The sequence below is a fragment of the Solea senegalensis genome, linkage group LG6 (genome assembly GCF_019176455.1).
Source record: "Solea senegalensis isolate Sse05_10M linkage group LG6, IFAPA_SoseM_1, whole genome shotgun sequence".
NCBI lineage: Eukaryota > Metazoa > Chordata > Actinopteri > Pleuronectiformes > Soleidae > Solea > Solea senegalensis.
In genome coordinates this window covers 20,216,285-20,271,980 of record NC_058026.1, presented here as the reverse complement: position 1 = coordinate 20,271,980, position 55,696 = coordinate 20,216,285, and the positions used below count along the sequence as shown (strand labels likewise).

Here is a 55,696-nt window from a genome sequence, read left to right as displayed (position 1 = left end):
ATATATATGTATATATATATATATACATATATATATATACATATATATATATCTGTATGAAGTAAACTCTGTAACAATGAGGGAGTTTGTTGAGAGATGTGTTCAGAGATGGTGAGAGGGTTTACTGGTCAGTTGTGTGTGACCAAGAGGGGAAGTAACCCAAGCACAGCTGCAAGTGCAGCTAAACAAATACTCATACATAAAAGATGAGCCTCTCTCTCTCTCTCTCTCTCTCTCTCTCTCTCTCTCTCTCTCTCTCTCTCTCTCTCTCTCTCTCTCTCTCTCTCTCTCACACACACACCCACCCACCCATCATACCTGAAGTTATCGACTTATTTTCTTTAGGTGGGATTTCACTTACCAGCTCGCTGTGTTCCCAGGAACTGGACAAACAAGACTCCCCTGTTCCTGCTGTTATTCTGAGCCTATAAATCTGTGCACCTGTGTTTATTTCTGTCTTTTCCTCCTCCCCTCTCTTCTCTTCTCTTCTCTTCTCTCTCTCTCTCTCTCTCTCTCTCTCTCTCTCTCTCTCTCTCTCTCTCTCCCTCTCTCTCTCCTCTCTCTCTCGTCTCCTCTCCTTAGGCCTCAGTCCGTCTGAGAGGACAGATAAATACCTCTAGGTGTTTCTTGTCATCTGCACTCAGCTATGAATCCCTGCCTGTGTATGAAATGAGCTACTTACACCGATCCCTCTGTGAGCCTCTGCTCAGCCTGTTTGGCGTTGTATAATGAATTAATAGCGCTGTGTGTGTGTGTGTGTGTGTGTGTGTGTGAGAGAGCGGTTCTCAGTGAATCAATAGTAGCTGTGAGGTGAAAGGAAAGAAAATGTCTCATCACAGCCATCATGTCACAGCTGTATCTGTGTACTTCCCTTCATTATTTGTGCATTTCTATCTCCTTATCTGCCCCACCCCTTCTCGCCCCCCCTCTCTCATTTCCCCTTATATATTCAGAGGCAATGAGAGACTTGAAGGGCAGATGATAAAAATACAAATTAATCACAAAGCACAAGTGAGTGACAGAGGGAGAGGGCAGAGGGAAATGGAGGGATAGACCATGTAAAAGAGATGGGAGAAAGATATTGCCTCTGATATTGATCTGGTAATCCTTATTGTGTTCTCTGGCGATTCTAATCTTCCTCCTACACAAGACGAGGAGGCACAGGGAAAGGGCAACAGAGTGGAGGAGTGCATGGAGAGTGGGGCGGAGGGTGGGGAGGTGGGAAAACGAGATGCAGAGGGAGGAGGAGGAGGAGGAGGAGGGGAGGAGGAGGAGGAGGAGCATTGCCATCCAGTGGTGCAGAGAAATGCTGCAACTTACTGTTTCACTGATGAACATCTGCTCATACGCTTTTACACTTGTGTTGGTTCGTGTGTGAATAAAGACGGTTGCCTCATTTTGAACCGCTCTACACCAAAAGCACAGGCTGATCTCGTCCTCGCCAGCACCGAGGGTCACATGGTCTGTGTGACACACTCTAAGCTTCAGCGTGGTAATTTGGGAGTGCACACTTCAACATGCAAATAAATACATTTCTAAGCCATTTATACACACAAATACTGTGTGATAATTCTTTATGAGCAAACAAAAGAAGAAACAAAGTAATATTACAATACGCTAAGTCCATGTTTCTCAAAGTGTGGTACGTGTACCACCAGTGGTACATGAGCATCCTCTGGTGGTACTTTGAGGGAAATCAGAAATATAGTTCTATATACCAGGCTAAGTGATTGGAGTGGAGCTGAGTGTAGAAAATGAAACAAAACAATAATAATATATGAAATAATAATAATTAGAGTCAACTTTGGGGTAATGGGGTTACTTCAGGAGGTCATTATTTTCTCAGGTGGTACCTGGTATAAAAAGTTTGAGAACCACTGCACTGCATTATACACTCCCTGGCCACTTTATTACTGTAGGTACACAGAAAACCGAGAAAAGTGTCAGGAGTGGCAACCGGTGTGTCCTTCTGCTGCTGAAGTACATCTGCCTCGAGGTTTGACATGTTGTACAGTCAGAGATAGTCTATACAGTCTATCATCTCACACCAGTCTGGCCATTTTCCTCTGACCTCCAATGTCAACTGAACTGCTGTTCACTGAATATTTTCTCCTGTGCAGACCATTCTCTGTTAGAGAGGATTGTGTGTGAAAATCATAATAGATAAGCAGCTGCTGAAATACTCAGACCAGGAACCACAGCACATTCAAAGTGACTTGAACAGGCTTTAGTATTTATTTATTAATTATTCTTTGAATGCCAATAAATGAACCTTAAAATCCTCTTCAGCCTCCTCCATCGCCTACAACGTCCTGAAGACTGTAATTGGAATCAGGTCAGATTTCCAGTGAAAATCTAAATGTTATGTGACTCCGACGCCTTAGGGTAAACATCAGTATCTGACTTCCACCCACCATTACCAAAGCAGTGAGTAGCCAGTGAGCTGTCGTCTGTTAATATTAACAAATGACCAGCTCCCAGCACAACACAGACTCCAACAGACAAAAGCATAAAAAGCTAAATAAATCTTTATAAAGCACAAGGAAAGGGACTGACAACAAGCAAAGACTAGAGTGTTGCTTTAGTGACCTCATCAGTGTGCGTCTTGTCCATGAGTAAAATACTGTCACTGTTTGACCACAGCCCAGGATGTTTGCTCGATGCTGTCAGCTGCAGTTCAGTTACAGCCACACGAGGTGATCGAAATAACTGTTTTTGTAAATTAACAGTTATCAATCATATTCCTTCCTCGTTGTGATGCTCAGTTTGAACTTGAGTTGCAGGTGCCTTAAAGGGCCTTGGTTGTTAATGTAACAAAAAGGAAAAAGTCTTATTATATTGTCCATTAATACTCTGGGGTTGACATTTTTAATTTCCAAGTATTTCAATGAGTAAATTCAAATATCAATATTTAACTCCAGTGTATTGATACGTGATTCAGCCATTTATCCCTTTGTACTGTAATAAACCTATAAATGATTAATACCTAACTTGTCGATTTAGTGTCTTTCATCTCAGTGTTTTTGCTTTGCCAGCCAATATATTTAATGTTTCCTTTTTTATTAAATATCGATCATTGCCGTCCTCTGTTCCAAACCATGACCTAATGCAGTGTCCACAGTCACTGTCCTGCACTTTGTACGCTGAGCATCCAGGCAGCAGCTCTTTTATTCTCAAATAGGCAAAACAAATTAGTGTTGCATAATCATAATGTTTGTGAGACAAGGTGAAAGAAAGTGAAAGTCTTCATTGACAGTGACCTAAAAACCAGCACAAGGAAACATCATTCTGTATAAACTGCGTTGGTAGTGCAACAAATAAGGGAGAGTATGATTTTCAGAGAGTGAATTTCCACAGCGTACTTGGCTCGACTTGACTTTTGCTTTTCCATTAGTGATTGTACTGATTGGTCCGAGAGTGTCGTCACTGGAAGAGTCATGAGCACGATGTCTGACACACGAATCAAACCAAACCATGCCGAACTGTAGATCAATTAAAAAGACTTAAAAATCCTGAAAACATGCGTTAATCTCCAAAATCTCAATATTTAACAGAAGAGTCTGGTGTATTTAGCGACAGCACTGCTATAAGCCGGCGATCATGAGCCAAATCACAACCCGTTCAGCCCGAGTCTTTAGTACTGAACTAATCTTTTTAATGAGCTGATTCTAATAATTGAGTTACACTGAAAATAACTGCTTTGCTTGTCACTAGTTTGTGTGTTTGTGTTGTGTGTGAAGCGACATCACGACAGTTTCATGCAGCCGTGCTATGACGACTCAGACTGTGGGAAGAAAACACACACACACAGAGGCCCTCGGTCATACCAGGATTCAAACTGGCGACTTTCTTGCTATGAGGCAACAGTGCAAGCCACTAACCCTCAGTGTGAACCACATCTCCTGGTTCACCTTAAAGGAGTTGATGTGATCATTCACTGCCTTAGAATTAGATAAATAAGAACAAGATACAAACAGGATTCCTCTTAAATTAAGTGTTAACATTACACTAAAATTACTGTGTAGATTAGTGTCTTTTCTTCCCAATTCATTCTAAATGTGAGGACTATATCGCTACAGACAGTGAATTATCTATGAAGATCTGAAAAAGGTGCATCAGTTTTTACACAGCAATTCAGGTCAGATACCTTTTGTTAAAAGGAGGCGGGACACAATCTTATTAATGTAAAGGCAGACAAAGAGTCAAGCAAGAACCTTTGTGTCCCTCATCACCAGGCCTGGGTTTTAGTTTCAATATTAGGTGGATACTGTGTTCAGAGCACTCACACACACACACACACACACACACACACAATGGTTTCCAAGACTTGAGAGGACATTGCATTAACTTACAATCATTCCCTGGAGTCTACTGGCCTAATCCTATCCCTAACTTTAACCCTAATCCTACTCATATTCCTAACATTGACCCTAACCCCAACCTTAACCTAACCCTGACCTCATGACCTCAGCCTAATTTTAAAATGTGTCTTCACCTTAAACTGTAGTGGGGACTTGATTTTTGTCCCCATAAGGAAGACATATTGTGATGTAGGTCCCCACAACATAAGGAATACCAGGTGCACACACACACACACACTCACAGAGAAACCCATTTCCCTCTTGCCTTCATTTTTCTCCTACTTTCTTCGCAGCTACATAGTGATGACCTCAGGAGTCATTTATTAACATGGATTATGTGTCGACAGCAGCGAAACCTGGCAGAAAACCATCACTTATACAGCCCCCTCCCCCTCCCCCACCCATCTCTCTCATTCTCTCTTCAATTCACCACCAGAAGGCTGAGATGGATAGAGAGAGATACATAATCATTGAGGAAGGAATCTACTTTTTCATTGACCTTTCCTTGGTGCCATCATTCAGAGGCCTCTGGCTTTGATTTCCTCTCCATGTTCGAGAGGAGCCATCAATAACTGTGCTGTAAATGTCAAGCAGGTTCTGACTTTACTCTGGGCTGAGGAAAGGAGCGTGAGGAGAAATTTCTTTCCATCTTTCTTTTTAATATTATTAAATTACATTGAAGAACATATTTCAAGGAGCAGCATGAGAGGAGGAGAGTCGAGGTCCCTGTCAACATGCAGAACCACTAAATAAAGCCGCTCAGAAAACTCAGAGTAAATAAAATAAGTTAGCAGAGGATTTCTTTTTCCTCTTTAACTGCTGATATGGAGCGCAGTTTTTGAAACCTGACACCTGTTGGATGATACAGTGGTGTTCCTGACAGCTTGTGTTTTCCTCTAAATGGCAACCTCATTTACTAAACTGACATCATGTTTTATTGAAGAAGAGCTGATTGAGACATTTAACTGACGTAATAAGTCAAGTGAGAAGAAGTAAAAGCTCATTTTGCCTCAGACTTGTGTTCAAATTGGTGACTTTCAGGTAGACTTTCAGGTAGACTCAACATGCACTTTTTAATATTCAGTCTATGATTAAAACTACAGTGTGCTATTACTTTATAAAACACTTTTTATACAGTGATATCATTTAAATAAATGGTGAAAACAACATTTTCTAAAGTTGTTTACATTTTGCAATTTTTGGTCAGTTCAAGTGAATGAGTGCATGAGGTTTGTACATTATTGTGTCATTTTGTAAAACCACCCCGCCTCTATAAACACTGTGACACTGTGGGCGTACGTATCTTCAGATGTGTCTGTTTAAAAGTGACCTGTTTCCCACAAAGGTTTATTTGAGCAGACTCTGACCTGACAGCGCGAGCGATGAAGGTAAGAGCACAGTCACACTCTACGCTCATATCATCATCATCAACAATAAGGACAATGACATGACATCACACAACAGTAAGACTTTACACGTTCTGATATATCGCCTTATAAACATTGACACTCTTCATTGACTCCCTGAGTTTTGTGTTGTTGTTTTTAATTTTTAAAAAATACTTTGCTTTTATTTAAACTGATTTCTGGTGATTTCTATTTAATGGATGTAATGGTTTTGTCCTTCTCTGATTATCCTGTTTTTGTTGTTTGTCAAAGCACTTTTTTTTAGCTTTTTAGCTTTTAGCTTGTGTTGAAAGTGCTGTGTAAATAAGATGACTGGACTTTAGTGCCTTTAGTCAGAGAAGGCTGTTTAACGTCAAGATAAAGCACCAAACACATTCTTAAGATGTCGCAGAATTTACTTTGTTACGTCACTAATATCTGTTTTCCCTTTGGGTTCTTCAGCCCCTCTGCAGAGGCCCCCTGTCGCTTTGACAAAGAAGAAAGAGAGAAATAAGTGTTTTAATATTTTGTAACCTATTTTAACATTTTTTTTATGTTTTTTAAAGTGGTTATTTTATAAATTTACCACAAAGAATGGAAGGATTTATTTCAAGGTTAAAAACAATGGTTTTCTTTTTGTAGTTCTTAAATTTCTTAAATGCAACAAACTACGATTTATATAGAGAGAGATATATCTCTCTCTATATATAACGTATTACATGATGTTACCTTCATTTTATGGGTCGAACTGGTTTTTGGTGGAGAGGGGTCAAAATGGCTCTTCTGATTGTCGAGGTTGCAGCCACCAGGGGGCGAACACAGCTCAAGCAGCACTGAGTTTGTGTCAGTTTGTGTCAGTCCCTCACACAACTACACATCCACTCAACTTTAATCTCACAGTGTTAAACACCTGCTCACATTTCTTAAAATACATCTGTGAGTCAGTGAGAATTCCCAGATGTTTAAAGCATGAGACGATCTTTTCATGGAAACTTTGACTGTTGCTGAGGTGAATTTGGCTTCCACCTCCTGACATTATAGTATTCTTAGTTAAATATTAACCGCCACTTCTAGAATTATCTGTTTCACTACGTCACCGCTGTGAACCAGCAGTAGCTAAACAGCAGGAGTCTATTTCGGAGAACACCTGCTGTCTACACCTATATACAGTGTGTGAAGCAAGAATGAATTGAGGAAAGTCATGAAGTAGTCATAGAACAAGTAGGTGCATCAATACTTTGAGTCAGAGCTTAAATTATTTGGTTTCATTTTGCAGGACAACATCTAAAACATGCAGGACAGGGGTCCTATGAGGGGCCCCGAGGACCAGGACACTGTTGTAGTTGTAGATCACTTATCCACTATAGACAGTTCTAGCATGACTCGGCTCGACTCTACTGGGATTGGTATCAGGCAGCTAGTTTTGCCTTACTGTAGTAACTGCTGTGACATCGTTTTATATACGACACACAAACGAGCAAAGCAGTTGTTTTTCGGTGTAACTGAATCATTAGAATCAGTTCATTAAAAAGATTAGTTCAGTACTTTCTGCATGACCGGATCACAGACTCTGTCTGACACAGTCACTGAATTCAAATGTTAAATGGTGAGATTTTAGACATTTCCCTGGTAAATGTTGGACATGAACTCATGTTTTTAGGGTTTTTATGTGTTTGATTCTTGTGTTTTGACATCACGCTCATGACTCTTCCAGTGACGACACTCTCAGTGGCCGGTTGTCTGTCAACGCCACATTAAGTATTGTTACATATAGACTAGCAGGGCCAGGAATTGAACCCACAACCCTCCAGTTGAAAGACAACTCACCCCACCACTGAATTACCATGGCTCAATCCTTAATCCTCACTTTTTTAATACTTTTACTTAAGTACATTTTATATCATAAAATTACTTTTGATACTTAAGTTCGGTCAATGTCATATACTTTAAGACTTTTACTTAAGTAATATTATAAAAAATGACTTGGAGTCTATAGTAAGATGCTATCCCTTTAAGGTACTTTGCTGCTGTGACACTGTACATTTCCCCATTGCAGGACTAATAAAGGACATAAAGTATCTTATCTTAAATTAACTATCTAAATTACAGAGGCATTGTACACTTTACTTCATGTGAATACCAAGGGCAATTTCAGATATTTTAAGGGCGTGACCCTAATAGGAACTGTACCACGATGGATACACAGAAAGTACACTTTTTTTTTTTTAATTGAAGTTGCTGTCAGTAAAGTACTGTAGTTAAATATCTTGATGTATAGAGAGGGAGGGAAATGGTAGGGACAGGACAATGTTAACCGTTGAACGATATTGCTGACTGCAGCTTTAAAGACATATGAATTAAAGGTACATCAATCAATCGTATCTTTCCGTTTCTGTACAGGCAACATATTTTGGAGCTCTGCTGGTTATTGTGGCCTCGGTCCACTCTGACACCCATTCTTACCTGCCCAGCGACTGTGATGATATCTATCGCCGTGACAACACCAGCTCCAGTGGGGTGTACACCATTTATCCAGGAGGTCCCACCACACCACTGCATGTCTACTGTGACATGAACACTGATGGGGGCAGATGGACGGTGAGTGCTGCTCGGATTTCTTATCAATAGACAGTGTATAATACAAGCTGTGTGTTTATTTTTACTATTTTAGATTTTTTTATGGCCGGTTGTGCACATTTTGCCTGTTTATTATTCTTTGTCTTTTGATAATTTTGTCTGTGTTCATGCACATGTCATGCATTTTGGCAAGAATGTGTATGTTTACTTTATCTTGTTATTTCCAGCTCAGCTCCTACAGTCAGGCTAAAATACACTGTGTACAAACAAGTGTTACACTCAAATTGTTAAGCACAAAAAAAAGTGCCATTGAAACACATTCAAACTGCAATTTTTGATCTTACTTCAATTAAATTCTAATATATGCATTGTTTTTATTTCTTTTGTTATTTTAATGTTTTGATTTTAATTTAATTGAAATGAAACCTTCATTCTCCCTCTCAGGTGTTTCAGAGGAGGATGGATGGAAGTGAAAATTTCTTCAGACCCTGGAAGGCGTATAAGACAGGATTTGGGAACGTCGCTGGAGAATACTGGCTCGGTGAGTCCTAAAGAGGTTTGAAGTTGAGTTTCTATATTTGATCAGAAATGATTGGAAATACATTATTTGATGCTGGAGGTAAACTGAACTATAGCTTTATGTGTGTCTATATAGGCCTGGACAACATCTTCTATCTTACTATAAGGAAGGAGAATGAGCTGAGAGTGGACATGGAAGGATGGGATGGTGCAAAGGCCTCAGCACTGTACTCCTCTTTCTCTATCGAGTCAGAGAAGGGTGGATATCAACTTCACCTGGGCAGCTACACGGGTGGAGGGGCAGGTGAGGGTCACTGTATGGATCTGAAATTGGAAATACAAGTTTTAAAACTCAAACTAATAGGGTACTCGGACAAGGACATTTTATTTCAACCACAGATGTAAACAAAGACGGACAAAACGTGTCTTCATTTCCTCCCACTTAACATCATTTGAGTCACAGTCACGTCTAATCAAGAGTCAGAGAGGTCTCACTCTGCTCATTAAATAACAAACAAGGCAATCAGAGATGGCAGACTTCACACCATTCACGCAACAAGCCTCTGTCGGCAATGTACATTATAAACATGTGCTGTTGCTGCTGGTGTGTGTGTCTATCACAAATTCTAACAATCCTCGGTTGGCCTCTGTTTCTCATATTGCAAGCAAATGTGGAAGCACAGACACACAGACAGAGCCACCAAAAACAACACCAAACTCACCACAAACATGAACACGTTACCATACATCATCGTGGTAAGAACTGCAATGAAAGAAACCATCTCTGGAAAGAATTTATTAGATATGTTCTTGACTTTTATTTTGTCCTATCTGTTTAGAACCGGTTTTATACCATGGTCCGCCACCAGGAGGCAATAGAGACGGATTGGCTTCCCCTCTGGGAGCTTTCATGTCATCTATCTTTATGGGCAGTCCATGATTTAAAGCTCTACATAAAATGCACATAGACTAACCCACCTTCAATTTTCACATTTCACATTATGACACTTAAAGGAATAGGAATCAAGCTTATATGGGGCCCTAAGCTGTATTTGATTTGCTCTCTCATTTGGTAAGTTTGTGTCACTATCCAAATGAAGGATCACTAACCCCTGGGTGCCATGATGTAAAATTGATGCAGATTTTCTCTATGGACTTTGGCGATTGACGTTGCGCTCATGACTCTTACAGTGATGACCCTCTCTAACCAATCGGTGGCTGACAGTCTGTCAACATCACACGTAGTATCTGCTCAGCAGGTGCTGAAAAGGTACCAGGTACAATCGCTAATGGAAAAGCAAAAAAAAGAAGAGTAGAGTCGAGTCATGCTGAAACTGTGCAGTGGAAAAGCATCACGTCACATAAACCCTGAACTATCCCTTTAACAGACGGGCTCCTGTGTTGCAGATACTCATGAATTACCCAAAGACTCTTTTAAAAAGTCTAGAGGCCTTTGCTTTGCATCAGCTTGTTCTTCTTTATTTCTAGGCGACAGTTTAATACACCACAACGAAATGAAGTTCACCACCTACGACAAAGACCAGGATCTGTGGGGAAATAACTGCGCTCACCACTATCTGGGTGGATTCTGGTACAACCAGTGCCACCACGTTAACCTCAACGGCCTGTACACGACTGCAGATGCTGTCGCGTACGAGAGCTCCTGCGTCATGTGGAATGCGTGGAAAGGGAAGGTTCCCCTCAAAAAGGTTACCATGAAGATCAGATCATCCACCAAGTGTTCATGCACACAGTAGCCAGATTATCTGTAGATTATGATAGATTATGTTGATACTTAAACCTCCATCAGTCAGAGAGAGTTGGGCTGTGGGAGAATAAGGTGGACAGATAACATGGATTCAGATTACCTGATGTTATTTTTTACTTTTGATTCAATTTTTTAAAAAGTATAATTAAAGTAATTGTTTTAACTGTGCTTCTTGTGTTGTCACTGCTGCTCTTGTTGCTGTTTGCGGGCAGATGTTTTCCTAACAGAGAAGAGATGTGGATTTTTGCGTCATGGGTTAAGTGTTTTGCTGCAGGAGACATATAGACTAGCAGAACCAGGAATCAAACCCACAACCTTCCAATTGAAAGACAACTCATCCTATCACTGAGCTACCATGGCTCGATTCCTAGCTCCTTGTCACTCCGGCAGTTTGCCCCGCCCCCTCCCCTGCCGGCCTGCTGGCCCTGATTACACACACCTGCTGACAATTAAGCCATGTGCACTTTAAAAACTCTCTGTTCCCCAGTATCAGTATCAGTGCCAGTGTGTTATCGCCCATGCCTGATCACCCGAGCTCCTCGTCACAGCCACAGAATCCTCAAGTTTTGATCCTCTTTGTGAGCGACGCTTTATTTTGTAAGTTTTCTTATCATAGCCTGTTGGCTGATACCTGATTTATAGCCCCTTTTGTTTTCCTCCTTGGGAGAGATTTTTTGTTTGGTTAATTTTCACAGCCTTTTAGGAACTCCAATCACTAGGATTGTGACTTACCTCTTACTAGTTAGATCCAATCATTTAGATTGCGTTTTGTTTTTGATCCCATTCTTAGTTAGTTATAGATCGCCAATCAGTAGGATTGTGCTTTGAGTTTGTTTTTCCTCTGTTTGGAGAGTTTTCTGTTTAAGTTTTTTATGATAACCATAGTCTAAGTTTGTTTCCTCTTCGGAGTGATTTTTTTGTTCCGCGTTTATAGTTCTGCAACGTTTCTCTTGTGCGTTGCGCTCGCCATTTGTTATAGGTTTTCATAGCCACGCTTTTGTTTTCCCTCAGTAAGAGGATCTGCCTTGTGATTCATTAAGAGTGCCAATAAAGACAATAAAAAGGCCTCTGCGTCTGAGTCCTCGCTGTTCCGTCTTGTCACTCCTCACTTTTTTTAATACTTTTACTTCTAAAACTTAAGTAAATTTTCTATCAGAAAAATTACAGACTGAACAAACCCAGCAGTTGTTCAGTAAACTTTGTCACAACCTGGTACGTGGCAAGATGCATTGATTCATCATGCATCAGCAGTGAAACATGGTATGGCTAAAAAAGCCTTTAAAAAAGCCTAAAAAAGACTTTGCTTTAAGAAGCTGTTTACCTGTGTATAACTGTGAGTTAAATAAATGGTCAGTAAAGATAGTGTGTAACATACACATATTGACATTGTATTTGTTTTGTAGGTCACAGACAAACCAACAGCAATAAATAAACATAATAAGAAAATGAAAGTGATGAAAATGAAATGACTCCCTCGTGGCCCGCGAGGTTTTTGATCTATGTAAATTTTTCTTTTATTTAACCGCTGTGTCCTTGTGCTTTGCTTCACTTATTTCACTTCTTCTTCTTAGGTTTTCCCCGGGTTCTCCAGTTTCCTCACACAATCCAACAACATGCAATTCCTACTGTATAAGTTTCCCTTGCAACTTTGTTTCCTTCGGGTGCCCTTCTAATGTGTTATGAAGTTCCCTACTGTCACTATAGATGACAATGTCCTAAAGTGTGTCCTTAGAGGAAATTATATTCTATATTATGTATAGAAAACATCCATATTGGTGATAGAAAGGATGTCCCTGTATAGATATACACAGGTGTGTGAGAATGTAGGAAGTTATATTCTAGTGGCTCCTGCCTCACCTGTGAACAGTAGGTGCCCTTTTAATTTTCACCCATGCCCTTCCAAATGTCTCTGCACACCACTGTCTGCAACATGTACTGTATATAAATGTATATAAATGCTAAATTTTACACATTCTACCTTACCTAAAAGGTTGGAAAAATTCACCAGCCACCCTCGTCTTTGGGACTCACTGTAAAATCTACCAAACCAATTATCGGAACAGGACCACCACTGTTAAAGGGACATTGTCTTATTCAGACTGAGATTAAAGCTCAGAATGCTGACACTTTTCTCAGAACTCTGGCCTTTTTTCTCAGAATTCTGAGATTTAAGTCAGAAATTCTGACTTTTTTCTACCTTAATTCTGAGCTTTAAAGTCAGAATTCTGGCTTTTTTGTTTTAAATCTTGTTTCCAAAAACATTCACATGTGGCCCTAATCCTGTTCTGGAGATAAACATGTGAATTCAAATGTTTTAGTATTTATGATGAAAATTTCAGAAAAGTTTCAGAAAGCAGGTTCAACAAACGCTGAGTTAAAACCATAACTCTAGGTTGGCCAACTCTGAGCTGTCAAACTCTGAGTTTTCAGTTTCAGAACAGCTGATCAGCATTAGTTCAAGCAACTCTGAGTTAAGCTTGTGTGTTGGGATTTCGATGTAAATGTCATTACTTGTGCTCTGATGCGTGTTTTGATATCAACTGTACGAATGAGGAAACGAGACGGAGTGTCAGACAGCTGCTTCAGGCTCAGCAGGAGGGGAGGAGACACAGAGAAACTCAGGGTTTGTTGAAGAAAACCTGCCAGCGAGCAGGTTAGCTTCGCCGAGTATGTTGCCAGGGTAACTGACTCAGAGTTAAGCTGAACCGGCTTTGTGAAACTGAAATAAACAGAGTTTCACTCATCTCAGGGTTGACTAACTCAGAGTTTTCACTTAACCTGCTTTCTGAAACGGGCCCCAGTTCTGCCACCTCCCTCCCTGAGCGCGCGCGCGCGCGTGTGTGTGTGTGTGTCTCTCTCTCTCTCTCTTTCGCTCTCTCTCTTTCTGGGACCCGGACTTACTTGAGGAAAAGCGCCTGAACGTGATATTTTCTCTCTGAGGCTGACACAGACACACACACACAGACAGGACAGAGGCAGAGGCAGAACAGGCGTATACGTGCCAAGGAGAAGGCGTAGACTTCCTCCGAACGTTTCCTCCGCCACCTCCGCTTTCAACACTCGAAAAGTTTTGTGGGATCTGTTGTTGTTGTTATTGTTGTTTGCTGTTGTTTTTGAGGTGAGGACTGCGTTTTACTTTTCCCCTCCACCACCTGGGCGCTCCGTGGATCCGGCTCCACTGTCGGGAGAGGATTCGTGGGCTTTTCCTCCGCGGACATGGACTGGGGAACAGATCTGTGGGTAAGTTGACAGCTGACTCTGACGGAGCGGAGAATCATTTACACCGAATTCCTCCAACATCCCTGTGGAGCAGACACTGCCCTGCTATTGTTTTTGCCCCACTCGTGTTTTTCTCACTGTGGGCCTTCGTTAAACAGCCTTGAGACAATAACAGGAGTCTCTGTAAAAAGTTTACAGCCTGAGGATTTCGTAACTACTGCTGCTGCATACCTTATCATAAACAGAGAGAAAAGCAGGAAGGTTTATGGCTCTGGCCTTTTCTTTCCCTTTCTTATCTACACACTGGTGTGGGGTTAAATGTACACACCACTGGGGTGTTTTAAGGGGCCCCACCTGGGGTCCTACACCAAAAACAGCATCCAATTTTTAAAAGAAAATGGTTGAAAAACTCCATCTTTATTATTTGCCAGTTTATGTTTGGCTGTCAGTTTGGGTGTCAGTGTTATTTAAAGTTGTTGAACAGTGTAGTTTATTCATTTTCCCCCTTTTTTTCCTAGTAGCTTGCAACAATATTTTACAATAAAAGATTAAAATAACACTAATTACGACTGCAGATAAAATTAACAAGAGAGTAAAAAGAAATGGCTGCACAGAGGCAGAATACTGACCCCTGCACAGAATAATGACACACAAATCTCTAAATAGAGATCACAAAACACTTATACAGATCAAGGCTGCAGGGGGAAATTAAATGCATAAATAAAGTAAAACAATGGTACACAATGGAATTAGGTGCAGAAGATTGAAATAAGTAAGAAAGGTTGCCAAATTTGGGAACATTTCTGCCTCTTAAGCCTCTTAATAGTCATTTTTCCACCACAGGAACTTATCTCATTTACCCGGGATTTAGAAAAAAAACACCTAAATTCACCAGGAAAACCTTTCCTTGACCCCAATCTTTCATCCAAAGAAGTACAGAGTCGCAATTAGGGATTTTTATGGCACTTTTCCACTATATAGTTCTAGCCCGGCATGGCGCGGCTTGACTCTACTCAGTTTGGTATCGTTATGCATCTACAGCACCTCCTCAACGTGGGCGGAGTCATCATAGCACGGCTGCATGAAACCAGCTTGCAGCAGTGCGGTCGCCAAATACGCCAGAATCCTCTGTTAAATGTTGAGGTTTTTCTAAATGTTGGAGATCAACGCATGTTTGTAACTGATCTACAGACATTGTTCGTTTTGATTCCTGTGTTGGACGTCGTGCTCATGACTTCCAGTGACGACACTCTCTGTGACCGGCATAGCAGGTGATAAAAAATTACCATGTGCTCCCCCTGAATGGAAAAGCGAGTCGAGCCACACTGGAACTGTGTAGTGGAAAAGTGCCATTAGATTACCAGGAACTCCAGAGGGGCGGGGCTGTGTGCTGAAGAACACTGATTGGTGGAAAACATGTTGTAGCTGTTTAAGCCAGTGCGGCTGCAATCCACCTTTAAACAAGACCTGTAAAAGGATCCCCCGTACATCATCACCCTTTTTCAATACATTTTCCTGGAACGTTGAGGTGCAGTGGAAACGCAAACCAGGGATTTATCGTCTTCTACTTCCAGGTGATAAAAGTTCCTGGAAATGTTGGTAGGAAAAGGGGCTAAAAAAAACACGACTTCTTTAGCAGAAGAATGGTACGTCTTATTAAAAGAGATGCAAGTTTTTGTTCTGAATTGTATTGCCACAATTTGCTATAAAAGGACATGGCTGTAATTCATTGTCTGTTTGTTCATTTTAAAATGGCATTTTCAGATAAAATCCTTCCGCATCTGGATGTGTACATATGAAGGCCACATAGAAACGGAACAAATCTTTTTCTTTTGAGTTTGTTTTCTGTAAACATGGCGTAGTTTCAGGAAATGTGCATATAAATATTATCATTCATATTTTATTTGAGAAGTTGAAAGAGTACTTGCGTGTCACATTGCTTTAGAAGTACCATGTATGGATAACTGCATTTCCCGAAAAACCATCCTCGACAACTCTCAAGTGCATATGCCAGACCTGTATGTGGTAATGTTTTCAAAGGTTTCCTCTTTCTGCCCGGATACACTAAAACGCAGCCCTGACGTTGCAAACAGTGTTTTCAAACTTCTTTGGTATCGGGACTCAAAAACGTCTTTTTAAGAGTGGAGTAATGTTGACGTAGCCTCACTTGGGCTGTGGTCATTCACCCAAGTCCGTAACAGTTGGTGAGACGTTTGTGTTTTGGTGTGGCATTTATTGTTTTGGTCAAAAGAAGGGGAATGATGAAGAAAACAGTAACCTTGGATGTCATGTTTAGTCCTTTTCTCTTTTTGAAGGCCTGTACACACACAAGAACAAGTTCTTTTTCTACACAAGAAACTGGCATTTTGGGAACCATAAAATGGCTATTTTTGGAAAACAGGGCCCAGATTGAAAAAAAAGAAGGTCAAAATGTGTTTGCTTGTATAAAACTAATATGCAACTCCCGGAAAACGATGTCATAGCCCCACCTCTCCGTCTTGCATTTGCTGTCGCCAACTTTGTCGTGGTCTTGTTTGTGTTTGGAGTTTGGGCACAAGCTCACAAGGTTTATGCTCCACGTCTTCTTCTTTGTTTTTTTGGGTGTATTTCTGCCGCAGACAGTCTTGGCATATATACTACAGCGTTTAGAAGAGGAAAACATTTTAAAAACAAAGTAGAGACAGGTAGGACAGGTGCTGAATGTTTATCTGGCCACTGGTTGGAGAACTTTTCATAAAACATTCATTGCTGTTAAAGGGGCCATCCTCTCAGCTATGGGTCCCCTGGCAGCCCTGACACATTTCACTCCATCAGTCCTCCTGCCTGACTTCTACTAGTACTTCTCAGGACATAATCTACCTGGTGTAGGTTGGGAATTACCGTTGTTACGTCATCAAATGTCACCTAATCAGTAGTAACTGAACTTGTAGAGTGAGACTAACACATCTGAACTTGTGAGTATCTTCCTCTTTGCTTGTTCTGCTTTGACCAGGAATGAAAACCAAAAGACATTTGATTGACGACACATAAAAGCCACGACATCCTTCTGTATGAGGAGCTGGGACTGATTAATAATCAGACCATGAATCATTTTCTGTTGAGTGTCTTGTTATTACAGAGCTCTATTAGGCTGATTAAAGAACAAATTCACGTTATTGTCAGTACAATTATATGTTTTATTTCAAACAGAATGTCCTGGCATGGGTCGCTTGTTTGAGTTGGTTTAATAGTTGGCAGTGAAATGAGCAAAGTGAACACATTTTCCCCAGATCCTGTTGTGATTGTGGTCAGAGTCGACATGCCTCTGAGATTATTCAGCAGTTAAACAGAGTGGGTGAGGCTGCTGGGCTGTTTGTTAATGCTGAAGCTCAGAATGATTATAACCATTGCTGTTTGTGATTTGTTCACTGCGAGCTGTGATGTTTGTTTTATCAGACATCATTGTGGTAAAACCAAAACAGAGGCTCTCTATTAATGTAAGAGTTGAAACAATTGATTAGTCACAGCAATTTCAGGTCATGCATCAACCAGTGGAGCTGCAACTGTATTTGTTGGTGACTCATCAACGATTGGTTTGGTCTATTAATTGATGGAAACAGACCTAAGAGATTTCTTAAACTGTCTCTCTTTGTCAAACCGAAAGTGTAATTTGTGCAGCAGAACATTTGTGATAAATGCAAAAGACAACGTCGGCATGTAACTACAGTTTTATGAATCCTTGATCACCAGGCGCCCGGTCACTCAGAATCCTCGTAGGCTTGCGAGATGACTCTATAGGAAGTGATCCTCAGGTGACACCGGAAGTTGAGGCTTCTCTCTGGGCCATCTGATGTCACAGGTGACGTTGTTGGTGTAAGATACTTGACCAAGGTTATAATAGTTATTTTTAGTTTTAATTTTGATTTGTTTTCTTGGAGCGGGTTTGCTAGTTTTCATTAGTTTGTATTTTTTGTAAATGCTTAGTTTTAGTTTAATTTTTATAGTTTTCTTTTGTAATATGGAATATTGCCAGGTGTAAAATGCAAAAAGGTCATAATAAGTATTGTGTGTCATAAAAACCCAACAAAAGATGCAATTTTAAAAATGTATTTGGACACGATTCAGTTTTTTTTTAAAGCTCTAGTTTTTATTTTTATTTCAGTTAACAAATATGATATAGTTTTTGTTGACTACAATAACCTTGTGCTCGACCTACTCATGCGTGAGAGGCAAACTCCACTGTTTAAAGCTCCGCCTCTGACGCCTGGTCAGTAAGGAAGAAACGGAACGAGTGGTAGCATGTGCATGTGAAACCAGCATGGCTGATGATCACATTTGTTTTGTTACATGTCTGACAGGAAATCAGACATGTAACATTATGTTTGCTAGGGGTGGGTCAACATATAGATTTGTCCTTCCTCATGCAATACGATAATCAATACAAATATAGATATTTTAATCAATAAATGAAGGCACCTGCCAGTTCCACTCTCTTGGTGTCGCTAATTTATGTCTCCTCATGAAAATTAGGCAGAAGTTACCTGGCTGAAGAAGAGGGCGTTTACAGCGGGATAATGGTGGAGAGATGCTCCATTCACGTTCAGTACATAGACTTTTAACTTTTCACGGATGTTTTGTTTCCTTCAGTGAGACAGATATCGTGATGTATCGCTATGTGATTGTCTTGCAATATATTGATTATCACAGAATCATTGTCTGCATTGGGGTCGGCATACCGGATATTGGACTTTTTGCTGATACATAAGGAGTGCTTTGTCCGGTAACTGATACCAGTTCTCTTCTGCAGTGAAAGTTAGATAAGATTGTTCATACTCCTGTCGCAGCAGATGCAGATGTACATTTCCTTCATTAAAAAACATATAGTTGTAGACCGCACAATTATTTAAGTCGGGCATAGGTCATATTAGGTAATACGTAATACAAGTCAATCAGTTGATATAGATATTATAAAATATAGTGCATCCTGACGAGAACAGCTTTCTCTGGAGGTTAAAAGTGAGGGATACCTCCAGCCAGATGTGTTCAAATGTCCTGCTCTGCTGAATGAAATACTCTTCACCGTGTCACAATTTATCAAATAACGAACAATCATTTTAGAAAAGAATATTTCTGAACTTGAAGATACAAACATAGAAAAAATGCAATTAATAAAACATAGAATACACGGTTTAAAGTTTCCTTATCATCATAATGTAATTCCAGCTCACATGGAACATTGAAACATTGGCAAAAAATCTGTTGATTATTTTATATTATTATATATTATTATAATTTAATATTTTATTTATAATTAATCGAGTACAGTGTTTCCCAAACCTTGAAATGATGATGTTTTTAAATGTCTTATATTTAAATGTCACTTTGAATGATTTCTTAGTGCTACGGAGCAAAGAAACCAGAAAATATTCACCTTTCACGACCTGAAAACTCAGAGAACTTGTTTTAATTACAAAAAAAAATTGATTATCAGAATAGCCGACGATTAATTAAGTAATAAAAAGCCCTAATTGAGACATTTGAAGACATTGTGTGTATCGACAAGGCAGACGTCAAAGCCTCAGTTATTGTTGCTTCTCATGGATGATTGACCTTCACTGCACAGTTACTTTGGTGGGGCTTTTTTGCTTTTATTGGACAGGACAGTGAAGCAGGAAAGAGGGAGAACGAGAGATACAGTTTTTAACCGTGACTCCTGTTTTAAACTGTTTTTCATGTTTCTCAAATGTCAACATTTAACAGAGAGGAGTCTGGTGTATTTAGCGACAGTACTGCTGAAAGCCTGCGATAGTGAGCAGCGAACCACATCGCAAACCCCTGCTTCTGTATTTCAGTTCAGAGACTGGTCAGTGTCAGACTGAGTCTGTGCTCTGGTCATGCAGGAAGTAGTGAACCATTCTGAAACTGTATAGTGGAAAAAAGAGGGGAAATGGGTATTTTAGCAAGTTCTGCTCGCTGGTATCAGAAGTGTTGAATGGTCAGACTGTAAATTACTAAATGTATTATTCTCTATTCTTTGTGTACCTTTCATTAAAACAGCACATGTGTGATAATCCAGTGGCATAACTGCAACAGCCACAGTTTGATTCCTGGCCATGGGAATGTTTGTTGCTGTTGTTGCACTCTGCTCTCTCTGCCCTTGTTTCCTGTCATTGTCTAGAGACTCTAGACTGTGAACTGTCCAAAATACACATCAACAGTATAGTAGAGCACATGCACTAAGAATGGAGCCTGTCGTGTTATCCATCATTTTTCATTTAATGATTAAATGAATATTTTTATTGAGGTCATTTGTGTTTCATTGTGAGTGAAATCCCAATCATTACTATTTCCTGTATTTTCAATATTTGTAAAATTAAATACTTAGTAATAAATAGTCCCATTTTACTAAATGACCCCATAGACGAAGTGCTTTCTGATGGTTGGTCTCTTTCGCCGTGATTGATGTGAAGTAAAGTCTGACTTCGAGCAGCCAGGATCAGTGAACACGGCTGTGTTTCGTCACACAGAGGGGTGGGACCAGTTGAGTCCATCTGGCTGCAGAGTCTGGACAGACCCCCTGAGACTGTCAGTGGTAGGGCGGAGGTTTGCACTGAGCTAATGATTATCTCATTCCTGAACACTCTCTGTGTTAGGATCACTATTTCCTGCTCTTGTACATACATGCAGATATTTATTTCACAAAAGTACTGGTTTGTAGCAACTGAAGTGGGAAACGTGAGCGTACTTCGATGGATTCTTAAAACCCACCATCAAGATCAACATGTTGTTTCTCGGTCACATGATGTTTCTCTTTCCTGGTGCAGGAAAGTGACAAACTCCCCTTATGTTTTCTCCTCCTGTTCCTTCCTCCTCCACCTCCTCCTCTTCCTCCTGCTCCTGCTCTCATATCCAGGACATTTGCTAACTGTGTTAATGTTGGATCTGAATTAAGGTTCCTTCTCCTCTGAGGACGCAATATCTGTGTCTCTGGCTCAGTGTAGCCTACACACACACACACGTACAACCCCCCCGGACAGCCTCAGAAATGAGGTTCTGCCTCATTCAGACCTGGTTTTGGTCTCCATGAGGACCACTGGACAGCAGCCCTGACAAAGTCTGAGTTTACGTCAGAAAAAGTCCTTTAAGAGGTAACAAACACACAAGTAAACACACACACGGCGTAGACCTAGTCCAGTCTAACTGTGTATTTCACAACAGAACCGCCCTGTTATTAGGGTTTCCACACTCTTCTGCGTCCTCTCTGTTCAGATTTGTGCTCACATTTTACAGTGAGGTCTTTGCTGAGCGTCAGGACTCTGTGTATGTGTCAGTCTGTGTGGACAGAGAGGACAAATGTTACCTGCTCAACCGGTTCCTCTGTGTGTGTGTCTGTATTTGTTACCCATCAAGGACCTTGTCAGAAAAAGTAGTCCTCATGGAGACCAAAACCTAACAAGGCAGATCCTCATTTCTGAGGAACTGGTTATATTTAGGGCTAAGGATTTGAATTGTGGTGTGATTAAACTGGAGTGGGTTGTGGTTAAGGTTAGGGATAAGGCCTTGTTTAGGCCGTCCAAATGAATGGAAGACACTGCAGTGTCCTAAGAAGACTAGCTGTGCAAACCACTCTGTGTGTGTGTGTGTTTTGAAGGCATGAATGTCTGTTAAAAAAGGAATGTTGAAAGCAGAGTAGTGCCTGCCCTGTATTCACTTTTATTCTATACTGCACCTTTGTGTTCCTTACCTGTGTGAGAGACAGAGAGAAGGGAGGAGACTCTGTGGGCGTGTGTTTGTGTGCTGAGTTTTTTGAAGACTTTCTATTTGTGGCAAATCCACTCATGAAAATGGAATTCCTACTCTACTACTATGTTTTTTTTGTTTTTTTAATTTCATAGGACAACATAGTGATTATTTTGTGATTAAAAACCACACATTTTTAACCCTTTAACAACAAAGCCTCAAAATGTTTTTCTTATTTTAACCATAAACGGGCCAGAAAATGAAGAAAAACAAATTTTATTTAAAAAAAACAAAAAAAAAACACTGTAGTTGTACATGAACACCAGATTCTGCAAAATAAATTTTTTTTTGTCTCAATGTCCAAAGACAGGCCAAAAAATAAATGGAAACTGTGTACAGGTGTTTTTCCCTGCAAAGCACTCTGATAGAAAGCAAAAGTAAAAGTATTATTATTTTATTAATAATAACAATAATAATAATAATAAGTCTGGCTGTATGAGGCTCTGACTGTGTTGACACTTGAACAATAGCATGACTCTGGCTCTCTTAAGCCTGGTAAAACCTGTGTTTGTCCTACGACATCATGTCAACAAATAACTGCTGCTTTTGTGCCAGGTATATTTAATTACATACATATGTTGTATGAGTTAAACCGATCGACAGGAAGTTGCGGGAATATCTAAACAACAATGCCAACTTCGACTCCTCCATGACTTCACCCATACCCGTCTTTTTTTCTTTGATTTCTCAGAGTAGATAGCTGCGCAATCAACAGCAACAGCGAAGAACCGTCTGTCGTCCATGTTTGTTTACCCTTCTCAGTGTCGCTCTTGTGTGATGTGTTCAGTTGGTTTGACAAATCATGTCGTCTTCAGTCATCAGACGCAGTCGTTAAATGTGATCCTCAGTCTTACAAACAACATAAAACAATCTGCTGAAACCATTGGGTTAGTGTGAACTCCTAAGTCTTTTCAAAATCAGTAAAGACTGTGAAGATTGTGCAGTGTGTCTGCAGCTTTACTGATGGAATCAGCAGTAGATTATTAACTCCTGTGTGTTGTGATGCAAAATCACGGATTTTGTGTGTGGGCTTTGGTGCTAGGAGTGAGCTGTTGAAAGCAAGACCGTAGACAAAACCATATTTGTCCACCTCTAGTCTATTCCCATTGCAGACAAATGCCATGTGTTTTTTTTGTTGTTTTTTTGACACGGCTTGTGTAAATGTTTTGGGCCATTTTACCATTTTAATTTTAGTTTCTGCATTAATCTTAATCTAACCACCCTTGACAATCGATTAAAAATGCTGGAGCAAACAGTGTGTCACTATTCAAACCTTCAGCTTACACAGGTTTGCTGTGACTTGTCAGCCTGGAGGTGTTTTTGTTAGCAGAGGCCCCCTGTGTTTGTAAAAATGTGTTCTTCCTCTTTTAGGACCAGTATGATGTCATTGATAAGCATACGCAGTCAGGCCTGGACCTGGTGGAGCGTTACATTAAGTTTGTGAAGGAACGGACGGAGATAGAACAGAGCTACGCCAAGCAACTCAGGTTTGCATGTTTATTAGGGTTGTGAGATGAAATATTGATGCAGTATTTTGTCCTGACTCATGAAATATGATTTATCGATATTCTGACGCTAAATATAGATATTTTTATTTTAAAAACAGATTTACCCACTCACCAGGTTCATGTAACTCTTCCAGTCCTGTGCAAAGGACATTTTTCAGTGGCCCGGAAGTGCAAACCATTATTACTTTTTACAAATCCCAGTAAGACAGTAAGACCCATAATATAGTATTACTATATATTATACTATTTAACATGTAAACTGCCAAGACAAGACTTGTTGAATGACATTCAAACATTTGTTTTGTTTTATTTTATATCATCAACTAATACAGTGAACGTTATGGCAAAAGTTTGACATAAGAAGTAAAAAGACGGAGTCATTGGCTCTTATTTTGAAAACCAGGTTGAAAGGAAGCGGTACTACATAAGATTTGCTGATTTATAAAAAAAAAACCTTCTGGTTAGCTGGTGACTGGTATAAACCTGTTTGGTTTATAGCAGAACAGCATCCATGAAGTTTGTGTTTCACAGAAGTATTTCACATTTTATAATAATGGTTTGCACTTCCAGGCCACCGTACATTTCGTAGGCATAGATTATTAACTTTGATTAACATACAATAGATTCATGGATGTTATTTTGTATTCATGTGTTTGTGCTTTTGACTGTCTCAACAGGAGTCTGTCAAAGAAATATGCCAAACGAGGGAGCAAAGACGAACAAGACTGCAAGTGAGAGACCAAATAAATGTCCACTTTCAATTAACTGGAATTTGCATTTGGATGTTATTAGTGCAAATGCTCAGTTGTTGTAAACCTTTTAAAAAATTATGGAGCAGCCCTTCTTTGACTGAAATGCGGGTTGTTCCTGGTTCACTAGATGATTTGTTTAATCATCTCATTTCTCCTGCGGCAGATTCAGCAATTACGCGTCATTCCAGGAGATCCTGAACGAGCTGAACGATTTCGCCGGCCAACGGGAGCTCATCGCTGAAAACATGATGACCGGCATCTGTGTCGAACTCACCAAGTATCTGCAGGAGCTCAAACAAGAACGGAAAACAGTGAGAGACAGAGGAGGAGGAGGAGGGAGGAAAGAGAAATGGGAGGATTGTAGGAAGCGGGAGTTTGGCAGATAACTGTTTTTTTTTTATTATTATTATTAGGTTCTGGTGTGTTTTCTCCTCAAACTGCAGCACATTCACTGTGACCTCTTCTTTTCTCAGCACCTGTCGGATGCAAAAAAGGCCCAGCAGACTTTAGGGGACAGCTTTAAACAACTAGAAAGCGTGAGTCACCTGTTGATGCAGCTTTTAACAAAATCTGTTTTCCTACAGACCTTTTTCTATCATGCACATAGATTTTGTTGTAAGTCTTTATTTTATTTTGTATTATTAGTCTATAAATTCACACTGGAAGCTTGTGCGATGCCTTAAGGCTGCTAGTCACACATGTTAACCTGTTCAATTCAATTTTATTTGTATAGCGCCCAACAGCTCACACAATGAGCAAGCACTGCTGCTGCCGCCGCCGCCATGCACCGCACACGCATCCAGTGTGAAACCAGCCCGTCACTTTCTCACTGAGAGTTACATTTGTGGAATCCCTCAGGACTAATGTTTTCATTCATGTGTGTTTGTGCCCTGCAGACTAAGAAGCGCTTTGCCAAAGAATGGGCAGAAGCAGATAAGGCCACGCAACAAGCAGATAAAACAGAAAGCGACCTCAATGCCACAAAGCTGGATGTGGAGAAAGTAAAGAAACACATTGAGGAATGAATGTTTTAACACTGATTTTGAGACTGTGTAAAAACTACTACTGTTGTCTCTCTCCTGCATTTCTCCCTCTTTGCATTTTGTTTTGCATCTCTTCCCCTCTCCCTCGTCTGCATCCTTTGATCTTCCCCTCCCTTTCCTTTCCATCCACTCCATCTGTCCTTCACTCTCAAGGCCAGGCAGCATGCCCATGCCCGCGTGCACACGGCGGAGGAGTGTAGGAACGACTACGCGTCGCAGCTGCAGAAATTCAACAAGGAACAAAACTACTTCTACTACACAGAGACACCGCAGATCTTCAATGTGAGAAAGTGACACACATGTTCAGCCAAACAAACCTAGTTTCTCCAGAATCTTCTCTTCGTCTTCTGGATTGGGGTGTGAAATTAGATGAGGTTGTCTTGTGTCTGTGTGGTGAACAGAAACTGCAGGACATGGATGAGCGGAGGATCCGGCGACTGGCGGAGGGCTACTGTCAGTTTTCAGACATTGAAAAGAACGTGCTGCCCATCATCTCCAAGTGTTTGGAGGGAATCTCTGCGGCGGGCACGAAAATCAATGAGAAACAGGTAAATGTTGTGAGTTTGCAGGGCTATAAATCCATCTCTCTGTGCTTATGCCCACATGATGAAGAAGAATTATTGACATTCAATTGCACATTGGTACAAACAGAGGATTCTTCTACTCAAACCTCCCATTCCCAAGTGCTTTGGGGAACTACAGAAGCCTTCACATACCAAAAAGGATGCAATTTTTCTGGCTGGTGTGCTTGCTGCTGTAGAAACATGGCAACACAAGATGATCTTTAAAGCACAAAAAATGCATATTTTAAGGCTGCTAAAACCAAACAATTTGTATTTTTAAGTGATTTTACACTTTTTCAAACATACCTATGGATTGTATATTCAGTGTCTACCATTAAACCCTCATAAATGTTGCACACCGGATTCAAAACAGTCCAAAACCTCATGGAGCATGGTTTCCCCGCTGAGTTTCCAATTTGCAGAAATAAGGAGCTGCACTTATGCCCTGCATTACTCGTGTGTGTGTGTGTGTGTGTGTGTTCATGCACATGCGTAACTGTCCCACCAACTGAACCGATTTGAATCGTTCTCGCATGTCGGAGATGGAGAGCAGGCGTGTCAGCAGGCGGAGATGGAAAGTGAAAGTGTGTCTCCTGTGAGCAGCAGCAAAGCCTCAGTGTCAGAAAAGAAACAACTCTCACATGTGCAAATAAATTAAACTGAAACATAATGCGGCTTTGGAAAAAATACTGTTGATCAATCAGTTTAGAAGTGAAAAAAAAACATACTTAATATGGACCTAAAAACTGTTGTGAATTGCAAAGTTATATAATTTTTCTGCAATTATTTGCAATCAAAACCAATTGATCACTTAACTTCTGTAATTTATACACTTTGTTTTGCAGTTCTTATAACTACTGTGGACATGGGTGCAAGTTGCATAACCCATGTTGTCTTCATAACAGATGTTTATAACCTGGATTGTGTACTGTGACCTATAGTATGTTTTTGTGTCCACATTCTCGTTTATGCTCCTATTGCTTATAAAAACAGATCAGTTTATTGTTACATCACACAGTTGAATTCTGACTGTATCTGTTGCTGTGATGTGAGTGAGTGTCCCTCTCTGTGTTTGTGTCCTCTCAGGACTCAATCCTGTTCATAGAGCAGCATAAGTCCGGTTTTGAGCGACCTGGAGATGTGGATTTTGAAGATTATACCCAGGGAATCAAACCAGCGACCTCTGACTCCAGCCTCCACCCGCCCAAAGTGCGCACCAAGCTCTGGCCTTTCAGCAAGAAGCACAAGGTGAACACACCTCCGTTTAAGTTTGACTATGAAGTGCAGCGTGTCATAGACAAGATCCCCGTGGCCTCTCCCCTCCCTGTTAATGCTTTGCTTTCATTTGACAACCTGAATATCCCGACTGTCCTGTTTGGATCCTGTTCTCCAGCTGTGGTTCGATCTATCTGGGCTAACACATTCTCTGGCTAAATCTTCCTTTGTTTCTCAGCCATATAACCATATAAACCAATTAATTAAGTTTGCCTTAAAATAATTACCTTAACCCTATTAAACAACCTTAATTCATTCATTAATGTATTTGTTTTATTACATTAGTTAAACAGGGACAGTGCACATTGACAAACATTTGTGCAAGTAATCACCGAACAAAACAAAACAAAAACAACCCAGAATATAAAATTTAAATAACAAACTATACAATATTACTCAAGTATGCAGAAGAGTATACAATAGACAGAAATTAATGTTAATAGAAGCATAATTCAGGAAGGACTATTACATTCACAGGTATTAAAAACATTGATTAAACATTAATGAAAACACTAATTAGAAAATTAGAAACCACAAGAGAAAATGAATGCACAGGATGTAAAAGACATAAACAATCTGACACAATAATAAGGTACAGAGAATACAGTTGAATGCAGTTAAATTAAATTAAATCGACACAAAGCCTAAATCCGAATGTTTTTATGTCTAAGTGCTGTGCAGCCTGTCTTGAAGACAAGCTGTTTGTCGTTCATCCGTATTCTCGAGACGTCAGGGAACTTCATCAAGGATGAGTCAGTGGCCAAGGTCACTGTGACCATACGAACTAAATTTTGGCCTTAACCCAAGAAATCATTAAAGACGAGGTGTAGCACAAATGTAAACGGTGTAGTAAAAGGAAAGAGTCAAAGGTCAACTTAACTGTGGCAAAGCAGCGTCTGCTGTGATCGGTCAGTCACTTCTTTGCCAGCATACTGGCTGACTACATGCACTTTTTATATACAGCCTGTGTTGAAAGTCTGCAGATATTTCACATGCACACTAAAGTTTATATGAGATACTGAAGGAAAGAGGGAAACATGCAAAAACACAACATAGGGTAAAAACACTTAGAAGACGAGGTGTCGTGTTACGGCTGACTGTGGATAAACCTGTTTTTTTTCTGGTTTGAAGACGTGACAAATCACTCAGGTAAATGTTCAAGCAAGAAGTGAAGAACTTGCTTAAAAAAGTTGAGTGTGAAATCACCAACAGTCAGATCCACATGAAGAGCAGAGCACAGATGTTTCTTATCTTTCTGCAGGACTGACACAGTGATAGCCTCTTAATAATGCTTTGAAACAAACACACACACACATAAAACACGGCACACATTCCATTCATGTCTTACCCCACCACCCTGTTGCCCTCAGGGGCCAATTCTAATTCCAGTCTGCTGCACAGACTTGCCCCAATACACTGCTTTATCTCTTCAAAGCTTTATCTGCTGTTTTATAAAAAAAAATCTTCTTCTCTTCTCCTCCAGTGTCATTTCTTTCTTCCTCTGCTTTCTGTTCCTCCACCTTGTCTTTTTTTCTTCTCCCCACTTTAGTTCACCCCTCCATCTTTCTCTCCCCCGTCCCCTTTCCCACTCTGCAGCCCCTCTCTCTCCCTCCCCCTCTCCAAGCTGCAGCACTCCCCCCTCTCTCTCTCTCTGAGGGAGTTCAATCGCTCTGTCAAACCTCGGATTTCCACGTTAAAAATATTACGCAGAACTTGCTTGGTGAGTGACCGCCCCACCCTTGCTGACTCGCTGTTGTGTTTACGTCCAGCTCACCGATACATTTTTGTGCAAATGTTTTCTTTATTTTGACAGTCTTGCTCTGTTGCCCATGCTCTCGTAAAACAAAGTTAACATCCTGTTTTTGTGAAGTGTCTCACCCGTGTTTGTTGAAACACCCACTGTATCTCACCCTGTCTCCATTTCTCTCTGTCCAGATATCTCATGCTGAAAAGCACATGGTAACACTCATTATTGTTACATGTAGAGGGTGAACATCAAAGGTGCTTATGTAACAGTGTCCTGGTGCTGGATTCCTTTTTTAACGAGTAATAATGTGTAAAGAGTAACTCCACACTAGACTGTGCTGCACTGACCTCTGTGGGTGGAAATATGCAAATGTTCCTTCATGCAACACCATTGTCATAAAATAATTTGTTTCTGATCAATAAATGATTTAATAGATCTTGGTGTGGGGGGCATTTGGTCACAGACAAACATCAGTGGTTCCTAAACCTTTAATACCAAGTACCACCATTATTGCCAATCGCCACATATATTTCAGACACTATAGTGAAATTAGATGAAGATGTTCGATTTATTTTCTATACACTCTGGTTTGGTCCTCCAAGTAACACCGGCGGAAGCCTGCGTACCGCAGTTTGAGAACCATTGTGATCTAGATTTAATGTCAGATGCCTAAAATTGAGAAACCAATGTCACGTGTCTGTCGAGACAAAAAGTTAAATTCATGTGTCAAAGTGAAAAGAATTCACATGGTGAAGAAATCCATTGTTTTCTTTAAAATATACCTTGCTTGCATGGTGGCCGTGCAAGCAATATTGAATTATCTGGGTGCAGTTACTCTTTAATTTTTTAAATCAAATTCAGGGGATTTAACTCAATAATTATCATTATATTAAATTTATCTTCAAACCAAAAAATCTTACTCTGTGATGCCATACCACGTCATTTAGAAATAATGTGTTTTAAAACTTAAATAATTCATGCAAATAATCCAGTTTTGGAAGGTCAAGGTGAAAAAAACTAATAATCAATTTAAAGCACCTTTTTCCCTTTATTTAACAATTTAAAATTTGAATCAAACTTTCCTAAATGGACATTGTTATGGCATCACACGAGAACTGGGTCTTAAATTGTCTCTTTCTAATTGAGATGTTCAAATAATGCAATATTTTCTGATGTTTATGGTTCACATTTCTCACCATCTTTGATCAAAGTCCCTTTTTACGGAATAGTTGTGTGGCTTCATATTGTTTTCTTAATGTGATCTTTGTAACCTTTGAATCAGACTGTAGATGTTGTATAAGCAGCAAGAAGGAGAGACTGAGGAGTGACATCTGGTGGTGAGAGTTGTTTTCAGGACAGGATGTTCAGGTCACTTAATTGTCTGCATGTGTTCTGTGTGTGTTTGTGTAGCCGCCGGCTGCAGAAGATTTCTCTCACCTTCCTCCAGAGCAGAGGAAGAAGAGGCTGCAAGCGAAGATTGATGAAATCACCAAGGAGCTGCAGAAGTTGCAGGATCAAAGGTGACAACATAACCAACAATTATCACAACTATCTGTGGAAAAAAAAACCACACATTTTTAACACTTTAACCCAAGCTCATCAGACATTTTGCCACTCACATTCTTCTCAATCTCGGCTGAACCAAGCTTGCTAATCTCTTGGTGACCTGTATGCAGATTAGTTGAAATAGGAATTAACTGTAATTGCTCAGAGTCTCCCTATCAGGACAGGATTTGCAAAAGCTGTTCGCAGAGCCCAGAGGAGGTGCATAAGTGTTTTTCTCCCTTCTCTCAGATCACCTTATTTACATTCAATAGGTTGTTATGGAAATATTGATCAATAGAGTAAATTATAAATTCTTCCTAAAGCACATGCTGTAGTTGGACAGGTCCCTTTAGCAATTCCGTGGACCCCTCCCCACCTTATCAGCAGTGCTGCACTGGAGAGAGAAGCTTCCTCAATCAGTGCTTTCATGTCCAGAGTTATAATACTTTTCTTCCCTGCTTTGACCTCAGTGATGCACTGGAGAAGATGAAGGGTGTGTATGAGCAGAATCCACCGATGGGAGACCCATCCAGTCTGGAGCCTCAGATCACAGAGACTGCCCAGAACATAGGGCGCCTGAGGGGGGAGCTAGCCAAATATGAGGTTAACACACACACACACACACACACGTGCACATAGATGACAGATTACACTTTAAGCTGCAGTTATGTTACCAGCTACACTCAGCTACATTTACATGCAAAGTGTAATTGCGCTAAGGCCATAGTCCGACTAAGACGGGCAACTGGACAACTTGCCGAGTGCAAATATACATGCGGACGAGAAAATCGATGTGTCAACTGACTCGTTGTCATTACAGTCATGGCTGTCAGAAGCAGTGGGAGGAGAGGAATCTTCCAACACCATCAACAATAATACTCAACATGGGTAAGGCCTGGATTTAAAGGGATAGTTTGACATTTTGCAAAATGCTCCCATTCATTTTCTTGCCGTGAGTTAAATGAGAACACCACTGTCTTGTTGGGTTGTCTGTCAAGTTAAAAGCTGCGATCTGTAAGTAGCATATTTACTGCTGTCAGACCTCTACTGCTGTTAGACTGCCATGAATTTACCAAAATACTAAAATTACTGAAAATGATACTTATTTTTCCGGGTGTAGTGACACAGTGCTTTTTTTCCTCCCCCATTATCACGTCCGTATGTGGACTAGAGAATGATCTGATTAGATATGAGTGGCCTCTCGAGCACAACATTTCTTTTTAAGTCAACAAGTGCATGTTACATGAGTCTACCCACTGTATTCCTATTCCCCACCAGAGCCTTAGTGTCCCACGTATCACTGGGACACTGTAAAATGAAGCCAGTGTTTACAAAACATCTAAAAAGATGCGCTTTTACTGCCTTTTTATGAAACACTGTGACACTAGACCTCTATCACAGATACTGTGGTTTATCAGCTTGTTATCAGCGTAACCAGGTATTATATTTGTGTGATGCAATAAATGTTTCTGCCTATATATATATGTATCTCCAGTGTCGTAGCAGCCAACCAGGGCCATAACATCTACACAGAGTTTGACGATGAGTTTGACGACATAGAGAATCCTATTGGCCAGTGCACGGCTCTATACACCTTTGATGGTATATTTTAAAATTCAAATTTCACTTTTAATAAATAGATCTTTTTTTTGTTTCGTTTTTTTGTAAATATATATGTGTGTGTGTGTGTGTGTGTGTTCATATGTGTATGTGTGTGTTTGTATGCAGGCAACAGCGAGGGCACCATCTCTGTCACAGAAGGAGAGATGCTGAGTGTAATGGAGGAGGATAAAGGAGACGGCTGGATGAGAGTCCTTAGAGCGAGTGGAGAGGAGGGATATATACCTTCATCTTATGTCAAAGTCAATCTGTAATACACACACACACACACACACACATACACTTAAAGCTTGTGATGGCAAAAGGTGAATACAAAGTCCATAGTATAATTGGAGCCCTGCTCCACCTCTTTATTCTCAGCCTGTGACATGCATAGCTCGATTGAAATGCTTGTTATCGAGGCATAAATGGCAGATCACACACTCCCCGACTCTGTTGTGCTGTGGCAGGAGAGGCCGTCTCTGAACACAGACTCTCACACCTGTCATGTCTCGATGGATTTCAGCTTCTTTGAAACCAAACTTTTGAATGTATACCTGAACCTTTAGTCATAGGGACTCGTGTAACATGCTCTGCATCTCAGTAGCCTTGCACTACACTTTTCTTTCATCAATGTATCCACCCACTTCACTTTCCCGCTGCCGTTTCTAATAACCTGCTGATCTTTCCCTTTTTGCAACTCCAGTTTTCTGCTAAAACCTCTCTCCTGACACGATAATGTGATTTTTTTTTTTTTATCAGTATGATGTGATGTTTAATGAGTTATAACTGGATGAAAACCACTACTCTATAGAGAGTGCACTAAATACATATATCTCTCAGTGGACTGTCACAGTAATGGATAGGTTTACATTTTTTGTATGTGTTAAAACAATAGCAAGGTGCCTATATGAATAATAAAGGGATAGTTTGAGTGCGTGAGGTACTTATGCATAGTCAGTGTGTTACGTAGAGTAGACAGAGGGAGACGGGAGAATTACATGAAAATGTGTTGTAGGTCTGTAAAAGTGTGCTCAACTGGGAAAAAAACCCCAATATAAATAATATATATAGTAATATTTTTTAAATGTGATCTATATTTTGAATATCTTCACCTGTTTGCCATTTCTCTGTCATACGTATTACCTGGACAGCTGATGTGCTGTAATACAGCCTCAGCAAAAATGTAGTGACAGGAAGGAAAGGAACAGCTGTCATGGTAAACTGCTGCAAATACACAAAATGTTGTGCAGTTAGAATGTCATTTATTTCTTTTTAACAAGGTAACAGCACATTTTCTCTCCTGTCCCTGTTCACATTAAATCAATGCATAATCCTGGTGCTCCTGTCTCCGAGCGTGCTAAACGCTGTTTACCGTATGTAACTCATTGACTGTGCATAAGTACCTCACACTTCCCTTAAAAACAGTACATGTTTGCTGTTTACACTGAGTCTGGAGAGATCCTTTACTAATGCGCTCCCTTATTAATCTCACAATAATCCTTCCTCAGTGCAAAAGCTGAAGCTAATATGATGCGTCAGCTGTCCGAGTCACATTTATCAGAATGTGTTCTTTCTTAATATCACTCCACTGTGACTCAGCACCTGAAACCCGATGGTAACTTCAAATATTCTTTGGACGTTATTTTGACAATGTGAATTTTAAGTGGTTTCCCATATTATCTCTAACTTATAAAGTATGTTAGGAAGGAATCTCTCAGCAGCCAGTATGAACACAGCAGATTTTGACATACAGTACATGTGGGCATGCAATGTTTTTGGGTTTTCTTTGTTTTTTTTTTAAGGGGGGCAAATTTTACTTAAGTTTCACCACTACAGCAAAAATATTTGCACGTTTGCAAATCTTTTTTTCCCTTAAATTTAAAAGCACAGTGGTTGAAATGGTCCAAATTCAAATGCAGAATTTTAGAATTCCTGTGATTGCTTCATTGCTTCATCATAAAGCACTGACATTGTGTAACTCAGAGGTAGACAGTAGGCAGAAGTTGTCGCACTCTTGTGTCAGAGCAGTCTCTAGTGGTGCATTGACTATTTTTACTTTGCCATGATTTGGTTTTATTAAGCTCAACTACCTGTTTTTACATTTTTATCCTGCCGATCTTACTCTGCCACTTTATAAATCCTCTGCAATGACGGCCAGTAATAAAAAAAAAAACACCCACTTTGACTTTGTTCTGATTTAAAATTCAAATTAACTACACTTAAAAAGATCCAAATCCAAATTTAAAAGGAAATAAACTAAGCTTCTCACTGCTATAAGTCATGAATGGTAAAACGTGAGAAATTTAAAATGCTTTTGACAACATATTAAAATACTAGATGATCATTTGTGGTTTCTCCACATGAAAAGTTAAATACACTAGTACATGGGCTCATTAAGCCTTATTGTGAAAACTCAAATTGATTAATAAAAGTTTAACTGCTGGACACAATATGTCTCCTACTTCACTGAAAAGTCAGATTTCAGTGTCTGATATATATGAATATAAGAGGAAAACAACTCAAAGTCAAACATACAGGAGAGGTAACATTTAGCAATGCGAGTTTTGAGTTGAGGCTAAAGACGAGGTTTACCCATCTCTTTCTGCACCATTCTGTCCTGCACGTGGAGGTAATATTGTACAATCCACTTTTAAAAAGAAAGCATATGTATTTACATGTATCACTTCAGTCATAAATTGGGGGGAAAGAAAAATCCTAATTGCTGGTGTGTGTGTGTTTTGTTCATTTATGAAACGTATTACATTGTGCAAAAACTGCCAACAAAAAGTTAACATTCATTTATTGCATTGGAAACAAAAGAGAAAAAAAATACTATTTCCAGTGTGGTTTGGTACAGACAACAGCAGCAGCCTGTGTACAAACAGAACTTACTCATGTCCACACGCTGCTCCTTTGGCGCCTCCGGTATTTCAGAATCAAAAATGCTCATTTGTAAAAGTAAACAGTTGTAACTATTTGGGGGTAAACAATTTCAGATTTCCAGCAAAAAGGAAATGAATCAAGCTCAGTCCTTTTCACAGTAAAGGTCTGTACATACTTAACATACTTTTTCACACGTCTGAATGAGGGACAAAATAATTTTCCCTGTGTGACGACTGTGTGATATCCAAAGTTGAGATCTGTCTTTGTTTTTTCACTTCAGACTCCACTTGAAAACAGATCTGTTTCATCTTTGCTTAATGTTTTCACCCTTTACTCAGAAAACAGGCCACAGCCTGCAGCTCAGGTTAAAGGGTCAGTTTGTTGTGGTGTGATCTCCACGGGCTCCAGTTTATCAGAGAGAACACATAGAATTTTGTCAAACTTCTCATAGCGCTCTGTTCTGCTGGCCGTGGCACCTGACTGACCCCAGAGCAGCCGCAGGGCGAACTCTGTGCGGAAAGCCTCGAGCAGCTCGGGGATCGGCTCCCAGCCTCCTGATGGAGCACAGTGACAGACATGTGATCAGATCTTACAACAGGCAACATTTACAAAACCGATTTATACAGGCTTCACTTTGAGAGAAAATGCAATAGATACACCACACCCCATCCTGTTGGTTATCTTTTTTATCAAAGCTCAACCCTCAAAAAACACTGGGAGATGTTATCTGATGCAGCGTGTGCAAGGTCGACAGGTTGGGAGGCGATGGACAGATCTGCCAGCCGATCCCGTCATGTGGTCCAGATAAATGACTGGTCATGTTTTCGTCAGTGGTTAGCTGTAAGCAACTGGTCTTGGTTGAGTTAAGTTGAAGACTGTGAGGTTCTTCAGAACTGAAGAAGCCTCTTGGATGAGAGGAAAAACGTCTTCAGTTTAACTCAAAATAGTCCAGTTGCCTACAGCTAACTACTTAAGATGACTATGACCTGGCTGACTTTAAACCTGGTCACAGTTTATTTTATTTGTTGAAATTTTAGGATTTCAACAAATAACCATAAATGACCAGTGCAACTACAGTGATGACACCATGACATCACAGTTGCAGTGGTTCAATCAGAATTCCACTACATTACAGAAGTTACAGATTATTTATGTCCTGGCAAATAAAATCTGCTACAGCTAAGATTCCATAACCAAACTTTTGTGCTAATATCTAGCAGTGTATGAGACCATATGAGGGTCGCGTAGGGGGAACGCTGGTGGCCAGAATTGTCTTACACTGCAAATTAGGGCAGGGTTTCTCAATCCTGGTGCTGGGGACCCAGTGCCCTGCATGTGGATTAGGGTTAGAAGTTTAGAAGTTTCCTGCTCCAACACACCTGATTCAAATAAATGGGTCGTTATCAGGCTTCTGCTTCAGTGTTTGCTGATGAGCTGACTATTTGAATCAGGTGTGTTGGAGCAGGGAAACATGTAAAGCATGCAGGACACTTGAGTCCCCAGGATGAGAAACCCTGAATTAGGGTATGATTTGAAACACTCCATCTGCCTGTGACCCGTTGTCTGTGCACATGCATGTGTTTACCTGTGAGCACAGCGTGAGCCTGCGTCTGATAGTCTTGAGCGTGTAGCGCAGCACTGCGGGCCGACTGGAGAAGGTCGTAGAGAAGCTGACAGCCTCTGTCGCTGTCCTCGACCGGGTCGTCGCCCTCCATCAGCATCAGCAGAGGAACCAGGTGTGGCATGGCTATGGGACCCTCAACTACAGAATCTGCAGAAAGACACACAACACTCAGTGCACTGTGTGCACACTGTGGACATGGACTGTGATCGTCTCTCTGACCTACCGTCTCCCTCATTCAGTGAGTTCATGAAGGGTTTGAGTTTCTTCTCATATAAAACTGCGCTCTCTGTGTGGTTCCTCCGCAGCGCTCGCCACGTCATCTCCAGTCGCTCTATCTGCACAATGTGAGTTACGAAAATTAAAACCTAGTTTTTCTGTAAATTTACAAATAATGTAGGTCTTACATTTGCAGGTGAAACCAATTAATTTTTTTCAGGGAATGAACTGCAAGATTTGTTAAGAACTACCGAAGGGGAGCTGACTTAATTTCACTTTGTTATAACTACGTGAATGTAAAACTAACTGTGTGGTGTTTAGATTAAACCCAATCTAAATGGAGTTGAAATCAAAAGGATAAAAAATCTTGGGATTAAAGATCATAAACATTTGGAATCCACATATAAAATATATTAAATTAATATGTGTTAAATCTATTGGCTGGGGCTGCAACACATAATTGATTTAACAAATTCTTGATTCTTGATATTTTCATAATCAGTCGGTTTGATCGATGTTGATAATTAAATTAAAAGTTCTTTATTTTTTCAGCTTCTTAAATGTAAATATTTTATAGTTTCTTTGCCCCAGGTAACAACGAAATCACTAAAAGTGAATGGTTTGGTTTTGTGGACAAAACAGATGAATAGATCATGAAATGATAGTTGCAACCACACATCATTTTGGTATTCTTTGTAAAACAGGGGGTCTGTAAATGGCCCAATACTTAAACTCCAGAAAATATATTATTAAAGAATAATAAAAAGAGTTACACTAAAGCTGCAGATTAATTATTTATCGGGTCCTGCACTTTAAGGTTTTAGATTTTGTGTATGTCAAAACATAGGAAAAACCTTTCTGAGATTAGAATAAAAGCCTTCCCTATTGTATTCGGGTATTTTCCAAGTTAAAGGTAGAAACTTTTAATTTAAGAGGATTGTGTATTTATGAAACATGAAAAGTGAGAGATAAAGTGAGAGATATTCACCAATGTAAAACATAGCTGAATATCAGTTTTGGGAGTCAAACTAAGGAGCTAACTGATGAACTGAAAGTGTGTATGTGTCTTCAAAAAAGCTTTTATATTACTGATATTCTGGGATTTTTAATTTTTTTATTTTATTTAACCAGATAAAAGACCCTTGTGGATTATGCAGGGAAGGCGAAAACCTTCCAAAACCTTGTGCGTGATCTTATTCCGTGACTCGATCTGTGTGAATATGAATATTTTTATCTTACACAAATTGTAATGCATTGATGTTAATAATGTATAACCAACAAGCAATTGATATACAGTATGTTATATCCTATCATCCTATCAACCTACCTGAGGCATCTCCAGAGCCTTCATGACGGCTGAGAAGGAGTAAAGGTTGTGGGCGTGTTCTTTCAGGGCCTGAGCCAATAAGATTAATTTATGTAAAACTGTTGCTCGTTGGCTCACAGTTCCTGTGCAGCCCAGGATGTCCACTGCAACTCCCAGTGCGATGAGATGATGCCTACAAAAAAAGTGACAGATTGATAACGTGAGCCTTCAGCAGACTCCCTGCTGTGAAATGATCCTTCATCCTGATCATCAATTCTGAGCTGGAAACCTAAGATAATGTAGTTTGTGAATTAACAAAGCCTGGGCTTTACTTTAACAGGTAAGCTGTAAACATGTCAAACCCTTTTTAGTTGTAATTTGTAGTAATGTGCTGTCATTACTATATATACAGTGCTTAAAACAATTAAGACCACAACTCCCTAAATTAACAGCACTGGTTATTATCGAACTATTTTTGTTATGTTTCCGTAATGGTTAATACACTCGTATGTAGAAGCTCTTCAACAAAAAAAAATAAATACTGCTAAAATATAATTATTATCCCTGAATTTTCAAATTGACAGTTTTACAAAAAAAACTGGAAAAATAGTACATTATTATTTCTAAATTAATTATTGCATTCCTGAATAGAAAGATTAGTTTTTGAGGTTGAATATTATGATTGATTCATTTCTGACTCCTCAGAGAAGAAGCCCAGTGAGTCCGCTCAAATTTGTGTATAAAAAGGTGAATTCAGTTTGTTACTTGCCAAATAAACAAAAGTTTTCTAAAATATTTATGTTTTCTCATTTATATGACAGGTGGTCTAATACATTGTTATAAATTAATAAATGTGAAGCACTACATATATATTTATATCACTTGCTCTATTCTACAAACCACCAAGGAAATAGTTACACTGTAAACAATGGTTTATATTTTACATTCACATTACGTGGAACACTGATAAAAGAAAATTGAATTTTGGAGGCTTTTAGTACTAAAATAAAATTACAATAACGTCTGTTGTTTTGTTGTAACATTAGTATTCTAGAGATTAGAGATTAAACCTGCAGTGCAAACTTTTCTGCATGGTTTCATACATTGTGCCGACAGAAAAGTAAGGACATGTGTTTCTTTGAAATCCTTTTACATAAAACATCTATGTATCTACTGTATGTTTTAATGTACAAAAACATTTAAGTGTGCCATTTACCTTTCCAACAGATCTTGTCGTAGTTGGTGTCCATGTGGCAGAGTGACAAGTTCCAGCCCCGACTCAACTCCCATAATCCTCTTCTGCTCCTCCGTCACCCCAACGATGCGTGCTACCTGCAGCGGCACAGCACTGATGAATTCATTTCCAGTAAGTTTATTAAAAGAGTTTAATGCTACTCTCAGTTTTTAGGACTTTAATGACATTAACTGAAAACAACAAACCAAGGTTTTTGTCTTAATAACAAAAAGAAATAAAAGAAAAAATCTCTCACAGATACTCACAAACGTAAGCGTAAGCATTTAGGAGAAAATCTTCCAACTTAAAATTGTCTTTACAACTGTAATAATTACTATTAACATTCAAACCACTGTAAACAGGTTTCTCTCTGTGTGTTAAGATGATCTTGTGACACCCAGTAACATTCCTGCACTAAAGTGAGATGAATGCAAACAGCTCAAAAAGCCCAGTCATTCAGCAGTTTGAAGGCATAAATCATGGATCATCAACTGATGGCCTGCGGGCCAAATCCGGCCCCTAAAAGCTTCCAATCCGGCCTGTGACTAAATTCCAAAAAAGGCAAAAAAAACATCTTGTGGTGTAAGGTTAAGTGAATTAATAAATATGTAGGGGATCCGTGGTTGATTGTGTCCGTTGTTCGTGAATTTTTGGGAGAATGATTTCTGTCACACGATCCTGCTTATTCATTCCTGAGAATTCAGTTATAATCTGAGCTTTGTGGTGGTTTTCGAACAAAACTAATAGGCTGAAATAAATAAATATAGAAAAGTTCTCAGCGTCCAGTCGACAGCGCATTAAAAAGTCTCACCCATAATAACATGGTCTCAGCTCATCAACCCACAATTACACGTCAGAATTTACAGCTTGTTGGTTGAATTGTTGGATGATTATGATCAGTGCGACAAAAATGTTACGTCATTAAAGAAACACAGGCAGAATAAAAACAACAACAACAACAAAAAAAGGCTTTAGGCTCTTAAAGTGTGTTGGTTAAGAGAGATCCTATAAAGATAAAGTGCATATTAGTGACTCTCAAATATACTTATACTTAAGTAAACAGCTGTGGATTACCTGGCAGTCGACGCTGAGTATGTGCAGAGCGGTGGTGTTGGCGTCAGAACGGTTGAAGAGCTCTTTGAGTGTGAGCAGGATGCTGGGCTCCAGGGGTCGGTTGTTCTCTGGTAAAAGCAGTGACTCAAACTGATCCAACTGGAAACACGATCCTGACTCCATCTGTTTTAGTGTAGGGATATTACATCATTAGGAAAGGCAAGACTAATTTATAAAGCACATTTCATCAAAGAGGATCCCCATGTGCTTTACATTAAAGAAGAGATAAAACATCCAGGCTAGAAATGTGACAAAACATACAGTTTCAATATCCTTGTCCTAGCCCGTCCCCCAGCAAAAGCATTTCCAAATACACAATTTCAACCCTTACAATACACACACACACACGCACACACACACACACACACACACACACACAACACACACACTCCCACATGGTCACATGAACATTAGGAGTGTGGCTCAGGCAGCAATTTTCTGTCCGAACCTGACTAAGCCTGAAGGAAAATAGACCAAACCTGACCCAAAATGCATACTACTGGTTTTTGCTTTAGTTTTGTTCTGAGGTGAACACGTCTCTTCAGTGGAAAAGCCACTTTTACAGAATTGGCAACAACTGCCAACACTTCAAAGCAACCTAAAACAAGGAAAATGGTCTGAAAGAAAGTCAGACAACAGACAAAAAAAGCCCCTAGTTAAATGTCATACATGAAAGTATGTGCATCTTTCCGTGCTCATCTGATGAGACTGAAAGAGTCAACCGTTAGCACTAAACGACCTGGGTATGAGACTCAACTACAGTATGTTTCTAGTTACAATGACTGAACAGCTGCGACTGACAAATATTATATTTTATCAAAATAAATATAACACAGCAGTCTGAGAATACCAAATAGACAGAAACCACTGAGTCAACATAAAAAATAAACTGACAATAAGGCAATGGCAACATATAACATATATGTTAATATAATATTCACACTATATTTATAACAAATATAATTGCTCTTCCTTGTGTTCAGATATTTAAAAACATTAAACTTTATACTCCTGATTTCACATTTTTTTATCATTATATCCTTTGTGGCGATATTGCCAATAGCTTTATCTCAACTGCAGTTGATTTATAACTGGACTATACGACTACAGTTACTTGGAACAAGTGTAAATATGAAACTGGAACTAAAAACACAGAAAATATCATGAATACAAACATGTGGCCGTTCAAAATGCCAGTCTTCCTCTTCCTCTGCTGCCTTCCTCTGCAGCTCTCCGTCAAACGGCAGCTGTGACGACGCCCCGTTTTTCTGGGCCTCCAGGAAACCAAAGGAAGTTTCTGTAAGACGGGCTCGACTCTGCCACTTCTCCTCCGCACGTAACCTGTCCACGTGACCCTTCCGTCGGGACTGTGGCACCTGGATACAGCAGGGACTGGATATAAACTCTCCAAGGAGGATTTTCGGATATTCCTTCCCCACATTAAAGGTGAGATGATATAGGAAAAGGGTTAGTTAAGATGCTTTACCTGGACAACTAGCTCATCGTAGAAAGCGGAGGGGTCTTCATCTGAGTCTGAAGGTGGAGGAGGCGTAGCGTTTGAGAACACAGTAGAGACCCTCAGAGGTTTAGGAGGAGCTCGGGGGTGCAGTTGTCCATCTGAACCCCGTAAAGTTACACCACCACCTGCAGACGCAGAGACATGAGTTAAGGGTCAAGTGGTTTTTCAAATGCAATAGTGTTGTATGTACGTATGCGTGTCACCTGGATGAGAGGGGCGTGTGTGTCGTGGGCTCAGCAGAGGTTCACTGCCTGTGCGAAACACTGGTGAGATAGGGGCGGGGCCAGTGTCCTTGTCCACTGATTGAGTGGTTTGTGGAACACCTGTATGAAAAAGAGACGATGAAAAACAGACCCCACAGTGTTGTTACACTGTTTATATACTGTGTGTGTGTATGTATGTATATATATATATATATACATAGCCCGCGTTGACAGCAGTTTAAGAGGAACCAAAGAAGGAGGACGTTACCACTGACTAAAATCCAAACCACTGACAATGTCACGGTTCGCAAGGAAGAACCACTATTTTTTGGTGCTAAGTGAAGAGGAAGCTGAGTGTGAGTTTTCTGAGTAAGAGGAGGAGGGTGATGAGGAGGAAATTAAGGCCATTCAGGCTCATCCCTGAAGCGGAGTTGATGCATCAGGATGGAACATCAGGTTGGGAGTGGGCTATCAAAAGCATCATATAGCGCTTCATCGGATGCAACTACTAATACTAGTAAACTAAGTATTTCTATATTAGTAGTGGCATGTTAGTACAAACACAGTATACAAGATGAGTCATGTAAAAACTCAAATCAGGTTTGAGGAGATGGCCACCTGTAAAATCGAACAACTCTTAATATTATATGGATGTATATGGGCATGAAGGTGACATTAAAAGCAACAAATGTGTGATTTTAGTACTAAAATGTTGATTTTGATGTCATGGGGACTTATAGCATGCCCCATGTTTTTTTGGCAGTAGTAATGATCTGAATTCTGGATTATTTAAAAGCAGTTGTTAACTTTGCAAGATAGGATGGTGCACTGACACTGTGGAATACCCTGTGGCTATGCACTCTTGTGACATCCTCTTCATCATTAAATATACGTGAAAAAACAGTGACAGACAGGTCTGGAAAATTTTGCAGGCTACACTGTAAGTGATGCATCCGATACATCCCAACCCTCTCCTGTCCACTCTCTCGTCAAACCCACAAAACGCATGAGCACGCTCTGCCTGAAGCCGAGCTGAAGACAGAGAGCAGCTTCACTGACTTCATTATGTCTGAATTATCTGCAAGGAAACTACTACTACAACATTATCAGCAAATAAATGCAATTACAGGTCATGTTTATAACGATAAGTATTGATAAGTATTATAAGTATTGAAGGCTATAGACTGGTTTTGTTTATTTGTTCCTATAAAAGTAATTTAGTGTCAGGTATTAGGATGTGAAGATGATTTCAATAAATAATAAGATAATAGCACTTTTTTTTTAATTAGGGAAATATATTGTTGTTATTCTATTTTCTTTAATCTCTTCTGTACCTGTTCGTAGGTTGCTGTCAGACTGTGCAGACTGAAGTGAAGGCCTCCGTCCCACATTCTCCAAGTTTGCAGGTTGACTTCCACTTCTGCAACATATATAAATAAGTTTGTGAGATTGTTTAATGTAGCTTTTTTTGTTTGGCTTACTGTGTGTGCGTGCGTGTGCGTGCGTGCGTGTGCACTACACCTTAGCAGTGGATTGATGAACTGCAGCGTGTCAGCATGAGTCGAGCTGAAACTTCGTCTTTTGTTGGGGTCGGTGTGCTTTCCTCCCCCTGTTCCACTGCTGCTACTACTTTTTGTTGATGCTGCATTTTGCTCCATGATGACACGCAGAGGAAGTGTCCGTGTGATTGGGTGAAAGATCACAGCACCCGAGGCCGCAGAGATAGGCCGACGCCCCCCCACATAGAACCGGATCAGAGCAGGAACATTGTCAAAGCGATCCTCCTCAAACTGGAACAGCTCCCGAGAGTAGCCCTGTCACACAGAAAGAGGCACATACATATACACTGAATATCAAACAGTTTTAGTTGAAAAACAAAAACAAACATTCTCTAGAACCAACCAAAAATCTAAACCCCCAAGAGGCTGGCAAGGTTGCTGTTGGGTGAGTCACAGAATTCAAAAGTCAAACAACTTGACATACTTCAGTGGCTGTGGCAGTGCTGTACTGCGCAGCATTATTTTAAATGTTTATGTTTTATCTGATGCAAGGTAGTACACGTACCTGTAGATAAAAAAGTACATGTTTAATATGACCAAAAAGTTACTACATTTAAAAATAATTGTCAACTTACTTTAAATGACAATATCACAGGACCCCAAAATCCCAGATATTCTATCTATATCATTTACAATATTAATTGTCAAATAGTTTTGATAATCATTAATCAGTTTAATATTAGAGAATATATCTTTATTGTCATTGTGAAATGTAATCTGTTGGAACAAAATGCCTAAAATAAAAGAAGACAACCTATACACATAAAAAGAACATCATCGTTTTGAGGTTTAGGAAACACTGATCACCATGGACCAAACAATGAATCAATTCATCAAGAATATAATTGACAGATTCATCAAAGATTGATAGCCCTATATAGACGCACCTTTTTGGGACGCAGGACCACTCGTATGATCTTAAAGTGCATCGGCCCATTTTTCCAAAAGCAGCTCAAAACATAGTCACCGGGGCAAGATGTTGAGTCTCGCACCAGAAAATCCCCATCCCTTTCCAACAGAGATTCTGCAGCCTGGATACAAGTCAACAGGTTGATATGAATGATGACATGTGTGTTGTCATCACATTGTAATAACTTTTATTTTCTTAAAGGTCCAGTGTGTAACATTGAGGTACAATGGTAGGAATTCAATATACCACCTACAAACAAGTGTGTAATCACTTTAAATTAAAAATTGTTTAGTTTTTGTGGCTTTTGAGAAAATATTTTATATTAGTTTTAGATAAGGGCCTAATTCAGAGTTCCGTGCTGTGAAGCATAAGCCCACTATGCAGGAGAAAAAAGGACATTAATTCTGGTACATGAAGGCCACCGTAGTAGGGGTTTGTTACAATCTTCAGTCTCACACGCTCTACCTTTAAGTATAAATACAGTGAGAATAGTAAGATCCATTGAGCACCTCACGGGTCAGCGGTCCATGGTACCATGCATGACTCCGTGGGTCCTCAGTACTGAGCTTTAGCTCCTCCTCCAGCTCCTTCTTCAGCAAGTCCATCTCTCTCCGACCTCCAAAGACCTACAATGCACACAGTGAGCAGTCAAGCAGAGGTCATACTTACATTGCATGTGTCCAAGCTCACATGTTTTGTTGTACTTGTATGATGGAAAATATAAAGAAAAAAAGAAACTACAAAGAGTAGGTGAGAGTTGGAGAGGCCGTTTGTTTAACCTCCTACCTTCAGCTGGCTGAGGTATGCAGTGACACTCCTCCTTTTGCTGAAAAAAAAAAGACAAAAGAGGTAATGTTGAGCAACTTCATCAAACCCCAGGGGGCTGCAGATGATTGTGCCATGTTTTTTTCCTCTGTGTGTGAACAGTACAAGGATGGAAGATCACTGCCAAGGTCTGGGTGTGTCATTAACACCAGACAAACTGAGCGACTTTTAATAGCCAGCCTCTTTTTTCCCCTCTTCCTTCCTCACAAAGCGTCCACTTTCCTGCCTCGGTAAACACAAGGCTAACAGATGAACTGCTTAGAGAACTCACAACAGGGCAGAGCTAGATAACTCAATAACTCCTGCTGTGTGCTGACAGCTGCGCATTTTGCCTGCTTTGACCCTGACTATAACCAATAACCTTCACTAAAATAACATAAATATACACTTTAGATGAGTTGTCAGTCCCCCTGATCACAGGGGGGGGCCCCAATAGTGTGTGGAGGAAAAAAACATTTAAACATTTTAAACATTCTAAATATTTTTATCTATAAATCCAAGTCATTATTATTATTTAAATAGTGTTGAGCTTAGGTTATTTGGCTTTATTTGTTTGCAAACCACACCATCTGTTTAAAAACCAAAGTCATTAAACTGGTTTACCACACTAAGTGGTTCACTTTGAATATGAAAGTGCAAATTAATACCAGGCCAATCTTGTGATTTTACATTCCTCTAATATAAAAGAAACCCAAGAGATACTGGTTTGGTGTAAATAACACTAATTAATACATATAATTTATACAATTTATATTGTATACTGATTTGTATGAATAAGAGTCGAGCACAGGGCCCCCCTACATTAAATTCACCTTAAGGCCCCATAAAAGTTTGGGCCGGCACTGAAACCTGATTCAGTAGGACAACAATTTAATGAGTTGTCCTCTCATTAAGGATTTAATAATCACGTTTGGCTGAAATTGCTTTAGAGAGGAGTTACTGGCAAGTGTCTCCACTAGTTCTAACCTCACTGAAACATGAAGGTCATGGAAGGTTATTATGTTTATTTGCTTTACAGAGGTCCTGATTCAACTGCGCTGTCATTTTGGAGGCTGCAGTTTGTGATGCTGTTTGTATGGTGTTATACTGTATATTACATTTTTTTTTTATATTCTAGCCCTCTTATTGTTGATTTGTATTGTATGTACTGCACGTTGGTCCACCCTACACCCTGTGGTTTAAAAATGTGTTTTATTATTAAAATTGTATTGAATAGGATATAGACATACATTTATATTATTTTGTTGTCCCCATTTACGAATAAGAATAGGCTAACCAGCTAAAAATGTCTCAAATGGCTCAACATGCCCACAAATCAAATATATTGAGTTTACTGTGAGGAGCAAAGAAACCAGAAAATATTCACATCTAAGGAACTCCAAAACAATCTATTGATGAATATACAGAAGAGGATTAGGGCCAAATAGAAAAAAAAAATCTGAATACAGCCTAACTTTTGAGATTAAAGTCATAATTCTGTCTTTTTTATTTTTTAAATATTGCTTCCAAAAAAAAATCATGTGGCCCTAATCATCTTCCATAGAAATAGATTAGTACTATTTGACTTGTTTAGTTGCAGCCCTGTAAAATATTAAGACCATTGACAATCTGCAGCCTGCAGGAGGACAATACAGTTGTAGCGACAGTTATTTATGATGTGTTGAGTGAAGCTCTATTGCTTTTAGCACGGCTGTAAATAAACACTTTGACCAAAAACAGCAGTGTCCCGCAGATAAATCTCAGTTGACAATGTTTAATGACGTAATAAAGAGTAACATCCTGTTTAAGGGGCGTTGGCTCAGGCTGAACACCAGCAAACACCTGTGCAATGTGCAGGAAAACCTGTAACCACACATAACTGTATGTTCAACTTTCATTCAGCCTTGACAGACAGATGGTATTCCTCTGTGTAATCTGATTAAGTCACGGTTTGAAGCTAACGGCTAATGTCACGTCTATAACGTCACAACGGCTAAAATTGTGCAACAGGTAAGTGGTTAGCAAGAAGTGAACAGGCACAAAAAGATCCAAGCGAAATAAATAAATAATAAATAAACAAAAACAATCGTTAAAAGTACCGAAACAACTTCTCGCGTTGGATGGCCGGGCGTTAAATAACGCAACCGTTAAGAAACTCCAAACACAACATCTCGCGTTAATTAACGAGGTTGTTTGATGTTAAAAAATGTTCCTTTGGCCGCGGTTCAACCCGTAGCTCTTACCTGACAGCCTGTCTCACCGCCACAGCCCACTCGTGTCGGACATGTTGTTACGCTGTGTTGTCCAGATTAAAGATCGTCTAACAACAACAACAGCTAGGACAGTCCTGCACACCGTATCTACTTTATTCTCCAGCTCCCCTATCCCTCTCAGTTCGCCCTCCTCCCTTTACACGCAGTTTTAGACGAGTTCCAACAAGTCTGCCCGGGTGCTCTCCTCCTCCTTCTCCTCCTCCTCGCCCCAGGCTCCGGTGCTGAAACGCCGCTATCTGCCTGACATTCCACGGATACCGACATAAACCGAGTTGACAGATCACCTGGCTTCCGTCAGGATTATATGGCTGGTACGTGACGGTAAATGTATAGTTGATTTGATCACGTCAAACTTTGACATGTCATTCATAAACTGGGCTACAACTATTTTTTATTTTATCAATACACCTGACTGAAGGGCTGCAGTGATTAATCGGTTATTAATATTATTAAATTAATAGTCTGAATTGATTTATTTGCTCCATATATCAAAGAAATCATCAAAACTGAATAGGGTTCCATCTAATGATTTTTTATCTTATTAATCAGTTTGTTTGGCCCATAGAATGTCAGAAAATATTTGAAAATGTTGATTGTTGTTTCCCAAACCTGGAAATGATGTTCTCAAATGTCTTGTTTTGTCAATTTTAATGAATTTGTTTTTTATATAGAGCAAAGAAAAACAATACCAAACTGAGCTGAGCCGTGCTGGAACTGTATAGTGGAAAAGTGGCATCATAGACCACAAACCTGCATGAAGACGTCTCCATTTCCCAAACTACTAGGTAAGGTAAATACGGTACTGTCAAAGGTTTTTGAGGGTTTTTCAAGGCAATGCAGACATTTTTAGCTGAGATATAGACAACAATATGGTTCCCACCATCTTGCAAGGTTTTGTGTCCCCATCACCACCACAGTCTACTAATTCCCTCCCTAGGTCATAACCAGACAATAATTAAAATCTTTCCTTTACTTTTGACACTGCCAAAATTGTGTTACTTTTTGTTACTTCCTTGGTGAAGTCAGGACTTTTTCCTGACTTCAGTGTCCACAAAAACCTCCCTCTTTTTTGGAGCAACTCCCACCAGCTGTCAAGCCAGATTAAGCTTAAAATAATCAATAAGAAATTTTTTTTAAATGTTTTCTTCCATTTACATGAAATATGCAAAACCTGGGATTGTTAGCATCAATGTGTTAGGCAGACTGGTGTGCCTATTGGTTGTTTGACCTGGTTTTGAACATGTCTGAGCCAATCGGAGCAGAGAGTGACAAACTTCATTGAAAACAAAGACACCAGGTTACAACCTCAGAAGTTTTTAGCATTCACCAAGAGTCAGCAAAGATGTGCCCGAACTTGATAGGCCACACTGATGTTGCATTAAACAGGATACATCCCTGTAAAAGTATTCAAGTGCCTTTCTCACTTAATTTGAAATCTCTAAAATTGAAAAAAACATTTTAATAATTTTTTTAACTGGCCAGTTAAAACCACGTTATTGTTTATCACTATATACACTAATATTGGATAAGACAACATAATTAAAGACTTCAGTTTGGGCTTTACAAAAATGTTGAGGACAATAAGTCTGACAACTCCCAACACTCTCCTACAAATTCTGCATGTATCTTTTGTTTACTGCACTGAGATTTTGAAATATTCGCATTGAAAACCCCCCACAGCTACTGCACAATAATGGAGTTGAATGTATTTATTTTGTGCTCCTGCTTTTTAGATGTTTTGACTGTTTCTTCATCAGAAATTAAAAACTAGTTTCTGAGAAAAAGGTTCACAGTAAAGTCTGTAAATTGTTCAGAGCCACTATAACAAAGGTTGCTGTTGAGGTGTTCATATGTAAATTTGCTGCAAAGCGTTCAACACTTCAAAGAGAATTCCAGTCACTCCTTTTGTACTCGGGTGGGAAAGTCTTCTTTTTGGGTGTTTTGGGTGTTTTTAGGGGTTTGGACCAAAACAAAACTAACCCACTGGCCAAAACCGAAACTAGCTGCATTAGATAATACTAGTACCAGGCACAAACTGGGAACAGTTTTTCTGTCTTTTTAAGTGAACTACATGTGCTAGTGTAGGGCAATAAAACAATAACACAATACGAATTTTCACCAAGGGCATCATAATTAAAGTGAAATGTATTTCTGTATAATATTTATGCATTGTGCAAACACATTTTGAAACAGCACATGCATATGTTTGGATGTTTGCCACAGATGAAAAATATTTAATTGGTTAGCTTGATACACGGATCTATCTATGAATAACAAGTGTTTTAAAGCCACAATTAACAAGTTTCTTCAACTTTTACTCCGAAGCAAATATCATCTTTAATTATCTGAGATATTGCAACTATATGCCATTAATATCAACCAAATTTTGTCAGTATTCCACGGCCTAAATACGAGGCTGCATCAAATTTTATCTGGATTTCAAGTTTAACAACTTTCCATCAATGGTCTTTGTCACTCACTCAGTCATTGACGTCTCACTAGAGAGAAAGGTGACCAGTATAGTCCAGAGGTGTGTTGTATTTTTATATTAGTTAGTCATCATTTATATTAGTAGCCACCAGAAATCTGAGGTTTTCATTAATGAAGATACAAAGTGAAATCAAGATTCTTCATTTTCATAAAGACTTTTCTTTCATTTGACCTTTTAAGTCTTTCTGTGGACTAACTGTGTACCTACCTACTTCAGCTCACTCACCCCGACAGGTTTTATGAGGCACTGGTTAATTATTAGCCAAACATGAGTAGACTACCTGGAGAAATATCCTCGCTCTCTCTCTCTCTCACACACACACACACACATATCTATATACACTTAACCATTATCACACTCTCTTATGGACACACACAGCCACTCGGCTTACCTGCGTTTGCTGTCCTGACTGCAGTCTCTGTCACTGATGGGAGTTTTGTCCTCATTGAGGGGGCGGAGCTGTGAGCATGAGGCAGATAGACGGTGTTTCTTGTCGGCGCGCTGGAGGCGGGGTAGAACATTCTGACGGAAAAGATCCTTCCGAGGCTTCACCTGCAGGACATGGCAGAGACCTTAATAGTGCTGCTCTTACATAGTTTGTTCTGAGGAGACGTATTCTGTTTAGTGTGATGAACTTTGTGGTCTCACCAGGTCCATGGAAGATCCCAGGGAGTACTTTCGGCTTACCCTGCGCTCTGGGACATGCTCAGCTGAGGGGACAATTATAGAGAAATAGTTTAAGATAGACAGTTTGTGTACACTTTCTTGTAGAGATTTGAAGATGATGAAATAGCTGTCATATAAATGTGAATGTTAAAAAAACAAGACAGGATATAATTTAGTTTATATATATAATATATATATATATATATATATATATACAGTATATATACCTTAATTAAAACGGAGATGGATTAGCTATCATAGTATAGCAGAACCAGTCACAAACCCAACCACCCCAAATAAATAATTGTAGTTGTATGAGTAATGGTTTGACCTGATAAAAGTGTCAAATTAAACATGAAAGGCCAAATTTCTCTGTCAATAGCCTGTGTGTCTCGTTTACTGTACTGGCTTAAATAGTAATACAGGTTCTAAAAAGAAACACCAGGTCAGTAACTTATCGTTTTCTACTTATTATCACTTATTTTTTGGGCCTTTCTGTGTTGAGTTTGCATGTTCTCCCTGTGTCCATGGGTTTTCTCTGGGTTCTCCGGTTTCCTCCAAAAACATGCAGTGGTTAATTTGACATTATAAATTGTTCATAGGTATGAGTGTGTGAATCATTGGTTGTTTTTCCCTATATGCAGTTGACAATGGATGGATCGCTTATTGTAACTCATTATACTTCATATACTATATACTATGGTGATAGAAACACAATGTGTTGATTTAATTTACCCTTTTTTCTTATTATGTGGGTGAAATGTGGTTACATTTCTAAAGCACAAAAGCAATAGCCCTTCCCTGGGCCTGATGTGGCCCATTCTCAGCTGTCATAGGGCGATAGGCGGGATACAGCTGAGATTGGCTGGACAGTTTGCCAGTTCATCACATATAGAGACAAACAACCATTCAACCATTTACTCTCACTCTCAATCTAGAGTGACCAATTTACCTAATCCCCATATTGCATGTTTTTGGACTGTGGGAGGAAGCCAGAGAACCTGGAGAAAACCCACACACGGGGCGAACATGCAAACTCTGTGTATAAAGGCAGACAGGATGTGACAGGATGTGACAGGATATACTCTTTCTGTAGTGCTCTTTTTCATCTTTAAAAACATTTATATACTGTGTATATATACGTTTACTGTTCACTTTTGAAAATTTTGTATGCTTGTTATGCGCCAATGACACCAGAACAAATTCCTTGTATGTGCAAATCGTACTTGGCAATAAAGCTAAAGCTCTTCTGATTCTGTAAATACATGCAGATTTCTAAACACAAAATTGGAACACTCTAAATTGAGATTTATGCAAATACATGCAAATTATTACACAAAACAATGAAGCCACTGATGTTTAAAGAGAAAAAATGTTAAACTGTTATGTATTACATTATATATATGCAATACTATTTGTAAAACAGTTTCAGTAACACTTTTTTAATTTTAAATAATAACTTGTTTCTAATTAGTGATGTGTGCAGCTAAAGTTTAGAAAACAGTTTGGCACACTACAATTACGCTACTCGTGGTCAGATTCATGTGCTGTGCTCAGTCATGGATGGTGTTGTGAAACTCACATAATGGTGGTTTCTCTGCAGACATTTCAACAACAGAGTGTAGCGTTTTCTGGTAAGATACTTGTCCTTTTACTCAAGTATCCTTTTTAGGTACTTATACAAGACTGATTAGCAGGTGTAGCTTTTATTCGGTGAGACTTAATGTGGCTGAAATCTGTTTGGCCTTCTGTCCCGGCTGGAAGCCATTTTCAGTTCATCTTTGTGGATTCCCAGGAGGTCCATAGAATAAAAAATAAATAAAACAAAATAACTGATTAAAGCCTCTATGATGCTGTTTTCAGAGTCAGTGAGAGTGTCTGGGCCTCAGGTTGGGTCACAGAAAGAACTTTGCATTCAACAAATTGTTTAAATTTTAGGGCCTTTTCAACAACGTATATTTGAGAATTTTATTTTAATTGCATTTAGACAAACCAAAAATAAGCCCAAAGCTTTGATGGTGTGGCTGTTGGCTTTGTCTGGTTGATACTCACCCTGGCAACCAAATGTAGGATTTCACTTTATTGATGTGACAATATATTGTGTGTTGGCCGTAGTGTGCGTGTGTGTGCATGTGTATTTTACCAGATTGTGGGTCTAGTCTCTGTCTGTGTCTCAAAAGCTGACTGATGATGGTTTCTCGATGTGTTGCAACCTCGATCCCTGCATCCTTCAGCTCTCCATCAGTTACATTCAGCAAACCCTTTAGGGAAACAAGGACAGCAATGAATAAAGACAAACTGAGGATTTTGCAAATTGAAGTGCAGGATAAATGAAAGAGATACGGACAATTACACATTAACACAAGATGAATTTTGCAGTCTCATACCTCAAGGCCATAATATTCCCTTTCTAGCGTCTTTGTGTACTGGGGAAGGCCGATCTGTTTCAGCCACCAGGCGATGGAGCGATTATTCATGTCTGAACAGCAAAGGGAGAAGAAGAAGTACTCATTACATACCAGCACACATACACCAACACAACATTGTGCGAGTTTCTGACAACAGTAAAAAACAGTCTGAAATCATCTTACACTTAAAAGTCATCAGCCACCCAGATTAAAAGAGACTGTGGTGTTTGCACTGCAGCAGCAACAGAATGTAACACCTACCTGTTTACAGGCTTCTCCGAGGCAGGGAGTTTACTTCTTTGCTTCTCCTTGTAATGTTTTTTATCTCATCATATCCCTCAGTTTGTCTTCTTACTTTGCAGCTACTTTCATCCAAGTTGCAGACTCTGTCATCAAATCTATCTCTCTCTCTCTCAATCTTTGTGGTAATAGTGGAAGCCCGCTCCCCCTCAAACCTGCTGGGTCACTCAAAAAGCCAATCAGATTGTTCAGCTGGCACACGGTACCCAGCAGAAAGTAGCAAATCACAGCACAGGAATTAGCATGAACTGTCAGGAAGCACTGAGTGCATGTTGAGGCCTGCCACGACAGAGGGAGAAAGTTCAGAAAAACAAGAGGGGGAGATGTGAGAATGTGAGACTGAGGCAGCTGTCAACATGTCAAGTCAGAGACAGGCATGCATGCAGTGCTGCTTCTTCCACTCTGTCTGTCCAGGTTGTGAATTAGGAGATTCAGTATCTACAGGGAAAACCGTTACATGTGTTAGACTGACACCTGGTGTTGAAGCCTTTTCTCTCAAGGTGATTTAAGGGGTACTTGACACATAGAGGGCAATTTACTAAATTTGAGACTCACTGTTTTAAAGGGAGAAAATCAGTGACATCATGGCACTCAAGAGTTGATCTTCTGCTAGCTCCATCAGTAAGTTCAAATGTATTATTTTGTAGCTTTAATGTCGGTCATTCAGAGTAAAACAAAGTTACCCAATGTAGCATCAGTACATTAACAGCTCCTCTGTCACTGCAAGCTAAAAATGCTAATTTTCTTAGGTGTGGAAGATTTGAGGGAGCAGTTTACAAACTGACACAAACTTCAGTTTCCAGTCAGAAAAGGCTTTTCAATGGTGCAAACACAAAGTCCCTTAAGCTGGTGTACTTTTTATTTGGTGAGTCTTTTGTCATGCGACTGGCACACTTACTGGTCTCCTACAGGTTCTAGGTGTAGGAGTTGAACAAAGCGGTAAACTGTATATAAGATGCTGGACATGTGTCAGTGTCTCATACAACCACACGTCAGACTGTCCCTTTTAATTCTGGTGCTTTGTTAATTCTGTATTAGGTAGAGTAATTATTAGGCCAGACGTATAGTGTGTTGCAGGTAATGAGTGATAGTATTGTTGGAGTTTAATGCATTCTGTGGGTTACAATATTTCTGCATCCACAGTCTCATTTTGACTAGTCCATTTTAAAACGTGTCCCAGATCTGTCTCCTGCTAGTTAATCAGGACACACAATACACCTTCAATCCATCGTTCCTTACTCCAGCAGGCACATGTCCTGACAGTGTCCTTGAGTGTGACGACATGGCATGAGAAATGAAACCGTCACTCAGTGCTGGATGAAAGCAAAACACACACATTGTCCTATTCCAAACATGAAGCGGCAGTTGGCAGGGTAGCTACAAAAATAGTTGAGTGATCAGTCTCACACCTACGTTGTTAGATATTGTTAAAATCCTGAAATGTGTTTTGGGAACGAGGCTCTCTGTCCTGAGGACACGCCATAGATATATCATAACAACTGGATATGGCACAAAAAATACTGAACATCTCAAGACATGGACATAGGTAGTATATTTCAAAGTGAACACCTTATTCAGTGATCAAGACGGTAAAAAAAACTGAATATTTTGTGCATCACATCAGAGGTCTACGTCAAATGTGATATTGAAAACTAACCCAAACCTGACGAAACTTGTGTTTGAAAAATGGGAAGCCATTTGTAGTCCTCGCCATCTTTGGATCCACATACTTATGTCAGACAGTATTTCTCAAGCTTGAACTATAGTACATGAAATCCAAATATTGCTTTATTTATGTCAAAGTGTGTTTTAATTTCATTAATTTTCCACTAACAATGGAAGGAGTAGGTCTACATAATTCTGTGTTTTATTTCAAAGTAGTTTTTTCTCCACTTTATAAAAGGTTGTGTATGAAAAGCAATAAAATGTTTTCTTTTTGTAGTTCTTCAATTTTGTAAATGCAACAAACTATCATTCTTTTATATTAAGTATATCTGTATAGAAAACTTTATATGTGATGTTATCTTTAGTTTATGAGTGAAATGGGTTTTGCAGCTCCAAGACTTTATTTGGGTGGAGAAGGGACAAAAATGGCTCTTTTCATACTAAAGGTTGCAGACCCCTGGTCTATTCTGTGTAGGTTCTCAGTCATCCAGGTCATAGTCAACTTAACTACTGAAGATGGCTACCTGTAGCCATTATGACTGTGTCCATACACAGTGAAATGCCATCAAGTTGTCTCCGGAGCGATGCTACTTGCGAGATCATTGCCATTCATGTAAATCTATCATGATTTCACTGCTCAAAGTGGCAGAAGTCACCTGATACACGTATGAAATCCCGTGAAGTGCCTTGGTTCTCAAACTGTTGTCTATTGTATATCCTAGGGTACATGATCGGAGTGGAGCTGAGTGGAGCTGAGTTCCCCAATTCTTGGGGAAGTCTTGCTGTTTATGAAGGAGTGTAAGGTTGTGGTTGGCTCGTTTACGTACCCCAGAGGCATGATGGGTGTAACACTGCCGCACACAATCAGGAAGTCAAACT

General features: G+C 39.7%; 3 protein-coding genes across 6 annotated transcripts; 2 read left to right on the top strand and 1 right to left on the bottom strand.

Annotated features, from left to right (window-relative positions):
* Positions 1 to 5,699: 5,699 nt before the first annotated feature.
* On the top strand, positions 5,700 to 10,778 carry LOC122770668 (microfibril-associated glycoprotein 4-like). The gene is made up of 5 exons (XM_044027649.1): positions 5,700 to 5,749; positions 8,147 to 8,344; positions 8,768 to 8,864; positions 8,979 to 9,146; positions 10,331 to 10,778. The coding sequence occupies exons 1-5, from the start codon at positions 5,744 to 5,746 to the stop codon at positions 10,597 to 10,599; spliced, it is 738 nt and encodes a 245-aa protein (XP_043883584.1). The 5' UTR covers positions 5,700 to 5,743; the 3' UTR covers positions 10,600 to 10,778.
* Positions 10,779 to 13,463: 2,685 nt separating this feature from the next.
* LOC122771496 (cdc42-interacting protein 4 homolog) lies at positions 13,464 to 40,388 on the top strand. Of its 3 annotated transcripts, XM_044029097.1 has the most exons (16): positions 13,464 to 13,850; positions 22,980 to 23,095; positions 23,794 to 23,847; positions 24,032 to 24,179; positions 24,342 to 24,404; positions 24,765 to 24,869; positions 25,065 to 25,193; positions 25,313 to 25,459; positions 26,561 to 26,722; positions 28,685 to 28,708; positions 29,907 to 30,016; positions 30,512 to 30,644; positions 30,862 to 30,929; positions 31,537 to 31,643; positions 31,770 to 31,938; positions 40,372 to 40,388. In XM_044029097.1, the coding sequence occupies exons 1-15, from the start codon at positions 13,827 to 13,829 to the stop codon at positions 31,913 to 31,915; spliced, it is 1,536 nt and encodes a 511-aa protein (XP_043885032.1). In that variant the 5' UTR covers positions 13,464 to 13,826; the 3' UTR covers positions 31,916 to 31,938; positions 40,372 to 40,388. The 3 variants fall into 3 exon arrangements, with proteins under 3 accessions (XP_043885032.1, XP_043885031.1, XP_043885033.1); XM_044029096.1 differs by lacking the exon at positions 40,372 to 40,388 and having other exon boundaries at positions 31,770 to 34,362; XM_044029098.1 differs by lacking the exons at positions 28,685 to 28,708; positions 40,372 to 40,388 and having other exon boundaries at positions 13,465 to 13,850; positions 31,770 to 34,362.
* On the bottom strand, positions 34,427 to 53,263 carry sh2d3a (SH2 domain containing 3A). 2 transcript variants are annotated; one of them, XM_044029090.1, is made up of 19 exons: positions 53,114 to 53,263; positions 52,832 to 52,923; positions 52,588 to 52,705; positions 50,427 to 50,488; positions 50,170 to 50,330; positions 44,997 to 45,036; positions 44,720 to 44,836; positions 44,188 to 44,331; positions 43,263 to 43,555; positions 43,076 to 43,161; positions 41,742 to 41,861; positions 41,506 to 41,663; positions 41,195 to 41,395; positions 39,981 to 40,142; positions 38,889 to 39,004; positions 37,694 to 37,865; positions 36,374 to 36,485; positions 36,112 to 36,297; positions 34,427 to 35,080 (listed from the first exon to the last, which is right to left on the bottom strand). In XM_044029090.1, the coding sequence occupies exons 2-19, from the start codon at positions 52,919 to 52,921 to the stop codon at positions 34,887 to 34,889; spliced, it is 2,532 nt and encodes an 843-aa protein (XP_043885025.1). In that variant the 5' UTR covers positions 52,922 to 52,923; positions 53,114 to 53,263; the 3' UTR covers positions 34,427 to 34,886. The 2 variants fall into 2 exon arrangements, with proteins under 2 accessions (XP_043885025.1, XP_043885027.1); XM_044029092.1 differs by lacking the exons at positions 50,170 to 50,330; positions 50,427 to 50,488; positions 52,588 to 52,705; positions 52,832 to 52,923; positions 53,114 to 53,263 and adding an exon at positions 47,258 to 47,566.
* Between the last annotated feature and the right edge of the window lie 2,433 nt (positions 53,264 to 55,696).

Bases quoted from the DNA above. Each gene is read 5' to 3' on its own strand.
- LOC122770668 (XM_044027649.1), top strand. The intron at 8,865-8,978 runs GTGAGTCCTAAA...GTGTCTATATAG, and splicing joins CGCTGGAGAATACTGGCTCG to GCCTGGACAACATCTTCTAT. The intron at 9,147-10,330 runs GTGAGGGTCACT...CTTTATTTCTAG, and splicing joins CTACACGGGTGGAGGGGCAG to GCGACAGTTTAATACACCAC.
- LOC122771496 (XM_044029097.1), top strand. From the start codon at position 13,827: ATGGACTGGGGAACAGATCTGTGG. The intron at 26,723-28,684 runs GTGAACACACCT...CTCTCTGTCCAG, and splicing joins CTTTCAGCAAGAAGCACAAG to ATATCTCATGCTGAAAAGCA. The intron at 28,709-29,906 runs GTAACACTCATT...GTGTTTGTGTAG, and splicing joins CTCATGCTGAAAAGCACATG to CCGCCGGCTGCAGAAGATTT.
- sh2d3a (XM_044029090.1), bottom strand. From the start codon at position 52,921: ATGAATAATCGCTCCATCGCCTGGTGGCTGAAACAGATCGGCCTTCCC. The intron at 43,556-44,187 runs GTGCGTCTATAT...TCTGTGTGACAG, and splicing joins TGGTCCTGCGTCCCAAAAAG to GGCTACTCTCGGGAGCTGTT. The intron at 39,005-39,980 runs GTAATCCACAGC...GTGCCGCTGCAG, and splicing joins TACTCAGCGTCGACTGCCAG to GTAGCACGCATCGTTGGGGT.